The 72,089-nt window shown below is 37.0% G+C and overlaps 4 protein-coding genes across 7 annotated transcripts; 1 reads left to right on the forward strand and 3 right to left on the reverse strand.

Moving 5' to 3' along the window:
* The first annotated feature begins 10,722 nt into the window (after nt 1–10,722).
* Nucleotides 10,723–31,235, forward strand: LOC148266323 (uncharacterized). 4 transcript variants are annotated; one of them, XM_088217987.1, is made up of 5 exons: nt 10,723–10,779; nt 26,151–26,285; nt 28,024–28,127; nt 28,204–28,272; nt 28,423–31,235. In XM_088217987.1, exon 5 carries the CDS (start codon nt 28,885–28,887, stop codon nt 29,755–29,757), a length of 873 nt encoding a protein of 290 aa, XP_088074113.1. In that variant the 5' UTR covers nt 10,723–10,779; nt 26,151–26,285; nt 28,024–28,127; nt 28,204–28,272; nt 28,423–28,884; the 3' UTR covers nt 29,758–31,235. The 4 variants fall into 4 exon arrangements, with proteins under 4 accessions (XP_088074113.1, XP_088074116.1, XP_088074115.1 ...); XM_088217990.1 differs by having other exon boundaries at nt 28,440–31,235; XM_088217989.1 differs by having other exon boundaries at nt 28,024–31,235.
* On the reverse strand, nt 10,969–12,833 carry LOC110820050 (Lung seven transmembrane receptor family protein). Its single transcript, XM_022049424.2, has one exon. The coding sequence runs from the start codon at nt 12,601–12,603 to the stop codon at nt 11,272–11,274; it is 1,332 nt and encodes a 443-aa protein (XP_021905116.1). The 5' UTR covers nt 12,604–12,833; the 3' UTR covers nt 10,969–11,271.
* A 95-nt stretch (nt 31,236–31,330) lies between the features above and the next one.
* Nucleotides 31,331–35,933, reverse strand: LOC110820073 (beta-carotene isomerase D27). The gene is made up of 10 exons (XM_022049448.2): nt 35,443–35,933; nt 35,268–35,360; nt 34,883–34,944; nt 34,674–34,780; nt 34,482–34,577; nt 33,538–34,400; nt 32,821–32,908; nt 32,599–32,736; nt 32,390–32,501; nt 31,331–32,184 (listed from the first exon to the last, which is right to left on the reverse strand). Exons 1-6 carry the CDS (start codon nt 35,809–35,811, stop codon nt 34,351–34,353), a joined length of 777 nt encoding a protein of 258 aa, XP_021905140.1. The 5' UTR covers nt 35,812–35,933; the 3' UTR covers nt 31,331–32,184; nt 32,390–32,501; nt 32,599–32,736; nt 32,821–32,908; nt 33,538–34,350.
* On the reverse strand, nt 31,714–32,638 carry LOC148266324 (endoglucanase 2-like). The gene is made up of 4 exons (XM_088219079.1): nt 32,591–32,638; nt 32,390–32,501; nt 32,035–32,087; nt 31,714–31,953 (listed from the first exon to the last, which is right to left on the reverse strand). Exons 1-4 carry the CDS (start codon nt 32,636–32,638, stop codon nt 31,714–31,716), a joined length of 453 nt encoding a protein of 150 aa, XP_088075205.1.
* Nucleotides 35,934–72,089: the final 36,156 nt, after the last annotated feature.

The raw sequence follows: 72,089 nt of genomic DNA on the forward strand, positions 1-72,089 counted from the left end.
ATCTCAAATAAAATATTTTTGAGATCTTATTAAAATGTTAAATTATAAATTATTCTACATTCTTATGGCTTTATCAAATATTAATAGAACTATATTTCATAATTTAAAATTATATCATTAAACAACCACCGATGCAATCATTACAAAATTGGATATTGCTTTTTTCGTAAATACATTGTGTCACTTTATGCATGTTGATATGGGTGATTATTAGAGAGTTGCTATATGTCTTTGTGTTTACATTAAAGACACTTTGTATCTTGGTATATGATATTTCCTATATAAATTTTTGCTAATTTGTCTATTCATATGCGAATTTGAGGACAGTTGTCTAGATGAAAGATATTCAACTTTTACTTGGCAAAAATTTAATTTCTAAGGCAAGTAAAATAAAATAAGCTCCTGCCCATTTCTCGGTGTGTATATATATATATATATATATATATATATATATATATAGTAGCAAATATAACATCTAAATTACTTGTTTTGCATTATAATTAGCTCTACATTTCTTTGTCATCCCTTCCTATGATGTAACATAATGATAATGTTATAACATTTTATATTTTTCTATCAATCTCATATTCTATTCTTAAATAAAATATATTAATTATAATTTTATCTTATAAAAAATTAATTATTTATTTCACATCAAATGAAGATCAAGTAGCAGATCTCTTGATAAAATTATTTGTAGCGCCCGGACCGAGAAAAAAAAAAAAGCCACGTCGGCAGCCACGTCAGCAGGCCCGGTCAGCAGTCCCGGCCAACCGGGACCTGCTACGTGGCAAAACCACGTCGTTCCAAAAAAGGCCGCGTTGGCGATCCGTGTGGGCGCGATCGGACGGCCCAGATCAAACGTGCGATCGGACGGCCCAGATTTAAACGCACGGATGGCCCAGATTCAATCAAAAACGGACGACCCAGATTAAAACAAAATGGACGGCTGAGATCAAAAGGCAAGGGGTTATAAATAGAACCCCCACAGCAGACCACAAACCCTAGCCGCCTGCCGCTCGCCGGAGAAGACGAACCAAAAGCCAGCCGCCGCCACCCGTCGCCGCACCGGAGGAACTTCCGACCGCCGATCGAGGTAAATTTCGTACCCCCGACTCGTTTTTCCACGCTGATTCCTCCTGTAGCCAAATCGGAGCCAAAATCCCGGCCAAACGGCCGGAATGCACGGCCGAAGCCCAGCGGCGCCGCCGCGCCCTTCTCGGTTTTTACCTCCGATGAGGCCCTTCCCGGCCTCCGTTTGATGCAATTTTTATATCACCGTGATCACCACTCTTTTCTCTACAGGTTGACCGGAGCCGAATCACCAAAACACGAACCTTGCCGGAGAGCCGCCGCACTCGAGAGCGCCGCCGCCGGTAAGCTCCGTTTTTCTGTGATTTTTTGGCCCCCCGAGGGCCCTAGGGTTGTTTTCTCGCAGGGACCGATGCGAGTGTGGCCGAATTCGGCCGGAAACGGCCGAAAACAGCCAACCCGAGGCGAATCGCCGCCGCCAGCGGCGGCGGCGGCGCCGTGCCGGAGTTGCGATTAGGGCCGGAAGGGGCCCTGGGCCTAATTTGGGATTTTTTTTTTGGAACACGTGTAGGTACCAGTAGTGCGTTTCAGTTCCCCAAGGAAAGTTCAGGAAAAATTAGGGACAGCCTGCAAGCGCACTGTGAAGCCGTGTTCGGACCCCGAAACGAGTAAGGACCCCTCACCTTATTTTCTATCACGGTTTTAAAGTTCAATAAATGATAAAACGGTATTTCATGAATCAACGAATGTGTGAAATTGTTTAAGGTCGCTAATGGAGCCCGAGTCTAGTGTGTTTGTCGGTTAATTGTTATTTGGCTTGTTTTACAGTTTTAAACGTAGCATGAGGTTCGATGTTTTCATTTTATAGTTTCGTGTGCATGTTTTACTGTTTTATTGATTATGGATTAAATGACCGGGATATTGATGCTGTATGTTGTCTGCTTAGCATAAATTATCGTTTTGCTTGCTTAATGATGCTGACTGAGGAAAAAGAGAATGAACAATTATGTAAATGGATAATAGTATAATGTGGTCAGCCTGACTAGATATCTTGGGAGATGGTGGACGGACCGGGTCCGTAGGGAACCCTACCGGGATTGTGGTCTCCCATACCGGACGGGGTATGGAGATCTTATGTGTTTTGGCGCCCATACCGGACGGAGTATGGGGACGGCCCGTTTCACCCTCATACCGGACGGGGTAATGAGGTCTATGGTTTGGCGCCCATACTGGACGGGGTATGGGGACGGCCCTGGAATTTGATTTCAAGTATTAAGGATTAACGGGTAGCGGGACCCCTATGGATCCCCATGGATACTAGTGGGCTGGTGAATTAGGAAAATATGTTGTGTAACGATTGAATTACGAAAAGTGTGATAGGTATTATGTTATACAGTTCATATATATGTTTCCATGATGATGATGATGATGTTATTGCTTTCGTATATTGTTTTATGAATTTCACCGAGGTAAGTAAATGGTAAAGGTTTTATTTATCGATAAAAGGATTTGTTGTAAATTATGCTCCATTGGTCGTTTTGTGTTTTCTACCCACCTTGACCTCCGTGACGGTGAGATATCGTGATGTCTTTACTGGGCTAGTGTAGCTCATTCCTTATTTAATCATTTCAGATCAAGAGGACATCGTTCCCGAGCCGATTCCGCAGGAGGACGACGAAGGGGACGCCTAAAGACTCCATAGTCACATTCGTAGTTTTTACTTTCAAGTTTCTCCTTTAGGTAGTTTAATCTTTTATATTTTGTGAGCACGTTTCGGTTTCAGTGTAAGGGATGTTATTCAAATTTTGACCTCGCTTCCGCATTTGATATTTTTGAATTTTAAATTCTATTTTAAATTTCCGGGGTTGTTACATTATTACTTTATGAAAATTTTAAATTTTTAAAAGACAGAATTTAAATTTACTTGAGTACTATCAGTTTATGAAGGAGTATAGAATAAAATTATCTTTGCATATGCTTCAACTTTTTGTTTTGCCTCTGCTTTAGACCTTTATCTCTGTTTCACACTTTGTTTCTAACACTAATTCATCATTTAATTCAATGTCTCCTCCCTATTGTCTTATAATTCTAGGACTCAAATCAAGATTAGATTCTAACTTATGTTCATGATACAATCTCATTTAATATCTAATTTTGTATTGTAATTAAGATAGAATTATGGAATACATATTTTGTACATATTGTAATACTTACACTTATAAATAGATGAATGTACCTGGACCCAAATTATTTGAGTATTTCAGGTGCTCAAATGTATTGGTAGTTATCGCAATTAGTCAGTTGCATTCTAGGCATTTTCGTAAATTCTTAAAATTTTAAAACTCATGAATATTTTTAGATATTTTATAAATATGAGTGTAATTTTATAAATTTTGACCACCGTTCCTTCATCTACAGGTTGACCGGAGCAAAACACCAAATCGTGATTCGAGCCGGAAGAGCCGCCGCACTGGAGAGCCCCGCCGCCGGTAAGTTTCAGTTTTCGGTGTTTTTTGGGCCCACCGAGGGCCCTATGGGTGCTTTCTCATAGGAATCAATGCAAGTTTGGCTGAATTCAGTCGAAAACGGCCGAAAATAGCCAACTCGAGGCGGATCGCCGCCGCTCGTCGCTGGAGCACGGCAGAGCCGCCGTGACGGAATTTTGAAATTGGCCGAATAGGCATTGGGTCAAATTTTTGAGTTATTTTGGACATGTGCAGGTACCGTAAGTGCGTTTCAGTTCCCGGAAAAATATTCAGAAAATTTAGGAACTGCCCGTAAGCGCAGTAAAAATTCGATTTTCGACGTCGAATTAAGTAAGGACCCCTCACCCTATTTCCTATCACGGGATTAAAGTTTAGTAAATGATAAAACTGTATTTGTATAAATTAAATAGATATGCATAATTTATTGTGATTGCTAATGGAGCCCGAATCGAACATATTTCTCTGTCAGTTTATTTGATTTATTTTACAGTTTAAATGCAGTATGATATCTAATTTATGATTTTTAAATGCATGAATCATTGCTTACTTCATTTCGGCTTGACTTTGTGAATCTAATGATATGTTTGCCTTGTTGGATGCTTATTGATTGCTTTAGTATTCATGTTTATGTGGGAAATAGGAAACTAAGAAAAAAATAGGAAAGAGGTGTGAATTGATGAATAGATAAGTTGACATGCTCACTAGATATTCTAGGAGATGGTGGACGGACCAGGTCCATAGAGAACTCTACCGGGAACGTTGTCTCATAACGGACCGGGTATGGAGACTTTAAATGTTTTGGCGCTCATACCGGACGAGGTATGGGGACGGCCCGCTTCACCCTCATACCGGATTGAGGTTTATTGTTTGGCACCCATACCGGACAGGGTATAGGGACGGCTCTGAAAATTAAATTTGTTAAGGGAATGGTTCACGTGTAGCGGGGACCCCTATGGATCCCCATGGATACTAATAGGCTGATGAAAAGGGGGCAGCTGTTGTTTGATGATTGAAATATAAAAATATAACATGTGTTATGTTACAGATTATGTATGAATTCATGATATCTATGATGTTGTTGTTTCCATGGGTTGTTTTTATAAATCCCACTGAGTTAAGTGTCGTACATGGTTTGATTATTGATAAATGAATCTATTCAAAATTTGTACTCCATTGGTTGTTTTTGGTTTTCTACCAGTCTTTACTTCTGTGACAGTGATATAGTGTGATGTCTTTACTGGGTTAGTGTAACTCATTCCTTACTTAACCATTTCAAATCATGAGAATTAGGTTCCCGAGCCCGATTTACAAGAAGACGGTGAGTAGATGCCTAAACGTTTATTAGTTTCTTTATAGTTTTTCATTTTTAATATTTTCTTTAGATGACTTACTTTTTTGATATTGTTAGTACATTTAAGTTATTATGTAAGAAATATTAATCAGAACCTTTTATTTTGCTTCCGCACTCATATTCTTTATATACATTTCCTTTTAAATCTCCGGAATCGTTACAATTTAAATATTTTTCAAAAATAATATATAATACTTATAATATAAAGTAAATTTTGTGGTTCAATAATGTTTTGTAACCACACACTTGCTTTCTATTTCCACCCAACAATAAAACATATTTATTTAAATAATAAAAACTTGTTTTGTTTATTTTATTACTTTGATTATTATAATTAAAAAAAATAAAAATTAGAATTTATATTACAGAAAAGGAAATTAAATTTGGAGGGAAAAAATTAATGAAGGTTCCAAAATTGGTTGAGGCCAATTATAGTTAATGTGTGAGGGGCTATTTAGTTGACATGTCTCAATCACCAACAACCGATGATGTCTTCATCAAACAAATTGGAATTTCACTTCATACAAAACGTGTCTCTCTGGTTATGCCCATATTATTTCAACCAATTTATTTATTAAGTCTACTATAAGATTTTTTTTTTTTTTTAATTTGGTTTCTAATTTTTTAAAATTATTTCAATTAAATACTTTTGATTTTCTTCCAATTTTTTATTCAGTTAATTTAATTTATCTATTAAAATAGATGTAATTTTGGACATAATCATCTTGTAGCAGTTGTATAATTAATTTATGAATTACTATTTATCCATTTAAAATCTTATCCAAAGTTAAAATATTTCTCTCAAGTATGCTATGTCTATATTTCTACCCCTACTATATATACATATGCTCTACTTATTTATTTATTTTTTAATTTTTCAACGTCCTTATAAATTTAATTTCTATAATATATATTCCAAGTGGTGTAATTGCAACTCCGTTACAACATTATTCTATTCCTATTAAGCAACTATTACATTCATGTAGTTGATTTAGTGAACCAAATGTGTCATTAATTATAAACACGTTAGCTTTATTTGATTTAAATCTATGTTTATTGTAAGTTAATTTCTAATTATATAGTTAGTTCGTATATAACAATTGTTATAATTTATGCATTTAGTGCATAATCGAATCAAGTGCGACTACATAGTTATAAATGTCAAATCCATTTATCAAGAAATAAATTAAAAAATATTTAATTTAAATTAAATATAAAATTGTAATATTGTTTTTTAAAATCAAGCTCTTCCCCTTTTCTGCTTCTTCTCATCCGTCTTTCCGTCCTCCTCCCACTGAACCCAACAATCAATCAAAACAAACACTCTTCCTGTTCCATCTTCTTCCCCATCTCTTTCCCTGTAGTACACAGTTTCTGTCCATCTCCATTGCAACCTCTTTTCTTATCTGCTTTGCATCTAGCTAGTTTACAAATCCAAAGAAATTGCACACAACCTCCACTGCGTCATCCGCTTTCATTATACATTTATATGATTATGATTCTACAAAATGACAATTTTGGAAGGAGGTGTTCTGGAACGAAGTAAAGATTCAACTATGTCCAATATGTTGGGTTAGAGTTAGAGATATCCGCAGAACATAAGTAGGTTTTTCTGTTATTGCAAGGGGATGGGGAGGAGAAGGATTGAAATATAAATGGGGAGATCATGGAATTGGATCAGAGTTTTCTGCAGATGGAGTGATGCAGAAACCATAATCTTCAATTCATTCTTCTTCCCAACAGACTTAACCATAGTACGCAAACCTTCCAAAATGATACAAAATCTTTGGAGTCAAGCCAGTTAATCTCTATATAAAAATCTCATCTAGAAGATCTATTAGTAAATCACAATGGTCTAAATAGATAATGCTTTCTGCCATTAATGTTGAACTCAAATGTTGCATGACAAACAACATATCAGCCACTTTCTTGAACTGGATATCCAGTGTCCAACTAATCTAATCATTTACTGAGTTTCTTAAATTATTTTTAGGTATTATAAACTTTTTTTCAATTAGAAAATAAAAACTGAAATATAAAACTGGTGAAAATAAAGTCACCCATGCCATTGAACATTCATTTGATCTAGCTAAGTCATATTCAGAGCACATTAGAGAAATGAAATGGTCAGTTCTACATATAAGGTTTTTGTTTATCAAATGCACACACAACTATGATCGGTTAAACCAAATAGCAGAGAAGCATGAATGACAATCCATAATGCACGTGTCAAGAAAATTCCTAAGCTCAAAAGCTTGCCAGACAATATTTGATATAAGAGGATATATTGGCACTTAGAAGAAACCACATTCAAAATGCAATGCTCTTTCAAACAATAAGATGATTTCTTGTTCCAAGGCTATGTCCGGAGCAAATGTTAGGATTAAAATTCCATTCCAGGTGATAAAATTCCAAGGCAAGATAAAAAAAATTGGCCTCCCATAAAATTTTCATTTAGAAATAAATAAATTAGAAAATTGATGAAATTTCAAATATGAATATTTGTTTCAATTTTACTTGAAATTCTCTTGGGTAAAATATTATTATGAATATCATATCCTTGAAGTTGAGATAGACATTAATTTCCAAAAAACAAATCTAGCAAAATAGTTCATTTCTTCCAAATATGGATAAAAGAATTGTGTTAGGAAGAAGTGAAAAGTTCTGTTTGTTATATGGAGAGAAGAGATGCCACAAGCCATTTCTAGTTCTAAAGATGAGAGATGGAGATACAAAGGTAAGTTATGAAAAATCCAAAATTCTGATTGTTATAAGAGAACAAGACATACCATAGCTTGTCATAGGTCAGAGGCGGGAAGAACATTCAGATCACAATGATTCGCTACTAAAACAATACATATATGGCTCTTCTGAGGAAAGGGTTTTGGATATTTATGAATGAAAATAGCAGTTTCTGGTGGAGGGTGATCGAGCTGAAATTAGGAACCGTGGGTAGAGGGTGGTATACTAGGCTCTCATCTACATTCCATGGAAGAGGATGTGGAAAACAATATGCATCAGCAGGAGTAATTTAAAGGATTGTACCAGTTAGAGGGTTAGCACTAGGGATACGATCAGCTTATGGTGTGATGCCTGGTTAGAGGGTGGGGCACTTAGAGAACAATTCCCCCCGAATCTATGCCATTGCTCGGCACATGAGTATCTTGATTTATAAGTCTTATAGTGGCAATGGGAGAGAAAGAAAGTGGAATGTGAATGTCACGAGAAATTTCGGTGATTGAAAAGTTAGGAATATGAGGCTCTTCTCCTAGCCCTTCCTAGAGTTAGAGTTGATGGGAGTAGAGATCAACCGAGAGGGACTTTTTCTGTTATGTCCTACAATCATTTGACTTAAAGAGAAGCAATATGTACCTTCTTTTCTGACAAATCTGAAAGGTTAATGCTTCACCTAGAGTTGCTTTTTCGCTCGGGAAGCAAATAGAGGTTATCTTCTAACTCTTGAGAAGCTGATCAAGAGGGGGAGGATTTTGATGAATGGTGTTTCTTATCCAAAAGGGAGGCAAAGTCATGTAATCATACTATTCCATGTTGTCCATTTGTGTATAGATTGTGGACCCTTGCTTACAGAATCTTGGCTATCAATTGGATGATGACTGGTTCAGTGAGATGAGAAATTTGGACGTGGAAGGGCATTAGTGGAGTGAAGAAGCATGTTAGTCTCATTCCCCTTCTTACTTTTTGGGTGGTGTAGAAAGAGAGAAACAAAAAAGTTTTCAAGGCATGGAAGATGATTTTGATAGCTAAAAGATAGATGGTTCCAAAACCTATTTTTTTTATTATGGGTCATCTTTTCAATTTACTTGAGAATTTTGGGACCCTTAAACAAATTTTGATGAATATGTAAATATCTCTATATATAGGTTTGCAATCCCTTGGTGTATGTGAATGAATCATATACTATTTTTATTTCAAAAAATTGTCGAATTCACGCTCCCAGTCTTCAATGTAATACAAGATTAGAGAAAATTTTGAAGAGTTAATCTTGTTGCAACTCTCTTGCCATATCATTTCTCCAAGAGGAAAAAGACAAGCTGCCAAATTATAAGGCTCCATCTTTGTTCAGTCATTAATCATTTTAGAAAAATTACTATCGCTATAAAGCTCGAGATAAATGAGACTCGAGTTATTCTTGTAATTCTTTTTGGCCTAAGGCATTTTTCTAATCAAGGGAGATTCCTGTAGCTTTGAGTTCTCCAACAGAATTATTTACCAGTGGAATATTCGAAAGCTGACTAGGTGGATGTCGGCAAATACCACTCTGTCTTGTGTTAGGTCCCAATCAAAGCTTGAAGGAAAGAAAAATGTTTTTTGCTTAAGGGAGAAAAGAACCCAGAATTTGGAATGATTTCTTACTTGCTTTTCATTCACATGTCGAAGCTTTAAATAGCCAAAGAAGAATTACAAGCTAATAACTACTTCTTACTTCTACGATCATGATTTCCAAAGAAAAAGATAAGGGATAATGGCCCACTTCCGTTGTGGAAAGTTGGTGCAGAGTGGAACGGTTCTTTGGCCGAATGTGGATATGGTGGACCGGTTCTATAGGGATTGTTGGTACACATGCGGTTGACTTGGTCATTTTCTTCAATTCCGGTATTTTGGATTTCTTGTGGGGACATGTTGAGATCTATGGATCCTAACATCACTCCCCCCTATGTGAGCAACCTTGTCCTCAAGGTTCAGGTACTCTTGTCTCTCTACTTAGCTAGGCTTCATAGGCTCGGCATCCTTTTCCTCTTTGTCGACTTCCAGAAGTAATAGTTGGGATCGACGACATATGTGGCCGAAGGTAAACTTTTCGTCACAGTGGAAGCACAGACCTTATGTTCGCTGGCGCTGTGCTCCTTCTTAGGATAATCCTTTGAGGGCAACAATTGTTGCTGCTAGATCTCGCGGGGTCTAGTCAGATAGAGAGTGTGCTTGTGGGTCGAGTTGAGTCCGCCCCACCCAATCCAGCCTGCTTTGACGGCTTAACTGCTCCTCACGCATGCGGGCCAGGCTTATTGCATCCTTCAGGGTCCTGGCCTTGAACATCCTTATCCCATCTGTTATCTCGGGCTGAAGCCCACCCATGAAGGTTCCAATTAAAGCCTTCTGGGTCCAACCGTGGACCCGGTTGGCAAGCCGTTCAAACTCCTTTTGGTTCTCTCTCAATGGGCCAACTTATTTAATTTTAGATAATGTCTCATCAAAGTCTTCCGCCTCTGTTGACCCAAAGCAGACCTAAAGTTCTTCTACAAACCTGGTCCACGTCACTAGCTTCCCTTGTTCCTGATAAGTTCGGCGAAACCATTGTCACCACTGGTTGGCTTTGCCCTCCAAGTGGAAAGAAGCCAACTACACTTTCTGTTCGTCGGCGGTGGCTTGGTAATTAAAGAATTACTCCACCCAGTTGATCCATTTGGTCGGATCGCCCCTTGCAAAAACCGGAAATTCTAGTTTGGCAAGTCGGGAGTGGAAGGGCGGGCGGTTAACTTCATTTCGACACGGTCTTTCCTTACGGAAAGGTTGTGTTGGCCCCACTCGGACTGGGTTGTTGCTGCTGGAATTTGGAATTTGGAATTTGGAACCCAGAATTTGGAATGATTTCTTACTTGCTTTTCATTCACATGTCGAGGCTTTAAATAGCCAAAGAGGAATTACAAGCTACTAACTACTTCCTACTTCTATGAACATGATTTCCAAAGACAGAGTTAAGGGATAATGGTCCACTTCCATTGTGGAGAGCTGCCGCAGAGTGGAACGGTTCTTTGGCTGAATGTGGATATGGTGGACCGGTTCTGTAGGGATGGCTGGTGCACGTGCGGTTGACTGGGTCATTTTCTCCAATTCCGGTATTTTGGATTTCTTGTGGGGACACGTTGGGATCTATGGATCCTAACATCTTGTGTGAGTATATTCACTACAATGCTTATCAACTAGCATCAACGCATATGCATGTACATTTTTTTACCATGTCAAGTACTATCTGTCTTATCACTACCTTGTTGCATTGAAAGTAGTACATGTTTATCCAAATCCTAGTATTCTGGGTGACAATAATAACATGAAGAAATACAGTCAATTTGCATAGAGAAGTGATGCAAAAAATCAGGTATTAATACTTATACATACTATCTGTTCACAAGCATCCATGGAATTTTATGAAATTATCCTATTTAACTCCAGAGGAAAAGAGGGGGAAAGAGAGGGACGGACATGCACAGTATATCAAAAACATGACAGGGAAAACAGGGTACAAACTATAACATTTCGCCTATAACAGTGAAAATGAACATGAGAGGAGCGATTGTTATGCTGGGATTTCTACCTTTCATCGTCTTGTTTTGATCACTGCACCATCCACTACATGAACCAATCTCCAAAAATAATAGTTTTGAATCACAATTCAAACTCATCTTCAAGCTTCAGCGCCTCCGCTGCAGCCTCCTCCTCCTCATCATCGACTACAAAGTACGGGTTATGAGCCTCTGGCTTGAATTTATAACCCGTAAACACATAGAAAGCAAGCGTAGCCAATTCTCCAGCTACCACGCTGGTCCAAAGATATTTATAGGAAGTAATAGTCTCCAGCGCATAAACCACTACACGAGTAAAGTAAATGTAGCAGATAACCACAATGTAATACTGTCTAAACAGAGTCAACTTCATCAAATTCACTGCGGCCTTCCCGTCAGTCCTAGCTGCCTCACGCAGGTTCTTGATCGACCAAACGATCGGGAACAGAACCGCACAACAACAAACCACATCTACCAGAAGGAAAATTTGCTTCCAGGTGATCCAATCATGACCATATGGGCCATTCTCATCGATCACAACCTGGGCGATGTTAGCAACAACCTGGAGGGGAATCACGATCATCAACACCTTCTTTTCTTTATCCTGCAAGTACGGCTTCAAGAACGACCACCCAGTGCCGATCAAAACGATCAGAGTGAAAAGAGTAATTCCCTTCAAGAAATTGAACATGTAGAACAACACATCCCACCCGTGCGCGCTCCCGGTTCTCTTGATGTACGATTTGTCCTCAGCCTCGCACAAGAGATTCAAGGCTTTCAATATAACAACGGCCAACATGAAGAAATGGATCCTGTAAACGGTGAGTCGTTTCTTATACAGAACGCTGATCCACAGACCCGCGAGACAGAAGTAGATTAAAGAGAGCAGGAAATAAACCTTAGGAAGGATAGTTTTGCCGGCGGAAAGGTAATCGCGGCTACGGTTCTTGCCCTCGAGATTGTACATGGCGGATTTAACGTTCATGGATACCTTGACTTGATTGAGGCAATTGGCAAAGACCAAGGTGTATTGGTCGGCGTCGTTTTCGCTGTATACAGTTTCAAAACTCTTCTTATCACCTTTGAGTTTGTTGAAAGTGAAAACGGGCTTGACCAGATCGGATTGGAGTGCGCATGAGACCTCACCCTCCTCCAGTTGCTGTATCACATGCACCCACGCATCACGGGTGCAGAGAAAGAAGCCCACCTTGGATAGGTCCAGATCCGGGTTGGAGTTCGAGAGCGAGATCCGCGATACGTTGAGCTCCAGGCGGCCGGCGTGGTTGAAGCCGAACTCGTCAAAAGGGATGATGGGTCGGTCATCTGATCGGATCTCCGAGGATCGTATCTCTGCGGAAGCTAGAAAACTAGTGAAAGCGAAGATGAGAACAATAGATAAGAAGCAATGAGAAAAACCCATGGCAGACTGCCCCATTAGCGATATAACGAGAGAGAGAAATTTCAGATCTAACGTCACTCAAATCTGGGCCTCTCTCTGTGTTAACACCGGCGAGGAAATATGGTGTTTTCCCTATTATCGGGTCTTATTCTATTCGAGAACCCAAGAGTCTTCCCTTTTTCCCCTCTCTCTCTCTCTCTCTCTCTCTTAGGACGAACGAAGATGAATGAGTAATCTCCAAGGAAAGAGAAGAGTAATTCACAACTTGAGTCAAATTACAAAATTACCCTACCTATCTTCGTCGATTTATTTAAACAAAAGGGACGCTTGGTAACTTTGCTCTGATGAGCATAACAATAAGTTCAAGCGAAAGAATTGGAAAGCTCGAGAATGAGACAAGATGGAAATTGAGAAGATTCGAATGGGCAAATTCGTGATTGGTAAGTGAAGCTCGCTCCAGCTACAAATAGCTCTATGGATTGTCCGGTTGGCGGTGAGTGATTTTACCACCCTTTATAACATCCGGTCCTAACAATTTAGTTCATGATTATTTAATATTAATAAAAAATAAATTAAAATAATTTTAATTTTAATATTTATAAATTTTTGATAAAAATTAGATTTTAGATGCATTTGAAGATATTTTTAAAAATTAGGATCAAAATAAAAATAAAAGAGAACTTATTTAAGAAGAAATCTAAAAAATTAGGATAAAAATAAAATTTTTAAAAGTTTGATCACATGGACCGCCACATAAGCAACATGGCCAGTCTCCGTGCACCGAGTGGCAGACACGTGGACACACGTCCACAAGGGAGGCAATGCAGGCGATCTGCGTGTCAACAAATCCAACGGCCCACATCGCATCCCGCGCGCACGGACAGTCCAAATTCGTTTCCTCTTCAGACGCGATCGGATAGTTGGATTTGATCGTGATGGAGGACCAAGATTTGCACACGGATCGGCCTAAACAGGCTTCAAATTGGACGATTCTCCTTCCTTTACGTCGACGCAAATGGACAGCCAGGATTAGGAGAAGAGAGGTATTTAAACATCTCTTGAGTCGGCTCCCAAAATCCTAACCGACACCCCTGACCGGAGAAGAAGAATAAGGGTGACTGGAGGAAAGCTCAGCTGTCGGAGGGACATCGTCGCTGCCGCACCGGAGCTATCACCGATGCCAAAGAGGTAAAATGTTTCCCCCTTCCTCTCGGAATTCAATTCTGAACCTCCCCCCATCCATATTGGAGCCAAAAGGCCAACAGGTGCACCGAAAAATGCTAGTAGAGCTCGATCGAGTCCCCGCGGTCGCAACCCAACAACCCCTCCGATGAGCCCCTTCCTGTTTTCCGTTTCTCTCAATTTTTTTACTATCATGTTCCTCGTCTCTTTCTTATACAAGTTAGCTGAAGAGGAACCCTGACCGTAAGAGAGGAACGGTGAAGCTGCTGCACTGGAGGACCCCACGTCGGTAGGGTCTCGGTTTTCCCTTTTTTGGGTGACAGAGGCTCTCTAACCTTGTTTTTCGCAGGTTTTGATGTAAAATATGCCAAAATTAGCCGAAAGCGACCGAAAACAGCCAGGCCGAGAGGAAACAACGTCGTGGGCGGTGGAGTCAGCACCGGAGTACGGTGGCGCTGCCGTGCTGGAACCCTAAACCGGTTGAAAAAGTTTAAAAATACTTATTTTGGCATTTTTTGGTATTTTGAGATACATGACACGGTATTTTTAGTTTCGCAGGAAAAATCCAAGAAACCCAGAAACCATCAGGAGGCGCAGTGAAAAGAACGGTATTTCGAACACAGATCCAGGGTAAGAATCTCTCACTCTTTTCTCCCGTTATAATAAATTAAAATCTAATAACTAATAACGGTGTGTTCTATAAAAAAATAGAAAATCTATAAATTAATTAGTGGTCACTAGTGGAGCCGAACTAGTTAGTATATATTTCTCATAGCTTTGTTGTTTACTTTCTCCTAACTGCTTAAAATGCTTACTGTTATATCGTGTGCTTTAATTTATTAATTTTAATTACTTTCTCATTTATTTAGTTTATCTACCCATGTTGTCCTCATCTGTTGATTGGTTTGCAATAAATGTCTTGATCATGTCTCCTTTAGTTGTTAATCTATTAATTTATATTATTTATGTAATTATCACTCTATTGTTATGTAAATATGGAATGAGTTGGTTGCGTGTGATTGATGGCCGGTGAATGATGTGAATATGTATGCTAAAGGGTTTATCGCGTACCTTGGGTATGGGTGTATGGACCGGTGCATAGGAAAATCCTACCGTAGACATTACCTCAATCGAATGGGGCTGAAAAATTGCATACCAAAAAGAGTTGGGAGGTATAGATCACCCTCATATCAGACGAAGTATCGAGGTGGTGGTATGTTTGACGCTCATTACCGGACGGGGTATAGGGACGACCGATTGGTTAATAATTTGATATTGGGTTCATGCATAGGAGAATATCCATATGGACCCCCAGAGACACTGGTAAGCAGATAAGGAGGTAAGTTTATTACTATTGTTGCTTTAAGTGTGAAATAAAAATGTTATTCCAGTTATTGTCTTCATAGGTCGATTTTGGAAACTCATAAGGGTAAGTATGAAATAATAGTTTTAAGTTAAACGAATTTATTTGAAAAGAAATAATGGTTTCATTAGTTGTTTGACAATTTTTACGAACCTTTAATTTTCTGTATCGGTGTTAAGTGTGATATTCTTACTAGACTAGTATAGTTCATCCCTCTTATTTAACTATTTCAGATCATGAAGACCAAGATCCAAATCCTTAATAGTAAGAAGTTTGTGAATAAAAGTTGTCTCCTAAATTCCATCACTTGCCCAGTAGAGGTTAACCTTATAGAATTTTAGTCATATTTTATTTTATTTACTTATTTCGTTATTTGAACTTCCGTAAAGGGATATTCTTTAGCCCTATTGGGTATCCCGATTTACTGTGTAATGAATGAAAATCTTAAACTCTTAATTACTTTCGCCATTCTTTTATTAATACAATATATATTCATTTCCTAAAAGTTTTGAGTTTTTTTAGCTAGTATCAGAGTCGCGTTCCTCGAAACCATTCTTTATACAAAAATTTAAATCATATAAATACAACCCGACACTCAACCCTTTTTTGTGAACTGTAAGTACAAAGATATGAAGAGAAGAAGACCCTCACTAAACCAAGCAGCCCATGATAGGTCGCTTTGAGAGGATGTCGATCAACTCTTTGAGATGTTGGAGAGACTTATCTCTGTTCAACAAGCCCGGGAAGAGATGAGGAGTTGTCTGACCCTCCACCACTACTACAGTATGAGCCACCCCTGCAACGAGAAGATCCAGTGCCACCCTAATACAGCCTTGCTCCTCCACCGTATCATCCGACACCACCACAGTATCATTCGGTGCCCCCACCATACAACCAGGTGTCGCTACAGGGCCACCTGGCCCCTCCCCAGCATAATCCAGTCCCTCTTTAATGGGACCCAGTTCTGCCCATGCTGGACTCGAGCTACATTGAGAGATATAAGAGACTTAACCCATCTACCTTTGCAGGGGGATCATCTTTCGAAGAGATCGAGTACTAGTTAGTGGAGACGGAGAAGGTTTCTGCGACTTTTAGGGTGGTTCCCGAATAAAAAGTTGTACTTGCTATCTACATGCTAGTGGGTGAGGCAGGTCGCTGGTGGCAGCTGAAGCCAGCCACCCTGCCCATTTCAGTCATTTGGGAATAGTTCCTAGTAGTCTTTAATGCAGAGTACCTCTTAGAGCATCTTCAGCATTTGAAAAAAATGGAGTTTGCAAACTTGGTCTATGGTGAGATGACAGTGTCTGAGTATGGCCGAAAATTCCTAAAGTTGGGCCGGTATTCTCCTGAGAGCATAATGGATAAAGGTAGAAAGACAAGAAAGTTTGAGTAGGGCCTTCGTCCTGAGTCAGACAACAACTGTATGTATTCGAGCTCAGCACCTATTCAGCAATTCTAGCCAAGGAACAACTAATAGAGAGGAACCTTCATATCTTCCCTTCAGCAGTGGGCAATTTCAGAGCCTCAGTTTCACACTGCAGGCCAACACCTACTGCACCGATTCAGCAGAATAAGAGACCTAAGTCTGCGACTCAAGATCCTGCTCAGGCTCCGGTAACAAGATGCGGTAGGACTTGCCAGTACTGTGACAAGGATCATGGGGACCGACCCTATTATCGTCTCAACAATACCTACCACATATATGAAAGTGTCTAGCACTATACAAGAGAGTGCCTGCGAAATCAAAATCAAGCCAGACCTCCAATCCAGGGCAGAGCTTACACTCTTACCCAGCAAGATGTTGAAGCCAATTCGGACATGATATAAGGTATGTATACTATCTGTAATCATATTGTACATATTTTAATTGATACTAGTGTTTCACATACTTTTACAAAACAATTGAATGTGTTACATAAAAATCTTGATTCTGTGCTGTTTATGTCTACTTATGAGAATATGACACTACTAGGGGATGTCGTATACAAAGGTTGTATTGTAAAAATAGCAGATAAAAAATTGAGTGTGGACCTAATAGCACTAGACACGAGGGATTTTGATGTAATTTTGAGGATGAATTGGTTAGCGATATATCACGCCACCGTAGATTAATTTCATAAGAAACTTGTATTCAGTCTTCCTAACGAAAAGTTATTCACAGATTAATAAAAGTTCTAAATATTATTCCCTTATGGTAACTGCATTGTTTACATGATGCCTTAACTCAGTTGTTCTTTTCTACATTAGGCAAGCTTAAGAAACAAATTTGCACTCAAGAGATTCTTGTAGTCCGAGAATTCCCGGATGTATTTCTTGATGAGTTACCCGAACTGCCAGTGGATAGAAAAGTTGGATTTATCATAAATCTTCAGCCTGATACTCAGCCCATTTCAGTTACCCTTTACTGTATGAGTCATATGGAGATGGAAGAATTAAGAAAACATATCAAAGAATTGTAGGATAGTGGGTTCATTCGACACATTATATCTCCTTAGGGTGCTGGAGTCATATTTGCAAGAAAAGGGGATGGGTCCCTTGGATCAATGGTCTTTTCTATCAGTTACAGGGTACTCGAGTTTTCTCCAAGATTGACTTACGTTTGGGTTACCATTAGGTAAAGATCAGTGCAAAGGACATTTTCAAGATGGCTTTCAGAACTCCGGACGGGAACTATGAGTTCCTGGTCATGCCATTTGGGTTAACCAATGCACCAGTCATTTTTATGGACTTGATGAACAGGATTTTCATGCAGTTTTTGGATCAGTTCGTCATAATATTTATTGATGATATCCTAGTCTATTCAAAGAGTAGAGAGGAACATACTCAGCACCTGACTTAGGTTTTACAGGATCTCAGAAAAAAAAAAGCTACATGTAAAATTGAGCAAGTATGAATTTTGGCTCAAATAGACTACGTTCCTAGGGCACATAATATCAAAGAATAGGGTATCAGTGAATTTCGAAAAGGTTGAGCCAGTACTGGGTTAGGAGAAATTGACTTCAGTTAAAGAAATTCGTAGCTTTTTGGGAGATGATATGTTATTATCGTAGGTTTGTGGAAGGATTTTCAAGTTTATCTGCTCCCTTGACTTGGCTTATGAAGAAGAATGTCAAATTTAAGTAGAATAAGGACCGTGAAAGTAGCTTTATAGAACTCAAAAAATAGTTGACTACCGCACCAGTTTTAGTACTGCCAAGTGGGACAGGTAGGTACACAGTGTACAGTGATGCTTCCTACCTAAGGTTAGGCTATGTTCTTATGCAGTATGGAAAGTTCATAGTCTATGGGTCTAGGCAGTTGAAAAGACATAAAAAGAATTACCCTACCCATGACTTGGAACTTGCCGCTATTATCCTTGCCTTGAAGACCTGATGCCACTACTTATATAGGGAGACTTTTGATATTTATACAAACCATAAGATCTTGAAGCATATATTCACCATGAAGGATCTCAACATGCATCAGAGGTATTGGATAGAGCTCCTCAAGGACTAAAATTGTAAGATCTTGCATCACCCGAGTAAGGGCAATGTAGTAGCCGATGTGCTCAATAGAAAAAATACAGGTATGTTGGTTCATTTAATGATTTATAAATGCAGGGTAATAGGGACTGCACAATAGATACATATTCAGGATTCGAAAAGGACTACATGTCTAATCCATCTAGCTGTTCAACCCGAACTGATTCAGAGAATAAAAAAAGTCCAACTAACTGATTCCACCCTAGCAGCTCTCAGAAAGGATGCAGAACGAGTTATAAATCTAGAATTTCGAATCTCTGCCGATGGGTTGCTTAGGTTCCAAGATATGGTGTGTGCTCTAGATGACAGTGAATTAAAAATTGATATTATAACAGAGGCTCACAGTTTAAAGTTAACCATGCATCTCGGAAGTACTAATATATATCAAAACATGCGATCCTAATTCTAGTGGAGTGGGATGAAAAAAGAATTATCGAATTTTGATAAAAATTGGTCCGAGATAATTTAATATTAATAAGAAAAATAAATTAAAATAATTTAAATTTAAATTTTTATGAATTTTTTATAAAAATTAGATTTTGGATGCATTTAAAAATATTTTCAAAAATCAGGGTCAAAATAGAAATAAGAGAGGATTTATTTGAAAAGAAATATGAAAAAATGGAGTAAAAATATAATTTTCAAAAGTTTGACCACGTGGACCACCATGTCGACAGCACAACCAGTTTTTGTGTGCCGCGTGGCAGACACATAGACATACATCCACGCGGGAGGCCACACAGGTGATCCGCATGCTAGCGGATCCAACGACCCAAATCACATCTCATGCGCACGGACGGTCCAAATCTATTTTATCTTTAGATGCGATTAGATGGCTGGATTTGATCGCGATCGACGGCCTAGATTTGCTCACGAATCGACCTAAACGGGCTTCGAATCGGACGATTGTCCTTGCTCCACATCGACGCGAATGAACGGCTAAGATCAGGGGAAGAGAGGTATTTAAACCTCTCTTTAGTCGGCTCCCAAAACTAGCTGGCACCCCTAATAGAAGAAGAAGAAGGGTGGTCGGAGGAAAACTCAGTCGTTGGAGGGACATCGTCACCGCCGCATTGAATCCACCGACGATGGCAAAGAGGTAAAATTTTTCCCTCTTTTGCTTAAAATTGAATACCAAACTTCCCCATACCCATATCAGAGCCAAAAAGCCAATGGGTGCACCGAAAAAAGCTAGTAGAGCTCGATCGAGCTGTTGTGGCTGCAACCTTAAAACCCCTCCAATGAGCCCCTTCTCGTTCTTTAGTTCCCTCAATTTTTTGACCATCTTGTTCCTTATCTTTTTCTGATGCAGGTTAGAAGAAGAAGAACCCTAATGGCAAGAGAAAAATGGGAGAGCCGCAGCACCAAAAGATCCCTCCGCCGGTAGGGTCTTGGTTTTCCCCTTTTTCGGCCAACAAAGGCTTCCTAACCTTTTTTTCACAGGTTTTTATGTAAAACCGGTCAAAATTGGCTGAAAGCGGCCAGCCAAGCCAAGAGGAAACGCCACCATGCCGAAACCCTAAACCGGTCGAAAACATTTAAAAATATTTATTTTGACATTTTTGGGTATTTTGGGATACATGACGCGTATTTTTTATTTTTGCAGAAAAAATCCAAGAAACTCTAGAGCTGCTAGGAGGTGCAGTGAAAAGAATGGTATTTCAAACACCGATTCAGAGTAAGAATCTCTCATCTTTTTCTCCCGTTACGGTAAATTAAAGTCTAATAACTAATAACGGTGTGTTCTATAAAAAAATAAAAAATCTCTAAATTAATTACAGGTTATCAGTGGAGCCAAAACTGGTCAGTATATATTTGCCCTAGTTTTGCTGTTTATTTTCTCCTACACTGTCTAAAATGCTTACTATTACATCTTGTGCTTTAATTTATTAATTTTAATTTCTTTCTCATTCATTTAGTTTATCTATCCGTGTTGTCCTCATCTGTTGATTGGTTTGCAATAAATGTCTCAATCATGTCTCCCTTAGTTGTTAATCTATTAAGTTATATTGTTTGTGTAATTATCACTCTATTGTTCTGTAAATATGGAATGAGTTGGTTGCACGTGATTGTTGGCTGGTGAATGATGTGAATATGTATGCTAAAGGGCTTATTGCTTAACCTGGGTATGGGTGTACGAACTTGGTGCATAGGAAAACCCTACCGTGGACGTTATCTCAGTCGAATAGGGCTGAGAAATCTTATAGCGAAAGGAGTTGGGAGGTATAGATCGCTCTCATATCGGACAGGATATCGAGGTGATGGTATGTTTAATGCCCATTACTTAACGAGGTATGGAAACGACCGGCTGATTGATAATTGAATATTGGGTTCACGCGTAGGGGATATCCTTATGGGCCCCCAGAGATACTGATAAGCAGGTAAGGATATAAGTTTATTGTTTTTGTTACTTTAAGTGTGAAATAAAAATGTTATTCGAATTATTGTTTTCATAGGTCGATTTTGGAAACTTATAAGGGTGAGGATAAAATAACGATTTTTAAGTTAAACGAATTTATTTAAAAAGAAATAATGGCTCCATTAGTTGTTTGACAATTTTTACCAATTTTTAATTTTTCGTATCGATGTTAAGTGTAATATTCTTACTAGGTTAATGTAACTCATCCCTATTATTTAACCATTTTAGATTAGGAATACCAAGATCCAGATCCTTAGCAACAAGAAGGTTGTGAATACAAGTTACCTCCCGAATCCCATCAGAGTTGCCCAGCAGAGATTAACCTTATAGGATTTTTAGTCATGTTTTGTTTTATTTACTTATTTCGTTATTTAAACTTTCATAAAAGAATATTTTCGTAACCCTATTGAGTATCCTAATTTACTGTGTAAGAAATGAAAATTATAAACTCTTAATTGCTTCTGCCATTCTTTTATTAATACAATATATATTTATTTTCAGAAAAAGTTTTGGGCCTTTACACCCTTCACTCTCTTTTTTATAAAAAGCTCAAAAGTTTATTTCTCGTTCTCTTTTAAAGTTCTGTTTGAATGATTTTTGTGATGGTTCATTAATGTAAGGTAATGTATGGTAAGTGTGTAGGATAGTAATTGATAGGTTATGACATGTTTGGGAATACGGTATATTAATGTATCGCAATGACAGCTGTTTTGTTTGGATTGATAGATTGATATGGTTATATATTATGTCAAATTACCAAATTGTCCATATTTTAATGTATGTAATATTGAATGAAAAAAAAGAAGAAAAAAATACTTATTTAAATTGTAATTAAGTTATTTAACTTGAGAAATTATTTAAATTTTAATTATTATTGAATTTTTTTTCTTAAAATATCAAAAAAATAAATTTGTTATGAAGAATAAAAATTCATTTTTTATAGTTAGTATAAAAAATTAATTTAAAACTACAATTTTTAATTTATAATTATAAACTAAAAAAATCTAAAAAAAATCTAATATATAATATTTATTATTATCATTTTTATGACATAAATAAAGTAAATAAATAAATTCATATATTATTAGAATTGTCTACTTAATTTATATATGATTTTTTATTTAACTTTTTTTATAATAAAAATATAAAAAGTGACTGTATAATTTTTTTATTTAAATGTTTTGAATAGAAGTAGATCGACTGATAATTGATAAACAAATCGAGAAGAAGAGTAACATATTGAGAAAAAGAGAAGAAGAGAAGAAAAGAAAAAAAAAGTAGGTTGGGGTGCTGAGAAGGGTTTTTTCAAGGATAAAATAGGAATTATGAAAATGTAATGAGGGTATAAATGGAACAAAAATGTTAACCTGTCAAAAACCACCAAATCAATGATTTTAAAAAGTTGTCCAAAATTTGCCTTTAGAATACTATAAAAAACCCTAAGGTAAGCATACCATCAGCAAACAAACATGATTTTGTCATCTCATTACTATACCTTATATTAATGAGCCACATTTTACCATCATTCAAACAGAGTCTAAGCTTATATTAGAAGGAGTGCTTCACAGAAATGCTACCATTAACAAGAAAGCTTGTTCTGAAAATGAGTGTTCAGTGGTTCAGTTCTTGTGTTCTAATTTGTTGGGTTAAAGTTGGACTAATCTTGTGATAATTCCTTATGATAACAACATGAAAGCAAGACGATTTGTTAAATATGTGATTTAAAAGAGAAGAGTTGGGTCTTTAAATGAGGAGGAAATTGGGATTAGGCTGAAAAAGGATTGGGAAATTAGGAGAGGTAAATTTTGTTATCCACTTACTTTTTTGGGTGTTTCGTCTGGGCTATCTAAACTTTTGGGGGGCACAAATTTGATACAAATCTTTCCTTCCAGGGCTGCGTTCTGAATTCTTTTAAAGAAAATTATCTACCAACGTTCTAGGTTTCATAATGAAGAAACTATAATAGTCCTCAACATTAGTCTGATTTCAACTTTCCCAATCACTCAAAGGAAAAAAGAAATTCAGTTTCCCTAAAGCAAATGTTTTTTGGGGATAAAAATAAACAGAAAAGTCATGGACCTATTCCTACAGGATTTAGCATTTGCTCTTTCGTTCTCCTTATTTAGGGCTACAACCATGTTAAATTCCTAGCATGTGTTAATACATATGCACTTTGGAGGAGGAGAGCTTTTCAGAGATATACAATCACTCTTGTCAAATAAGGATGCTGATTATATTTTAAATTTTAATTATTTGGAATAAGAATGAGAATACAACATAAATATGATTAAAATTTCTGAGCCAAAATAACTTGCAAAATTCAGTTTTATGTCTTATTTCAATTAAATGTTTTCTAGTTTCTCCCTTAACAATAGAGAATACAAACTTGTCGAATTAAAAATACATGCGAAAGCTATAGAAAGTTTGTTAAGATTCAATTTATTGGTGATGGCTAAATAAGGTTTTTAGGATTGGTTAAAGGAGAATTTGGCAAATTATATTTGTGGTTTGAAGGTGTGTCACAATGATATTAACGGGAATATAAAACAAGCTAGATGGAGCCCTTTTACTTTTTAAATATGGTTCAGAAAATGGGTAAGTTGCATAGCCATTTCGGCTGCATTGTAGGTAGAAATGTTCAAGACAGAACTTCCTTTGGCATTATTTGGACATCCTCACAAATTGGTTATTTTAAGGTTAATATTGGTGTAAGTTTTGTTATTTTTCAAATAAATATATATATTGGTGTAACTTTTGATAATTCACTTTCTGCGCGGTTAAGAGCGATTTGCATGGATGCTTGAGGAATAGTTATGTTTGCTATGATCTAAAGAGTTCTAGAGTCGAATAAGGTGGAAAGATTAGAATTATTAGCTACCCTTTATGGCATGGAGGTGGTGTTATCAACTAATTCAAAGAATTTCATCTTTGAGGGAGATGCTCAGTTGTTTTCAAGTATGATTTTTTTTTTCAAATTAAATGAATTTGGTTTTTAATAGATGATGTTAAAATTTTTTTGCCCCCTACTTTAGATTTTTTTCTTGGATTCTTAGATTTTGTGATCATTTCCCCCCTAATTTAGAACTTTTTTCTTGAATTCTTAGATTTTGTGATCACTTAACTAACATCTTAGCTTGGGAGGTTGCGAATACACTTGATAATCATACTCATGTAGAGAAGTGTAAAGAAAACCAACCGGGTGATTAATAATTTTTAATGCTTTCAATTTTTATCTAGTGATTTGTGTAAAGACCATTGGGAACATTTATACATGCAGGAGAGTAAAAAGGGAAGGTGGAAAGGTAGTATCTGGAACCTACCGAAATCACCAGTTGTCCACAACAAACTAACCAATTCAAAAAGCAGAAAAAATCTTAGCCTTCAATTTTAGGGTTTCGATCTGGACGGTCCACTTATCCGATACCTTACATCTTACTCTCAATGTTTTCACCCGCTCCTTAAGATGAAGCCTGTTTACTTTCAGCTCTTCGAGTTCCACACCACTCCTTTAACTCTTCATGTTTTCTTGTTGTAGATGCTTTGTCTTGAACATAAGTTTGTGATGTGTTGAGGTCCCCAAAGGTTTGGTGAGTAGATCGGCAAGTTGTTCTCTTGAGGTGACATGCTTCATTTTGACAAAGCCCTTTTGTACTTGGTTGTGAACTATATGGCAATCGATGTCGAGGTACTTCGTTCGTTCGTAGAAGACCGGGTTAGCTGTGATGTGCTCAACGGCTTTGTTATCGCAGTTCAATATTACAGGTAAGTGAGGTATTATTTGGAAATCTTGAAGGAGGCAAGTTATCTATTGAACCTCATATACTGTGGATGACATACTTATGTACTCAGCTTCTACGGAAGACTTACTCATCGTAGTTTGTTCTTTATTTTCTAGGAGATTAGTGCTGATCCAAGGAAAATGCAAAAACCCGTGAGGGATTTGCGGGTCATTGGATACAATGCCCAGTCCAAGTCACAAAAGGCTTGGACTTTGAGGTCATTTCTTCTCGGGAAGAAGATGCCTTATTCCAAATATTGCTTTAGGTAGCTGACAACATGTAGTGCGGCATCGAGATGCAGCAATCTAGGCTGTTATATGAACTGATTAAGATGTTGGGTGGAGTATGTTATATCGGGTCTGGTAAAGTTGAGGTATAGCAAACAGCTGATTAGACGTCTGTATCTCTCTAGATCTGGTAAAATCTCTCATTTTCCTTCATTTAGTTTTAGTCTGGAAAGCAAAGGAAAATGGCTTCCTTTTGCATTTTCTACTTTTGTATCTTGTAAGATATCTTTGACATATTTTCTTTGGCAGATGTAGATCCCTTCTTTCGATGCGACTATCTCGACTCCAAGGAAATATCTTACTTGTTCGAGGTCCTTGACCGTGAAGGTTTCATCCAGGGCGCTTTTGACTTTACAAACTTTTTTGTCTTTAGGGCCAATAAAAAGTAAGTCATCCACGTATATTACAATTGCAATATAGTTTTCATTTGTTCTTATTGTGAATAGATAGTGGTCGGCTTTTGATTTGGTGAACTCGATGGATTGAGCTTTGAAGTAAGCTCCTTGTTTCATTAATGACCTGCTTATTTCAAGCCGTACAAGCTTTTGGTTAAGTGGTAGACTTGCCCTTCACTGGCCTTGGAGTAGCCCTCTAGGGGTTTTAGGTATAGTTCTTCTTCTACAAACTCAAGTAGGTATGCATTATTAATGTCTAACTAATATACTGGTCAGTCTCTTGCAGCTACTATGGCTAGAAGTAGTCGAACCGTGACTATTTTGGCCACTAGTGAAAAGCTATCATGATAGTCTATGCTGAATTCTTGATTGTAACCCTTAGTAACGAGCCTTACTTTATATTTGTCAACTGATCCATTAGCATTATATTTTATTATATAAACCCATTTTGAGTTAATTGCTTTATTCCCTTTTGGTAGTTCTGCTAGTTCCCAGGTGTTATTGTCTTCTAGTGCGGACAGCTCGGCTTGCATGGCCTCAACCCACTTGTCGTCTTTTTTAGCATCTCTGTATGACATTGGTTCCTTTGTAATAGACACTTGTGCAATGAAATTAACATAGCCATGATTGTATGCAGGTGAGGTGGACATAAGGAAGGGTGGTTCGGGCACAAGTTGTTCGGTGACATGGGCAACAAAGTCTTCTATCCAGTCGGGCTTGCTTCTCACCCTGGTGCTCTTCCTTGTTTCAAATTCTTGGGGGATGATGTTTGGTAAGGGAGTTTCCTCTCTGTTTTGTAACTGGTTTTCAGGTATGGTGGTTGTGTCAATACTTGGTATTGGTAGTGGTGTGTCATGATAATCTGGTTTAAGGTTTTGTGTTTGGTATGGGTGAATGTGTTCATGGAATATGACATCCCTTGACAGAACTATTTCTTTGTTTATTATATCATATAATTTATAAACCTTAACATTGGATGCATACCCTAAGAGAATACATATCAAGCCCTGGGTTCAAACTTGTCTTTTTGGGGGGTTAAAATTTGTAGCAAAACATAGGCAACCAAAAATATTTAAATTTGAATAATTTGACTGTTTTTTGTATAAAATTTCGTAAGGTGTTTTCCACTTTAAAATAGAGTTTGGCAAAACGTTTATTATGTGTGTGGCTGTGAGTATGACTTCACCCCAAATTTTTTATAGTAATTTTGATTTGAACATCAATGCTCTAGCAACTTGCAGTAGATGCTTGTGTTTCTTTTCTACCACACCATTCTGCTGTGGTGTGTATGTACATATTTTTTGATGCACGATTCCATTTTCTTGTAAAACACTTTTGCATGAGATGTTTATAAATTCAGTGCCATTATCTGTCCTGATAATTTTGATTATTTTCTGAAATAGGTTTTGTATTAAATTGTAAAAATATTTCAAGATGTTTAGTACACTTATTTTTTAAAAATAAATAAGTCCAAGTGGCTCGTGAAAAATCATCAACTATGGTTAAAAATAGGATGCACCGAAAATATAATTGAGAGGGTATGGTCCCCAAAGATCAACATGCATCAAACTAAAAATAACATTAGTATTAATAGAACTTTTAGAGAAAGACAAGTGTTGATGTTTTGCCAAGGGGCATATTTCACAATTATGTGAAGTTGCATTATTTGGTAACTTTAGGCTAGGAATGTGGATCAATTTTTGTGTGGATGTGTGGCCAAGTTGTTTGTGCTATAGTTGTAGGTTGTTTTCTTGGGTGTGGCTGATGCATGCTTTGTCAGGATCTATGTCTTTACTCAGGGTGTACAGGCCCTTCATTATTTGTCCCTTCCTCATTGTTTTGTTAGTTGTCAAATCCTGTACAAAACAATGGTTGGGATAAAAGAAAACGTAGGTATTCAAAGCTTGGGTTAGCTTTCTGATAGAAATAAGGTTACAAGTAAATTTTGGTATATATAGGACATCCTGTAGAATTAGGTTATTACATAGTTTTATGCTTCCCTTGTGAGTTGAATGATTTGTGGTTCCATCTAGTAGCAAAACAGGTATTGTGGGTTTTAGTTTTATGGGTTTTGAAAGCATTTTAAAATCATGACATATGTGTGATGTGACACCTGTGTTTATTACCCAAGTTCCTACATCATTAGAGATACGTAAAGAATAACATCTAGGTTGCTTACCAGTGGGGCTAGAGTAGGCCACACATCCTGCTAATTCTGCCATGTTTGCTCATTGGTTCTTCATATACTTGCTGATCTCTTATTGTACGAGTGTGGCCATTTTTGTGCTCTAATTTGTGTTGGATGCTTATGTTTTTGTGCCATTAGGAATACTATTTATCACTGCATTGGCCTTTTTCTTATTCTTTTTTCCTTTGAGCTCTGCAAACCACTCTAGGTAACCGTGGAGGTTGAAGCATGTGTCCTTTATGTGCCCTGTGTTTCTACAGTAGGTGCATGTTCTGTTGTCTTTTTCTTTTTATTTGTTTAGAAATTTTGGATTGTCTTTTAGGTTGGCGTAAAATGCAGCGGTCGCCCCTTCATGTGAGTTGATATTGTGTACTTCCCTTTGTTTTTCAACACTGATCACCATGGAATAAGCTCTGTTCACAGTAGGTAAATGTTCCATGATTAATATTTGGTTTCTCACATGATCATACGAGTCATTAAGACTTATTAGAAATTATATCAGGTTGTCGGTGTTGTCGATTTCATTATGTTGTGTTGCAGCATGACAAGTGCAGGCAAGTGAGTGCCTTAGGTGAGTTAACTCATCCCATAACCTTTTAAGTTTTGTATAATAGGCTGTGATAGAAATGTTGGACTGCGTGACGAAACTTATTTCATGCTTTAGTTGGTACAACAAAGGTCCGTTACTTTCACCATACCTTTCTTTTATTTCATCACACAGGTTTTTTGCTGATGTAGTGAACAAGAAGGCACTAGCAAGTTCTTTGTTCATTGAGCTTAGGATCCAGGACACCACCATACTATCTGTTTTCTGCCATTGTTCGTATTCTACCGCATCAGGTTCGGGCTTCTTGCATCTGCCATCAACGAAAGGAAACTTGTTCTTGGCTCTTAGCGCAATCACCATGGCTCGACTCTAGGACAAATAGTTGGAGCCATCAAGGGTGGCTATGACGAGTTGTATCCTAAGCTGATATGAGTTGTTAAGCTGCATATTTCGATCGCAGAACGTGGGGATAAAATAGCTGCTGCGGCAGAATCGATCAACAAGCAGTTGCTGCAGTATCCCATTTTCTCCATTATCTTTAGTTACTTAAAAGTAGGAGTTTGCGATTGTATTTTTATGTATTTAAACTATTTCCAAGCATCAAGGAAGGTAGACAATTATTGAATCTAAAATTTTATGGTATATTCTCATTCAAAGAGAATTTCTTTATTAATTTACTTTGGCTTTCGACTGAGACCTATCAATTGTTATGGGAGTCAGCTACTCACAAAAAAAAAAAGAATAGAAAACCTGAAAATCAGTTTGGGAAGGTTGCAGGATCGTTTGAGCAGAATGGAGGTGGGTTTCGTCGACAGATTCCACCAGCTCGAGGACACCCTCCGACGGCTCATTGACACTTTGGTGTTGAACAGAGAAGAATCCAGCAGCAATGCCCCAGGCCGACTGGGCCAGATGCGACCGAACTGCGACGACGGCACAGAGAAAAGTGATGGGGGCCGATCGCCTTTCTACTCCGATGCAAAAAGCGTTGCTTTTGCGAGAGATATGTGGAGATCTCTTACACATGGAGGGGGAAGCACTGGGGAAGATGGTAACCTCCATATTGATAGAATTGATGAAATGGATGTTATTTCTAAACAGTTTTCTGTGAGTTTGGATGATGCCCAGATGCAGATTATTGGTACTGATGATAAAATAGCGGAGGTGTATGAGATTGACATGGAGAAATTGGAAAATCTCCTGTCTCTTTTACAAAGCTCCGTTGGCGATGCTCTAACGTTCTGCCTTGCTAATATGGATTGGAACTTGCATCAAGAATTTGTTGTTAAAGTACTTAGAACTCTATATATTTTGGGAGAGATTTTGATTATGTTTTTCAGGTGGGCAATGAAGAAGCCAAAGTTCAAATTGACAAGGTCTGTTATGGAAGCTCTTGTTCATGGTGTTAGTACTGGTTTGAGGAAGAGGAAAGTCTATGCTTTTGGGGATTTGATTATGGAGGTTGGGGAAAAGGAGAATGGTCTATTAAGCATAGATATTCTCAATTAGTTAATAGCTTCTTTATCAAAGTTGAGTAAAGGAAAAACAACTTTGGAAGTTTTTAACAAATTTGGGAAATTTGGGCGCAACCTAAATGTAGAAATTTACTATTTCACCATTGAAGCACCTTTGTTGGTGTGGATGGTGGAGGCGGCGACGACAGTCGTCATGAATGGAAGCTTTGATGATGAGAACGCGGGTCCTAAAGGGGATAAAGAGATGACGAGAAAAAAACTTGAGGAGGCAATGGGTTTTGGATTTGATGGCGGAGGGAATGCGGGAGAGTTGATTGAAATTTGGTTGTGAAGCTTCTCCATACTATTTGATCAGGTTTGAGCTTCTTTTTCAAGTTCATGTAATTTCTCATTATGGGATGACCTTGTACAATAAGACCATACAAATATATATATATATATATATATTGGGTTGGAGAATGGTGATGATGGAGAGCAGCAAAAAAAAAAAAATACATATATATATATATATTGGATTGGAGAATGGTGATGATGGAGAGCAGTAGAAAATATATAAATATAGAATGGATTGGAGAATGGTGATTATGGAGAGCAGAAAAAAAAAATAATAATAAAAAAAAACCATTAGAAGAAGAAGTAGCATGGGAGAATACTGCCGGCAAAAATGAATTGATAATCTAAACCTCGAGTACAAGGTTCTTAAAAAAAGAGGGAGACAATGATAAGACCCGAAGAGGTGGTACAAGTTGACAGTTAAACCATTTTCCCACAACCAAAGCAGTTCTTCCGCGAAGTCCTACGACCAGATCAGTTCTCCCACAACCAGAGCAGTTCATGCAGTTATTCTAGATTTTTCTATTTAAGCATGTACGCAACTGCAGAAAAGGAGCAAAAAATCAATAATTCAACTACTGAAAGTGAGACCACAAACAACATGGGCTTTGTTAAGGACAGTGGATCACGCAGCGAGTCAGATGCGGAACTGACTCAAGAAAAAGTTCTTTTGGTACACCAGCTCGAATCAGAACATTTGATAACTACAACAATGGGCAAAAATATTTTGACTATCTGTTTTATATGGACTTTGAAGCATCAATGGTTTAGTGGAGAATGCTCTCAGGCATCTGAAGGAGTGCTACTTTCTTGCGAGCGCTAAGAAGCTCCTAATGAAGAAGATGCCCAAGGAAGATACCACATGGGAAACTACTACAGCGTTGCGAGAAAAATTTCAGTCATTTGAACCTTGAGGACAAGGTTCCTAAAAAAGGAAGGAGTAATGTTAAGCTGCATATTTCGGTCACAGAGCGTGGGGATAAAATAGCTGTTGTGGCAGAATTGGACAACAAGCAGTTGCTGCACTATCCCATTTCCTCCATTATCTTTAGTTGCTTAAAAGTAGGAGTTTGCGGTTATATTTTTATGTATTTAAACCATTCCCAAGTAACAAGAAAGGCAGACAATTATTGAATCTAAAATCTTATAGTTTATTCTCATCCGAAGAGAATTTTTTTATTAATTTACTTTGACTTCTGACTGGAACCTATCAGTAATGTAGTGTAGAAATCAGGAAAAGCAATGCTTATTACAGGCACTGCTCTGATACCATGTAAAGAAACATAACTGGGTGATTAATAATTGTGAACATTTATACATGCAGGAGAGTAAAGGGGGAAGGTAGAAAGATGATCTCTGGAATCTACCGAAACCACCAGCTGTCCACAACAAACTAACCAATTCAATAAACAGAAAAAATATTGACCCTCCATTTTAGAGTTTTGATCTGGATGGTCCACCTGTCTGAGACCTTGCATCTTACTCTTAATTTTTTCAAGGCTCATGATTTTTCTGTCCCTCCTTGTTTACAGGATAGTTGCTGGATTGTTTATTTCTAGGAAAAGAAGTCTCTGTCCTTCCTCTAATGTCTATTACATTGAACAGACAGTAATTCCAATAGACAGCGGAGGAAGATAATACTCTGCAGTGGTTTTGGCTAACAAAAAGCAAGATCTCCCACAAATGGTGCGTTGATATATGTGGCAGGTTCAGATTGTTGATAGTTGTTATGGTCATCGGAGAAGTTGTCTCTATTATGAGGGCGACCTATTATAGCTCGAACAAGGACATTAGGATTGTGTGAGGTAGAGTAAAGATATTGGAAGCCATTGTTGCAATCAATGCAACCAGGGTGTGATTGAACTGATGGTAAAGATGAACCTCTGTGGTGGATATGCTGTTACCAAGTTCCAAAACCCACCATGTAGGACATCTTTCCTGGATTATCACCCAAGATGTAATCCACTTGCTTCTTTGCCTGTTTTACATGCTGCTCTGCTGTTACAGTTGAAGTCTCAGGTGACAAGTCTCCTATTTGTTTCAAGGTACTTGACATATATCAGCAGAAGGAAAGTCGCGGTTGTAACATACTGTAAGTTGCTCTCACTTGCCCTGTACTGAAGTCCTCCTGCGTATTTTTGCATAGAAATTAGCTCTACAAATTTAGATTACAAAGGAGAGATACAAAAAAGGGACTCCATATTACTTACCTGGGGTATATTGTGCATGGAAATGAGATGTTCCGGGGATCAAATATCGTATATAATAGAAATTAACTCTACAAATTTAGATTACAAAGGAGAGAGACAAAAAAGGGACTCCATATTACTTACCTGGGGTATATTGTGCATGGAAATGAGATGTTCCGGGGATCAAATATCGTATATAATTGTCTGAGTGTTGTTTGTATAGCTGAAATTCTTCTGTGTTTTTCTCTAAGAAGTCCTGTGGAAAAACAACAATTGTATAAGTACAACTCCTAGACCTTCCAATGCAGTAGAAGGAATTGAGATGAAAACCCTGGAAAGAAGAACCTTTCTACCAACTCTCTTGTCTTTTGCAACTGAAGTAGTCGTCGCCATCACTTGCTCCCATTATCCGGACATTAGATCAGATGTATGCTAGATAAGACATTCTGTGATGCCCAGTGAATCCAAGATGCTCGCCAAAGAAGTTCATCCTATTGGAAAATAAACCCAGATCAGTTATTGTTACTGATATTAAAAGGACCGTGAAATTAAAACCAGTAGTTTCTAAATATTACCTGGTAACCAGAGTAAGAGCAGTAAAATGGGCAGACTTCCGAGGGAGTCACTGTAAGAACCCCAATACCTATCTGCAAAATCAGATACCTGCAGCAGCACAGTTCATATCTAGCAATCAATTAAGGAGTTGAAGATGTGGAAAAAGAAAAACGGGAAAAATGCAGTTATGGGGATATCTATTTATGCATTCATGGCTGTTTCCAGTTATTTGGCAGAGTAGTATCCGAGTCTGAGTCTTTAAGCACAGTTATTTAAAATTATTATGAAGGTTCTTTTAAGAGGGAAGTACCCTTCAAACATTGTTAGGTGGTGATACATGTATATACATATAATAATTTTTCTATTTTCTAAAATATTATATAATCTATAATAATAAAATATATAAACATAAATATATTGATGGTAAGAAAACTAGTCCTTGAAGAAGCAAGCAACTACACCATGATTGTCTTCACTAAAAAAGCTTTTTGTCTCTGCTCAAGGAGTTCCCATGGGCTGCATACCAACTGAAGCCTCTTATTAAACTACACTGGTTTTGACCGTCACCAAACTTGAAAAAGTCAATTTTTCTTCACGGAAAAAAGTTTTAAAAGCATTATTTTATAATTACTTGAACTACATATATGTTGCTTTGCTATTAAAAAAAATCAAATAGCAGAATGATTATTGTATCAAAATCCAGAATCAAACTATACAATAGAAGTCACTGTCATCACCTGCATCTCTTCTCTGTTTCATCCTTTGCTGTGCTCTAATCTTCTTCATCATCATCTATCAACACTCCATCAACATCATCACGCCGTTGCGTTTCCATCATCACGCTTCAGCTGTTCCATTTTCTTTTCCTTTCTTTCTCTCTTCTCTGTCGTCGCTGATGCCTGGAGACGACAAAAATATTTTCTCCAAAATGGTAACCCTTTAGAGAAGAACAAGGAGCTGTTGAGTTCATTATTTTGGGCAGAATTGATTTTTGAATTATATAAGATTTGGGCTTTAACACTAATTTGGATTGGGGACTTTCAGTTTTGGTTCTAAAAGAAGGTAGTTTAGATTTAGGTTTCTTAGTTGGACTGTATTTAAATTTAGATAGCAAAATTCAAAAAATGATCAAATCCAAGAATTGAAGGAATTGGATTCCTAATAAGTTAAGTGAATCCATAAAATTAATAAAGTAATTTTTATGAAATTGTTAATGAAATTATGTACAATGTTAAATCAATAATTATTTATTAAAAAATAATTTCTCTTGTAAAGTAAAGATGTCTAAGATAATATGATATCCTTTTTAACTTACCCAAGTATTAGGAATCGACTCAAGTTTTATGGGAACAAAGTAAACTGAGCAAATTAATAACTGTACATACATATTATATATATATATATATGTATATATATATTTAATTTCCCTCCCTTAAATACATGTCAGATATCTTGTCTACTAAAGTTTTGTAAAGTAAAACACAGAAATGATGACTGTTTTTGTTGTGTTGAAAGAATATCAAATTGTAGTGCGGCAGGAAGAATATGATTCAAGGCTGCAGTTTAGGGCAGACACTGGAGCTAGGATTAGATACAGAGCCTGGAGAAAAATGTTAAAGAGTCAAATACTGTCTGCAAAAAAAATCTTTAAACATATTCAAAATGAATTTAAATGACTTACATATGTCCGTAAGACAAGGCTGTTTAGATAAAGGGTCCTCCTCGAATGCAGGTGGAACTTGTCCATATATCATTTCGCAGCTCATATCCTCAAAATCTAAAGATTGAACAGATGATTTAATTGGAAACAAGTAAGAATACAATAGGAAACTATATATAATAATTCATAATTTGTAGAGAAAAACAAGCTCACTTGGAATCATAGTTAGTGGAAGCCCAAACTCATTTGTAAAGAAATCTTGGGTGGGAATTTTGCACATGTTCACACACATCCCAACACAGCCACTGTTCTCTAAGTACCTTCGATTGGAAAAGCAAAATAATCAATTATCTGAAATAATCATTTTTGATTGGAATCAAGAAAAATGGTTTCTTCAAAATAATTGTTAATTACATTTCTACCTGCACTTCTTTATATGAACACCACTTCTTTGCTTCACACCATCTACATCCACCTCGATGACCTACAAGATTATGGTTGTGTACAAATCAATCTTGGTATATGATGTAGAATTTTTTTATCCAAGGTTATGCAGATTTTTCGATCATTTGAACACATCTTCTAGCAAATTTCTCACAAATAGGCGTTCGGATTAGATTTACCTACTTATTTTCTCAATATATTAAATGAAAGAGACTAATTTAAACAATATCTTAAGATGTCTAGGATAATGAAAAGTAATATAGAAAATTTTTCTAAAGAAATTCATGCACTAAATTCCATTTGTATGATAATCTTAAGGTGGAAAACCTAGGGAAACAGCATATCCGAAGTCAGAAATTTTACCTCAGATGGGCCAACTAACCATTGGAAGAAGGGGACTGTCAACGCAGCATTGAACTCTGCGGCCCACCTGGTGGGCGGAAACAATTTCCTAAACTGCACCCAGAAAAATTAGATAATGAAAATGAAGAAAACCAAAGGAAGAAATGGACCCAAGTAGAGAAATTGATGAATCGACCTGAGCAGGCGCACCTGGGGGGAGCATTGACAAGAGAACTTCTCGAACAACTTGCTGCTGCTGCAACCGAGACCTTCCTTGCATCACTCTTCTTGACACATCAACGAAACTCTCATAATCATAATCCAACCAACCCGTCTTCTTCCCAGAACCATTATTAGGAGAAGCTGCGAATTTCTCCATCTTGCGCGCAAATAGAGTCATGAATGCCTTCTCTAACGGCCCATCAACGTATTTGGTCTTCTTCCCCAAAGGGGCTGGCTCTCCTGTCGGCTCTGCAATCCGGCATCTTACAAGCGGGATTCGCCTCTGTACTGAAACCTGTCTTGCCGGTGGAAACGAGACAACTTGGAGGCTAACTGCCACCATGAATTTGCAAGATAGTACTTTACCAGTGAGTTCTTTAATTTTCTGGGTAAGATTACTCAAGTAGAGAAGTTATCAATGGGGAGGATTTTTATTTTTTTAATTTCATTATGTGGTGATCAGAAGTTGAGCAATATATAGTTTGTTTTTGGCGGGGCCAGGATCTCTATACCTGAACCTGTGATTCGAAAGATGCCACGTTTAATTGGGGAAGATGATAAGCATTTGTCTGGAGTAGGAAGTAGAAGCTGAAATAATTTCCATGAATTTACAAGGAAGCTTTTGTACTGACCAGAAGCATTTTTATGGTGATGATCTATTTGGTTCATATATTAAGCTACGCCAAATATTCATGTTCTTTTGTGTTCATCCAAGGTGTTAGTTGAATTTTTTTTAAGTGAAAAAAATTTAAATTTGTACTAACTTAGAAATTAACAACTTAACTCTTCGTTGGCAAAATGTTGATGGGTAAGTTTATTGTATGAACTTCAGCTTTAATAGAAAATTCTCAAGCCACTGATATTTTATAAAAAATATGCTTTATTTTATACAATATAAAATTATACTAGCGAGCTAGTTTAAATGTTTTAATTAAAAAAAATAAAGTGATTAATATAATACAATTGTAAAAATAAAATAAAATCTTTGTTGATGGTTATCAAAATTATGTTCTAAATAAATGTGAAAGATATTCTAATATTAAAGGTAGTAAATAATATATGTCATTTTAAAATAATTAATACAAATTTATTGGTAAGATGATATCCTTTAGATAGAAAGTTCAATTAAAGTGTGATGAATTGAATTAGACATAATTTGACTAAGTGGAGATGTTAACAATTGAGAGAGGAGTTGGTTTATTTACTATAGTTTGTGAAATAAACAATTGCTAATCTTGAGTTTTATCTCATGGGAAATCTTTGAATCTCAAGTTGATAAAGTAAAAGAGTAAGTAAGCTCAAAGAGGAAATGAGAGATCTCATTATAAAAAATATGAAAACTAAGACAAAATTGGTAATCTTATGAGACAATGAGCACTCAAATTTCAATCCAGACTAAAAGATCATATTTTAAACTAAACTAGTTGAACTATTAACGAATATTTTGTGTAGGTTGCATATGTGGTGGTAGACAACCATGACAATAGACCAAGGCTAAAGTTGCCGAGAATGATATAATTGGACCTCTTATTAACCTTAATCTTGAAGTTTTCGTGTTAAAATTGAAGTGCATGAAGATAATGATATTGGAGAGAATGAAGAAATAAAATTCATTTATGAATCTAAAATCACTGCAATAAATAAAGAATTCATAGAAAGCCAAAATGAAAGCGATAATACAATAATTTAAATAGTAACACATATATGAAATATGAGAAAGACAAATATTAAATAATATTTTTACGTTGTTATGAAAGGTTATGCATTTAATCTCAATGACAAAAATAATTTCTACAATTAGAGATGATGTATTTAATTTATTTATTACTTAGTCAAGAAAGTGGTTGATAGATCTAGGTCAAATAGGTGGACTCCAACTAGGGTCATGGGTCTTTTTATTCATTCATAAATGCCCTATTGCCATGGGCTCTAGTGTTGTGTCGTCTCTTTAGGGGAATATACCAAGTGGGTTGTTTTCCCATCTTCGACCGACAAAGTAGTTAAGGTTGTTTACTGCCCCTAATTGACTCATATTTTCTGTAACGACCCCGTAAATTTAAGTGAAGACGTATGTATTAAAAATTTTAAATGCGGAAGTGAAATAAAAATTCTGATTAATATCCCTTACACAATAACCAAAAACGTATTCAACATATGAAAGAATAAGCTAATTAAAAAAAATACTCGAAATAAAAACTATAAATAGAACTATAAAGTCTTTAGACATTTAACTCGCCGTCTTCCTGCGGAACGGGCTCGGGAACCACGTCTTCTTGATCTGAAATGGTTAAGTAAGGAATGAGCAACACTAGCCTAGTAAAGACATCACACTATCTCACTGCCACAGCAGTAAAGATTGGTAGAAAACAAAAAGACCAATGGAGCATAATTTATAACAAACTCATTTATTAATAATAAAAATCTTTACTGTCCACTTACCTCGGTGAGATTTGTTAAAATAACATATGAAAATAATAGCATTATAACCATCATAAAATCATATACACTTTGTAACATAACACATGTCATACTTTTGCACTTCAATAATCAGACAACAAATTTCCTCTTTTACCAGCCTACTAGTATCCATGGGGATCCATAGGGGGTCATCGATATACGTGAACCATTAACATTAATAACCTGATTTCAGGGCCGTCTCCATACCCCGTTCGGTATGGGTGCCAAAAACATAAGCCTCAATACCCCGTCCGGTATGAGGGTGAAACGGGCCGCCCCCATACCCCGTCCGGTATGAGCGCCAAAACACATAAGGTCTCCATACCCCGTCCGATATGAGAGACCACGTTCCTGGTAGGGTTTCTTACGGACCCGGTCCGTCCACCATCTCCCAGGATATCTAGTCAGACTGTTCACATTATCCATTTATCAATTCACATAACCTTTTTTCCATTTTTCTTGGTCTCAATTATCTAATCATACACAAACACGTAAACCAATAATAAACACCAAACAAAACAACACATCGGGTTGACCATAATTCAAACCATAATAAAAGAAACCATGATTCATGCATACGTAACCATAAAATAAACACATAAGATACCATACTGCATTTAAAACTAAAAAATAAATCAAACAACAACTGAAAGAAAATACATTAGATTCGGGCTCCATTAGTAACCTTAATTAATTATACACATGTATTAATTCATGAAATGCTGTTTTATTATTTATTGCGCTTTAATACCGTGATAGGAAATAGGGTGAGAAATTCTTACTTGTTTCGGGGTCTGAAATTGGCTCTATAATGCACCTACAGGCTGTCCCTAAATTCCCTAAATTTTTCCTGGGAAACTGAAATGCACTACCGGTACCTGCACGTGCCCCAAAAAACCCAAAATCAGACCTAGGGCCCTTTTTCGGCCAATATCAGAATTCTGTCACGGCGGCTCCGCCGTGCTCCAGCGACCCACCGCCGCCCGAGGCGGCGATCCGCCTCGGGTTGACCGTTTTCGGTCGAATTTAGCTAATCTTACATTGGTTCATGCGTTAAAACAACCCTAGGGCCCTCGGTGGGCTAAAAAATCACAAAAAATCGAGACTTACCGGCAGCAGAGCTCTCGGGTGCGGCGGCTTCTTCGGCGCGAGTCGCGGTTTGATGTTTTGCTCCGGTCAACATGTAGAGAAAAGGACGGTGATCACAGTGGTGTAAAAATTGCATCGAATGGGAACCGGAAAGGGCCTCATCGGAGGCAAAAACTGAGGGAAGCCGCGGCGGCGCGGCTGGACTTTGGCGGTATTTTTTGGCCAATTGGCCGGTGGTTTGGTTCCGATTTTTCCATGGGTGGATTCAGCATCGAAAAACGAGCCAAGGGGAGAAAATTTACCTCGTTTGGCGGTCGAAAAACCCTCCGGTGCGGTGGCAGGTGGCGGCGGTCGGCTCCTCCGACGACTGGTTCTTCTTCTCCAGCGAGGGTACTGGCGACTAAGGTTTGGGGTCGGGTGTGGGTGAGGTTATTTATAACATTCCCCTTTTAATCTTAGCCATCCATCACGGTTTAATCTGAACCGTCCGATCGCGGTTAAAATGGGAATAAATCTGGATCGTCCATCGCGATGCGATCTGGGCCGTCTGCACACGTGAGATCTGGGCCGTCCGTGAGCGTGAGGTCTGGGCCGTCCATACGCGTGAGATCTAGACCATTCGATTGCGTGCACGCGGATCGCTCACGTGGCTCCGTCTCGTGTGGCCTCCTACGTCAGCTTCCTTGCCACGCGACGTATTCTGGTTGGCCGGGGCTGCTGATTGGGCTGTTGACGTGGCTGGTGACGTGACACAACTTTCTTAAATTGCGTTTTGACCCCCGTTTTCTGATTTTCTTTTCAAAAACACCCCCAGAATCCAAATTTTCACCCCTTTTTCCCAAAATTAATTTCAATTAAATCCCAAAAATAATTTTACCCCATTTTATCATTATTATTATTTTTATTTTTATTAAATTAAATTAAAACCTTATAAATTAAATATTGAAAAATTAAACTAAAATTCTAATATAAATTAAAATAAATTAAGAAATAAAAAATAATAAATTTGGGTGTTACATTTTCAATAGTGTAAATTAGTTAAGTTCTCATTGTAAAAAGGAGAATAAGCTATCCAGTCACTCTTCACCCCTGTCTCAGAGCCAAGGAGCTCTACTATCTTTATTGTTGGCACTTTTGCACTGCTACAACGATGGCCTGAGGCATATCTATCAACACAACTACATGATGCAAGTGCAACTCTTGTAACATCGTGTGGATAATTTTTTTCATATATTAAATATTTTTCTGTTAGTTATAAGTGAGTTAGATCATTTGAGCTAGTAATTCATGATGTTATGGAGGCCATTCAACCTAAATGTGCAAAACCATGGATAAAGTTTTCGAGAACCTCTCATGATTTATATCATAGAATGTTTACCACTTAAAAATATATATAATTTTAATATTTTTTCACATTAATTGCTGTAGTTTATTAAACTATAGTTTTAGTAAATAACTTTTTTCTTTAAAAAAAACACATATTACTAAAATGATGACCATATTTTTTGCTTTATCTCTTCCTTCTTCGACTTCCTGACTTGCCTTCATGAATCAAAGTGTTAGCCTGATGAATGATAGGTGCGCCTTGTGTTGGGATAGTAGGCAAGTTTCAGTACTAAATTCCAGACAATCTCTTTTCCAGTTAGGTACTCAATCAAACAATTCAAGCAAGCAAATTATATAAAAAATACTTCTCATATGTCTCCTATTTCTCATGAGAATAGGCATTATTCTTATGAAAAGTGGCAGGGGTTTTGTGATGTGAGTATGGACATAGATAATGAAAAAGATGACCAAGAGAAGATGATTGACGACTAAGAGAGGAAGGATGAAGAAGATATCTGAATGTCAAGAGGGCTCATTACAAGGAGGAGAGCTAAAAAATTACAACCGTAGAAAAATTGTTCGATGCTTATATAAGTGAAAGTTATACAATTATTTTCAATCTGTTGTGCACTTATTTACCGGCAGAAAAAAATTATTGCTAGAAAGTCCAAAAATTTTGAAAATTCTCAGTTTTTTGTAATGTCAAGAACCTGCAACAAATATAAAAATAATCAATACATTAGATATTCTCATTGAGTGAATATGAAATCTAGGTCGTTAATCTTCCACGACAACATATTAAACTCTTGACTATTACTATTTTTCAGAAGTTGCTTCAAATATTTATTAGCTCATTGTTGTTAAATACTTTTTGTTTAAATCAAAATGTACTCACTTATACACTTTGAGTCTACAATAATATGATCTTAATGTCTATGAACAATGCTTCTAACTAATCATTATCATTTGCATATACATAAGTTTTCTTATAGTTATTGAAAAGACTCTTTTACCTTACTTGAAACTTTGTATTGCCTCTATTTCTCAAAATTTCACAAGCAAAAAGTATCTAAAATCTCTAACTTGTCTTAGGATCAAGAATAATATCAATTGATGTATAATAACTTATTCATCCTTTTAATATATAAATAAAAAACCTCTTAATAATGCACTTTCCTCCACATTTAAATTGAGATTATTGTAAAATATATATACTTATCATAGATTGTACGATGAGAGTAAGGGTGTATTTATAATTATAACAAAATATGAAAACTCTTGCTTTAATTCTTTTGTAACTAAATTCTTTTCTGAGAGCTTTCTGCATTTTAGAAAATAATTTTTGAAAATTTTGTATAAAAAGATAATATTCCGCAAGTAAAATAAAAATATGAGAATTTGAACTTTAACACTAAAACCTTTGTTTTGCCTACTAGTATAGTGTAGTTTATAATTAATATGGTTTAAACTAACAAAGACATATTTTTAAAATCGCTTATTAGAAACTGAATCTTCATATTATCAATTTGAGATATTCTTATAATTCTATTTTAATTTTTTTTTTTATATTTTACTCAGTTATCTTACCACTAATCTTTTTGGTTGCAATTGTAATGATTAATTTTTATAATTATGATATTTTTCTATATTATAAAAATTTAAATAATATTTAAAAGATATGCGAAGCATAAATATAAATTCAATCAGATCTTGTAATAAATAATTCAAATATCTTTTAGGACTATATATACTGTTAGTTGTCTGGTCAAGAATCCTAAGAGAAAAAACTTTCAACATTATTTGAATATCACTTTTCTCCTACTAAACATGGCAATGAAGATGAACAATGTTTCCATAACTAATTATAATACTAGAAAGATGACCTTCAACAATAAGAGGAATGAACCGTGGAAGAAGAGAAGTGAACTAACCACTTCATTTGGAGTTAATGTAAGTGTGATAATTTATAATCCTTACAGTGTTGAAATTGAGGTTTGACCTTCTTTAATAGGAGTCCACCAACTCCTGATAGATGTTAATAAGATATCCAAAATCGAAGGCAAAATAGGGATAGTAAGTCATAAGGCAATTCTTGATCTAAATCTTTTATATTTATACAAAATATCTTTTAAAGAAAAAAATTAAGGAATAGATACCAGTTTATTAATTTTTCAATAGAAGAGACTAAAAGAATATGTTACCCTAGGATAAAAAATAATACCCATTGATGTAAAACAATTTATATATTTTATAAATAAATAGTTTCAAAAGATAATTACTAAAGTGTAAAAGCATATAACACATGATAAATTAAAAATTCTCCTATGATTAACGAAGTTTATTCACATTCAAATTGAGACTATTATAAAATATATATCCATCATCAATCGATACTATTAGCATAAGGGTGTGTGCCTAGTTATAACAAGAATATGAATGCTCTTGCTTCAATTTTTATTATGAGTAAATCTTTATTTGAGAGGTTTCTACATATTTGGAAAATTTTTAAGAGAATTTTAAATTTTTTTATATTATTAAAAAAATCAGATATATATATTCCATGAATAAAAATAAAATACAAATATGGCATCTTAGATTCATTTATTAAAGTTCTTTCTTGATTACTATATAGTGTGGTTTACATTTTATTTGGTTTAAATTAATGAAGACATGTTTTTTGTAGCACTTATTGGAAATTGAATCTTGATGTTATTAATTTGAGATATAATCTTGCACTGAAAACTTTCTTATTTTTCTCAGTTATCCTACCATCAATTTTTTTATGGCAATTGCAATGTTAATTTTTATAACTATGATATGTTTTATACTATAAGTTTTTAAATAAATCTCTAATAGATATACACAACATAAACATAGATATAATAAGATCTTGTAATAAATAATTTAGATATCTTTTTAAAACTATATATATCCTTAGTTCCATGAGCAAAGAAACCAAAAAAAAAAAAAAAGCTTTTAACTTTATTTCAATATCACTTTTCTGAACCAAGCATGGCTAGGAAGAAGATTTGAATTGCATTCATAAGTAATAATTAAGCCAGAAAGGTGACCTTCAACAAGAGGAAGAAAGGATTATTGAACAAGGTAAGTAAATTAACTACTTTGTGTTGAGTTAATGTAGGTGTAGTCATCTATAGTCCTTATAGTGTGAAACCTGAGGTTTGGCCTTCTACAATTAGAGTCCACCAAGTCTTGATGGATTTCAACAAGACATCTAAGATAGATCACAATAAAAAGATGATGAGCCATATGGCATTTCTCGAAGAAATTATAAAGAAAATGCATGATCTAGTTGAGAAACAATGTAAAAAAAAGTCGTGAAAATGAAATTATGCTAACGTTATTTGAACGCCTAGTTGGGAAGTCCACAAATAGTACAAGCAAAAGAGATTTAGAAGATCTTGGATGTATGATCCAAAAATAACTGAAAAATATACAAGAACTTAAAGACAAAACTTAAAAAAGCTTCTTAAGATCTACAAAAAATTGGAGAGGATATCCAAACAAATGTTGAGGATAATAACCAAAATGTCATGTGAAACCAGGTCATGAACATTTATGGAATTAAGGTTTGGAGAAATGAGTTTGCTTAAAGAGGATAAGAATATCAACAATGTTATTGACCTCCTTTGTTAATACTTTTTTCTTATCAAGTATGTCACGGATCGTACCCAAAGTAATGACCGGAGGCTACTTACTTAAATTACAAAGACTCGAGTTAAGTAAAATAACTTAATTTTATTAATCATAATAAAGTCGTAGAAGCGTTACATCCCTTACATATAAAACATAAACATATATACGAGACTCTAAATTTTTTTATTTACATTACTAAATAAAAGTATGAAACAATAATTTTAATCTCATATTTTAGCTTCAAAAACTTTTTTCATATCACCGCTCACTCTGCAGTAGTATCTTCGATATCTAGAGGGTAATAGGGGAGGGAGATGAGATAAATATCCCAATAAGCGATATTATGAAATCACAGCATAATACATGCAATATATAGTTTCTTTACACACAACAAAACATATATCATATAATCTTTCCAAAACATACACGAATTAGAAGATGAATGCACAAATTAAAAAACAGATTCATTTTGTATACTTCATCACTATTATGAAAGATCAATCAGTTACCGTACATTATGCATAAACACAGATACTTATCGCTAGTTCCCCATGTACCCAAACACAAAACGACATACACAAGTACCTTGGAATACTGCTACCCCCTGAATACGGAACAGTTAGGGCATATAGATTGGACTCTTGTTCCATACACTCGAACACAGAACGGTTATGTATGGGTACACACTTATCACTTTTTCAATCACTCGAACATAGAATAATTATGTATGGTTAGATTGAAACCTAACATAATGCAGGTGCTTTTGGAATAACTTCTTTTCATAATGAGTGATGTACACATATCAAAATCACATTTCGAAATCACAAAGTAAAATTATACTTATATCGAAATAAAACTTTAACAAATACTTAGCAAATTGAAAAATTAAATAGTTGCACATTTTTATACTGAAAATACATAAAATACTTCAAAACTATGTAGGTTATGAATCCATAATATCCACTTACCTTAGGTCCTTAGTAGTTGCAATCTTAATTCTGGAGAGTTCCAGCTTTATTTATGACATTTTCCTCTCAGAAATCTGGCAGAGTTTCAGGATGATTTTTGGTCACTTTCTTGACTCAAAAATATCCGAACAATACTCAAAAACTAATCCCAAAATCAAAGAGAAATCAAATTTCAAAACTTAAGAAAAAGCTTACCTTTCTAACGGTTTATAACTTCCTTTTGATCGTGAGCCTTATTCCTCTTATCTTCCTCTTTCTCTGCTATCACAAATTTAGCAGAGTTTCCTTAAGATTTTTATCTAATCAGAGTGCATAAGTAGTCATGCACTCAGACTTGTAGATCCACGGGATCCTCATAGACTTCCGAGAGTAGGTCAGCTTGGTTCCTCACTTTCTTTCTCATCTGGGGAGGGCATGGAAAAAGTGAGTTTTATATGCTCAGTTAAGAAAACAGTATTAAATTAACATCTAAGATTTCAAAAGTTAATTATTTTAACTTACCATTTAACCTTCTCATTTACTTATCTCACATTATGAAAAACTATTTATTTATTACAAAAATGATACGTTAATACAGACAACCAAACATACAACATGCCAGAAATAGAGAAAATAAAATAAATTATGAAATGCTCAGATTTTTGTATCATGCTTCACGAAGTTGTTACAACTTCCATCTCTGAGGGAAAATACAGATTTCCAACTACCCAAGTGGAATAACTAGATCAGATACAGATATGACAATTTGTTCAGGCCCGTTTTTGGCTGGTTAAACCATGGTATGATCTATGACCACACCCGTACCAGCCATAGTAGTCCTAATATATATCTACAGTCATGACATTACTTAGCCACGGGTGACCCCTATAAAGAGTGCGATACCACTCTCGTTAGAGGGTACGCCGTTATCCACTAGGAGTGGTCCTCTTACATCTTTCCAGACTAGATAGGGGAGGGGGAAACAAATACTCTGAAGGGCAAGGGGAACAGATACCCTTCAGAGATAAAAAGCTTGATGAGACACTTAATGCAATATGCATGTCAATACAGATACACTTCGGACCATACAGACTTCATTGCACTTTTCTCTTTTTCTTTTCTTTTGTACTTTTTATTGTCACATATTACATATTATATTTATTACATACAAATTCATCAAGAATCTACAATTCACAAAGCATGCTTGAAAACAAGAACAATTTGACTTATCTGAACACAGAGACATACAAAACAAGCAAAATAACAGTCATATTAATTTAGTTTATCTAAAAATATTCCTTAAGACGTCAAAAGAAATATTAGATTCCTTACCGAAACTTTGATGTTTTTTCCTTCACCGTTTTTCTTTCTTTCTCTTATTTTCTCACTAGACTATATCTCTCTCTCTCTAAATCTTTGAAAAATGGAAATGTGGAGAGGAACGGAAGGGGAAGGGCAATTTATTGAGTTTTGGAACCATCGAATTCATGCCAAGTGGCGAAATTCGATGAAGAGAAAGTAAAAAAAGATGTTCGAAACAAAAAATGAGGGAGGAGAGCCTCCTCCACCCGCAGCAGCAACACGTTGCTCGAGGCAGCGGTGGCGCACTGTTTGAGGTGGTAGTGCTCCGGCTGGTGCGCTGCAAGCTAGCCTATAGGTGTACAGGTCTCCTGCCACACGCATGCCTATTGCACGAAGGCCCCAGACGCACCAGGCCTATTCACGCAGGCCTGCTGCGTAGACGGCGTGCGCATAGTGTTCGGTGCCTGTCCGTGCGTAAGGTGATGCGTGGATGGCCCACCTGTGCACGATAGAACATGCAGAGGTTTTGACCACGTGTCGTGTGCTCTGATGGGACGTGCACACTGTGCGCACGTTCCACGACTACTATGCGCACATCTTGCAGCTACTTTGCGCGCATGTACAATGCCTAGCACCCGAGCGAGCAACTTGACTTTTCACGGGATTTTTCTTGTGGAATTTTCTTCCCGATTCGCCGTTTTTCAATTTTTTCTCAATTTTTATATTTAATTTAAATGAGTTAGATTTAAAATTAGGTAAAATAAATTAAAATAAAATTTATTAAAATAAAACTAAATAAATTAAAAAATCAACCAAAATTATGAAATACGATAAATATTAAGCAGCGTAAATAAATTAAGTTTAACATGGCCAAAGGTCCGAATAAATAGAATTTTTAAATTATTTAAGCACAATGATGGGTGAGGTGTTACATGACAGGACCGCTCCCTGTGGATGACGACATACCCTTTGACTGGAGTGGTGACCCAATATTACTGTAAGGGTCACCTTTGCCAAAATACAGTCGTGGCCATAGTTTTACTATAGGACCACTGTTGTAGGCATAACCATGGTCAAAGATCGTGTCATGGTTTAGTAAGCCACAAATGTGTTGTTGGTTTGGCAAGCCACAAATTGCTGTTATAACTGAACTGGTCATTCCACGTGTGTAGTCAGAAATCCATACACCCTCAGTAGATGAAAGTTGGAATGACTTCGTGAAGAATAACACGTAAAATTGTGCATATCATTATTTTTCTAATTTTAACTATTATCAACATTATTGATTTGATTGCTATGACCATGGCATGATGGATTTCATATTTTTTTTAATAAATAAATTATTTTCATAATTGAAGGAAGGACTCTGACATGACTCTTGATGGTAAGTATTGATGATATAATTAATCACTTTTAAAATCTTATGATATTATTTAAATACTATTTTTCTTACTGAGTATATGGAACTCACCCATTTCCATGCCCCCTCCAGATGTGGAAGATAGTGAGGAACCGATCACTGACCTACCCTTTGAAGTCTTTGAGGATCTCGTAGATCTATAAACCTTTTTGAGTGCATGACTTGTCCCACACTTTGATGAGTCCTTTACATAATGATAGAAGTTGCCCCTTTTTATATTTTGATATTTTGTATTTTGTTGCCACTTCTACCCTCAGTTATATATGTAAATGGAACATATATATTTTGTAAGGAATTTGTAATAAATTGCTCTGCTGCATACAACTAACTACTATGCACTCGTAATATATTTTTGTATCTAACATCCTTATACCTTAATTAACATTTGAGATGTCACAAGAATGGAGGGGGAAGGCCCTTTAAATAGATTTGCTTGGCGAACAGGAGCCTTTGGATCGCATGGGTGATCAACAGCCATTAATTGGAAAAGTGGTCGACCGGCCATCGCATGCGGTGTGCACCGCATGGTGGCCATGCTCACTTGTCTAGGTAGACAAGATGAATGGATGGGATTGCCCATCCGTCAATGGGTCACAACTTATGATCGCGCACAGAGCCGCAGGCATTGCAGGCGCACCAACAAGTTGGTGCGCGTAGGTGGCCTGGCACGATAGCTTGAGCTTGCGCACAAGCATACGTGCATGCTATCATGTCTGCAACGTGACAGCCCGGTGTGCACAGCTGGCACGGGGGCGCAGGCATGTAGGCATGCAGGCTCGTGGGCTATTTTCACAGGTTCGCAGGGTTTTTCTCACAAAGTTTTTTCCATTTCTTAGTTTTTTTTTTAATTTTTCCCTAAAATTCTTAATAATTTTAGTGCAAAAATAATAATAATAAAAATCCAAAAAAATAAATTATAAAACAAATAATTAAAATTAAAATAAGTCTAAGCGAAATAATTCAGAATACCGATTAATATTTAAATTTAACATCAAAGGTTGTAACGCACTAAAACATGAAGTTTAAAAACATGGCATTTGAACATAGAGGTTTCAAGATGTTACATCCTTCTAACTTATACAAAATTTGGTCCTCCAAATTTGAAAAAAATGTCTTTAGAATAACTTAGGATACTTGTCCTGCATTTCATCTTCTAACTCCCATGTAGTTTGTCGTGAGTGTGATGCTGCTATAATACCTTGACCATTTGAATCCTCCTATTTCGCAGAACCTTATCCACCCGATGAATGATCTCGATAAGGTATTCCGCATAAGCCATGTCTGAACAGACAAGAATCTGCTGATGTAGGATGATGTGAGAAAGATCCTCGTGATATCTCTTGAGCTTGGAGACATTGAAAACATCATGTAGGCTAGCAAATTCAGGTGGTAAAACAATGCGGCATGCTGTGGGACCTACATGCTCCAAAATCTCAAAAGGCCCAACAGAATGACGATTCAACTTTTATTTCTTTCCAAACCACATTTTTCCCTTATATTGAAAGACCTTGAGAAAAATGTGGTCACCCACAGCAAATTCCAGAGTTCTCCTTATGTTGTCAGCATAACTTTTATGACGAATCTGAGTGACGAATCTGAGTGATATTCCAAACTGTCCATCGGTTTGTGGCTGATAAATAGTGCAGAAGTAAAGGCTCAGCCAAGCACCTTTTGGAAACTTTTCCAAAAATAAGATGTGAATCGAGAATTCCAATTTGAAACCACAAAAATTGGGACACTATGGAGTTGGACAATCTCCTCAACATATAACCTGGCTAATTTACTAGTTGAATCAATAGCCTTGACTGTAAAAAAATTGGAGAATTTGGTCAATCTATCCATAATGACCCAACTAGCATTACGATATGAACTAGTTCTTGACAAACTTGTGATAAAGTCCATAGTCACATGTTCCCATTTCCATTCTAGGATGGGAGACCTTGCAGAAGGCCATTGGGTCTTTAATGCTCTACCTTGATCTTAAGCAAGTGAGACATCGGGAGACAAATTCAACAATTATCTTTTTTCATGTTAGGCCACAAAAAACGATGGCTAAAATCTCGATATATCTTTGTACTTCCAATATGGTTAGACACCTTGGATGCAAGGGCTTCCTTCAGAATGTCCAATGCCTTTGTCTCATGTTCAACTCTTTTTGGGAAAACAAATACTTTAGACTTTTATGATAGGTGTAGATTTTGAAAGTCTTACCATACAAGTAGTGGCACCATATCTTCAGGGTAAAGACAATGACAACAAACTCAAGGTAATGAGTGGGGTAGGTAAGTTCATGCGGCTTTAGTGGCCTGAAACCATATATTACTATCTAACCATGCTGTATGGTAAACATCCCAAACCATGTGACGTATCACAAAAAATTTGAAATCAACCTATATTGTCAGAGGGATCAACATTGGGGTAGTGGTAAGTTAACACTTAAGTTCGACAAACTATCTTCACATCTAGTATCGCAATTAAACATGACACTTTTTCTTATGAGAAGAGTTAAGGGAGTGACAACAAGGGAAAATACTTCAATGAAGCATCAATACTATCCCGTTAGTCCCAAAAAGTTACGAACTTCTATTACACTGGTCAGTTGATGCCAATTGATTGCAGCCTCGACCTTTGAGTGGTCAATAGAAAATCCATCACCAGAAATCTTATGACCAAGGAAAGAAATCTAGTCCAACCAAAAAGAGCACTTACTTAACTTAGCATAGAGTTGGTATCTTCAGTGAGTATCTAAGACTTGAGTTAAGTGAATGACATGTTCTTGAGGGTTCTTTGAATACACTAGAATGTCATCAATAAAAACGATGATGTACTGATCCACTGCATGCTTGAAAATTTAGTTTATGAGGTCCATAAACGCAGCGAGGGCATTGGTTAACCTGAAGGGCATGACCCTTAATTTAAATTGGCCATACCTATAGCAAAACACCATTTTGGGAATGTCTTCGGCCTTTACCCTCAACGGATAATAGCCCGACCTGAGATTAATTTTAGAAAAGACTGATGCACCCTGTAATTGGTCAAATAGGTCGTCAATACGAGGCAAGGGGTACTTACTTTTGATTGTAAGTTTGTTGAGTTCCCTTATCAATGCATAACCCGAGGGTTCCATCCTTCTTCTACACAAACAAAACTGGAGCACCCCAATGAGAATGACTTTGTCTAATGAACTTTTTTTCCCTCAATACTATGATCTGATATCTTAACTCCAAAAGTTTTGTTAAGCCCATTCAATGGACAGTTTTAGAGATAGATTGTGTCCTTAGGACTAGGTTAATAGAAAACTCAATCTACCACCGAGGTGGCCAACTTGGTAGCTTCGCAGGAAAAACATCTAAGAAGTTATAAACGATGGAGATCGTCTGTATTAACGGCTTAGAATCCATGTGCCTCTGCATAACAAATGTTAGAAAAATAAGGGCAAATTCTAAATTTTAGAAAAATTCTTTCCATGAAAATACTTAAATATATAAAATTTATAAATATTTAAAGAACATTTATTTACAAAAAAAAATCTCCTATATTTCTAGAATTATTTATTTTTAGGCGAGCGAAGGGTTATAGTTTTGTCATCATAATCGATGACAGCTCAGTAGTTTTCTAACTAGTCCATTTCCTAATATTACATCGAATTTGAAAAAATCTGAGAGTATAAGATCTATAGTTAGTTCTTTATATGAAATGTTCACTCTATAATTCTTATACACATGTGCTTCTAAGAGTCCCCTAGAGGGCGTTTCTACCACTAAAATTTGTCTTGAAGGTTCTTGCTTAATTTCTAAGTTTCTTGCAAATTCACATGATATAAAAGAATAGATGGCACCAGTATCAGTCAAAGCACGAGCGATAGAATTATGAATAGAAAACATACCCTGAATGATAATTGGTGTCGCTACAGTACCAGACTTGTCAAGATAGAAGACTCTTCCTTGGGCAATGGGTCTAGCAACGTCCCACGGCTTCTAGAGACAATCCTTCACAAAGTGTTGTGTGCTCTCATACTTATAGCAGGAATTGTTCAGTCAGTGACATGGTTGATTACCATGATTTCACCTGTAATGCTGACATGACTGGGTAGGCTGAACAGGGTTACCTAGAGGTGGGGATAGAATAGTAGCAAGAACTATTCTGGGTTATTTATCAGCACGATTGGGTCCAATGATCTTCCTCTTTTGTTGTTGTTGTGCTTGGACATGATGAATATGCCGATAACGTGCCGTAAGGAGTTTTACGACCAACTGGGCATGCTCAAGAACCTCGGCATAGGTATTGGGCTCCAACATAGCCAATTGGTCAAAGATATCCACTTTAAGACCCTTCAGAAATTTTTGAGCCTTCTGGCTCTCAGTGGCTACAATCTCATGGGCAAATCAGGACAACTGAACAAACCGAGCAACATACTAACTGATAATTATGCCTCCTTGATGCAAGTCTTATAATCTTTCTTCTTTTTTCTCTCGAACATAAACCGAAAAAAGTTATTAAGAAAAACACCCATGAAATAGTCTCAAGTGGTTGGAGTTAGCAAGGCATCCTTCTTGAGTCACCACCAATGTTTGGCTTCTCCAGTGAGCATAAAAGCTGCCAAGGGAACCTTTTACTCTTCAATAACTTCGAAAACAGAGAAAAGCTTCTCGATCTACATGATCCATGCTTCTGCTGCCATGGGATCAGGTCCACCATTGAAGTGAGGAGGATTTACTCTAAATTCTTAGATGTTCTGGGAATACGTACAGTTCATTGTTTTCATGGCTAATTCTTTCTCTTCTTTTATATATAAAATTAACTAATTCATACATTAATTATAATATTAATTAATTTTGTTAATTAATTATTCACATCAATTAATATTCCCATTAATTTATTAATTAAAATTTATATGTATAATATTGATTAATTCACATAATTATGGCCTCGTTTTTCTTTCTCCTCATATCTATAAGTATATATTATAATCTTAGTACAAATTTAATTAATTTAAAAAACTATATGTATAATTATAATTTCATTAATTAATATATACCTATGTATTATTTAATAATATTCTATTATATAATTTATGGTATAAATAATTTAAAATATTATCTTCTTGTCATCATTTTCTATTCTCATATATTAACTAATGTTTCTCAAAATTTAGTTCTAGTGAATAGTTCGGAGGCATTTTAAGCTTAAAAGATCATTTTCTCTCAATCGAGGGATTTAGGATTTTCCTCTAGCCCTGATTTTTATTTTCTCACTTTATTTTTCATTTCGATTGACAAACTCTTTCTCTCTCTCTTTCGAGTAGAGGCTCGGTTCCCTCTCTTTCTCTTTCTCTCCAGGAACGATAATAAGGTTTAATTCTATTTCATATTTTAATATTTTTATTTTTTTTGTTTCTTTTTAATTTATCTCCTAATTCCTAATGCATTCCTTTGGTTTTAATAAATTAAGTAACACTTAGAAAAATTGGAATATTACATAAAGTGTTAGGGGGATAATGAGGGATGAAATATGAAATGGAATATGACACGAATATGACACGAATGGGTATAGGGAGGATCAAATCAAGTCCTATAACCCATTCAACATTTGCAATGTCAGAACTTAACTGCCTAAAAAATCCCTCCCTTTAATTGAATCTACAATCCTAAAAGGAATTCAAAAACAAAGACTAGGTAAAATAAAACAAATAAAGAAAAAACGCCACAAACTTACAAATAAGTTGATCCCTGCTCTTTGACTCAACAAGACTTCTAAAGAATTATGCTTCTTGAAAAACTTAAAAAAGCTAAAAATTAGCAGAATGCTAATTGAAGAAAAGTTTAAGCTTTCAAGAATTTTTTTCAAATTGATTGTAGTTGAATTGTATTTACAACCTATGGGCAAACACTTATTTATACCCTTTCTTGGAATAATTATAGGTAATTACAATCTATTGAAGAAATTAATAAAATAATATCTAGATAAAATTCTATCTAAATCTAGGATAATTACATAATAAAATATTTATTTTATTCTAAATACAAGATAATTAACTAAATATTCCTAGGAATATAATTTATATTATAATAATAAAAAGATAAAGCTTTATCCCATGTGATTTTTGTGTAAAACACATGGAAAAATTAATTTAGACATGTGATAATTAAATTAAAACATGGAGAATTAAAAGGTGGGTCGAAAAGCCTAAAAAATTAAAAAATAAAATATTAATTAATTAAAAGGTGGGTGAGAGCCAGTTTTTAGACAACCCAGATGGGTTGGGCCGGCCAGCCTGCTTGGGTGGGCGTAGGCCTGCACATTTGGGTCGGCTAGGCTGGTTTCGGGCTGTCCGCATGGGACGTGCGCGGCGAGCTCCACGTGGGGTCAGTATAACACCTCGCCCACCACTGTGCTTAAATAATTTGGAAACCTTATTTATTCGAACATTTGGTCACGTTAAACTTAATTAATTTACGTTGTTTAATATTTATTGTATTTCGTAATTTTAGTTTATTTTTTTATTTAATTTTATTTTAATTTTAAGTCTAAATCATTTAAATTAAATATAAAAATTGAGAAAAAAATTGGAAAACGGCAAATCGGGAAGAAAATCCTGTGGGAAAAATTCCACGGAGAGTCAAGTTGCCCGCGGGGGTGCTGGGCACTATGCACGTGTGCATACACGCAGAGTAGCCGCGGGACGCGCGCACATCCTATTCGCACGCACGCACATCCCATCCACACGCACACACGGGACGTGTGCACAGTACGGATGTCCCCTTCGTGTGCAGGCGAGCCATCCACGCATCGCCTCACGCATGGGCAGGCGTTGCACACTGTACTCACACCGTCTGTGCAGCAGGCCTACGCAGATAGGCCCTTTGTACATGGGGCTTGCACGTAGTAGGCCTGCAAGCAGTGCCCAGCACACCTAGGCCCTGCCTGCTTGCAGGCTAGCCTGCAGCGCACCAGCCAGGGCACTGCCACCTTGGGCGGTGCACCGCCGGTGGAGGAGGCCCTCCTCTCTTGTTTTTTATACCAACATCTTTTTCTCTTCTCTCTTCACTGAATTTCACAACGAATATGACGGTTTCAAAACTCTATAAATTTCCCTTCCCCTTCGTTTTTCTCTCCACACTTCCATTCTTCCATTTTTCAAAGATTTAGAGAGAGATATATATATAGTAATCTAGTGAGAGAAGAGGAGAAAGACAGGAGAAAGACAGGAGAACAGTGAATGAGAAAACATCAAGATTTTGGTAAAAAATCTAGTATTTCTTTCAATGTCTTAAGGAGTATTTTTAGATAAATTAAATTAATATGATTATTATTTTGCTTGTTTTGTATGCCTCTGTGTTCAGATAAGTCGAATTATTCTTTTTTTGAAGCATGCTATGTGAATTGTAGACACTTGATGAATTTGCATGTAATAAATATAATATGTAATCGATAATAGTAAAAAAGTATAAAAGAAAAGAAAAAAGAGAAAAGTAGAATGAAGCTTGTATGGTACAAAGTGTATCTTTATTGACATGCATGTTGCATCAAGTGTCTTGTTAGGCTTTTTATCTTTGAGGGGTATCTATTTCTCCCTCTCCTAACTGGTCTAAAAAAACGTAAGAGGACCGCTCCTAATGGATGACAGCATGCCCTCTGATGAGAGTGGTATCGCACTATCTGTAGAGGTCATCCGTGGCTAAGTAATGTCATGACTGTAGATATCTTTTAGGGCCACTATGGCTGGTACGACTGTGGTCATAAATCGTACCATGATTTGGCCAGCTAGAAATGGGCCTAAGCAAATTTTCGTATCTATATCTGATATGTTCATTCTACTTGGGTAGTTAAAAATCTATATCTGCCCTCAGAGATGGAAGTTGTAACGATTTCACAAAGCATGACACGAAAATCTGAGCATTTCATGATTTATTTAATTTTTCTATTATCTAGCATAATGTATGTTTGGTTATCTGTATTAGCATATCATTTTCTTAACAAATAAATGGTTTTCCATAATGTGAGGTAGGTAAACAAGGAGGTTAAATGGTAAGTTAAAATAATTAACTTTTAAAATCTTACAATGTAAATTTAATAATTTTTTCGTTATTGAGCATATGGAACTCATTCTTTCCATGCCCTCCCCCCCAGAGGAGGAAGAAAGTGAGGAACCATAGGCTGAACTACCCATGGAAGTTTATGAGGATCCCGTGGATCCACAAGTCTGAGTGCATGACTGTTCCTGCACTCTGATGAGTCCAATAGCATAGTGAAAGAAGTGGCCCTTATGTTTTGTTTTGTATTTTGCAACCACTTCTGACATCAGGATATATATTTGTAAGGAATTTGTAATAATTTTGTTATGCTGCATAAATTTTATCATATACTCGTTATTCTGAATCTGTATCTGACACCTATTTGCCTTAATTAACACTTGGAATGTCACATATGGTGTCAGAACAGAATTTCGCGGATCAAATCCCTTGCACTAAGGCCTTAGGTAGATGAACCCTTTAAAATACCTACGAAAAAAATAAGTCCTCTTTTCAAGATTAGACCTCGAACTCGTATCTTTCTTTCTTTTATAGAAATGACGTGAGGAAGACAATCCGTAGAGCGTATTGAGCAACCTAAAGCCCCGGATCATCCGACTAGGGCTGAATTTGTAGAACTTTTCTGAGCCATCTAAGGATTAACTGCAGTAATAGAACAGAACTAGGCTAACCCTTTTCTACCCCCTGCCCCTGAATTTTAAAACAAAGATCAGTCTACCTCCCACAATATAACAGAGTTTAGGAAACTTAACCCCACACATTTTGAAGGTAGCCCTGATCTTTTAGTAGCCGAAGCCTAGATCCTACAAATAGAGAAGCTCTTCTCTGTTCTAGACCTAACTGAAGAATAAAAAGTTCCTCTTACAGCTTTCATGTTAAATGGTAAAGCAAAACACTAGTAGCGACTTAAGAAAGAAGTCATGCTTACCCCTACTACTTGGGAAGTTTTCATGAATGTTTTCTTTGATAACTTCTTCCCTGCCTATGTTCGGAAAAAGAAAGAGGAGGAATTCCAGGACCTCCACTAAGGAAGTCTATCTGTAGCTTAGTATGCAGCCCATTTTGTTTAACTGTCTAGGTTTGCCCCTTTGATGTTTACCCCCAAAAGTTGAAAAGTTAGGAAGTTTCTCAAGGGCCTTCATGTCGACATTTATGACTAGGTCATGATGTTGAGATCCAGCTTGTATGCGAAGGTACTCAAATATGCCCAGTTGGCCGAAGACCTTATCTCGGTCAAGTACTAACACATTGCCCAAGTCCGTACCCAACAATAACCCCAAAATCTTATAAGGAGATTGCCTGACCAAATAAGTAATCCTGCAGACAAATACACCAGAGTTGCACTTCCTCCTTCCTTGACCCCACCTATAACTCCACCTGCCCGAGCTAACTTACCCTGTCAACATTTTGGTCACTCGCATGGTGACCTACCCTATCGGCATATCAATAACGTCTACTATCAGTGCGGAAGCACCCAACACCTTATAAAGGACTATCCCCGGTGACCAAAGGATATAGCCCGACACGTTGCATAAGGTCAACGTACCACTTAGATGAATTTGATGCCCTTCCTTCTCCTGTCCTCATCCAGGGTATGCTTTCTATTCATGATACTTATGCTAAAGCTTTGACCGATATAAGTGCAACTCACTCTTTTATTTTCTATACATTTGCTTGCAATGTAGAGTTTAGATTAGAACCTTTGGGAAAAACACTAGGGGTGAAAACTCTCTTTAAAGGACTATTAGAGGCTCATTGTGTATATAAGGACTGTAGCATAAAAACTTCAGGGATAGGGTATGTATAAGCCTGATACTATTAGATTTTATAGGATTTAATGTAATATTATGAATGGACTGGTTGGAAAAGTACAGAGTTATAATAGACTGTGAAAGTAAAATTATAACCTTACAATCCCCAAAAAAGAAATAAAAGTTATCATTTTTCCAACAATTTAATGAACAGGAATATGGGCATTGATTCTGCTGTATGTTCCATAGCAATTTTTTGCAATTTTTTAGATGTCTTTCCCATCAAACTTCCTAGTCTACCTCCCCCACGTGAGGTAGAGTTCTTGATTGAATTGTTGCTTGGAACTAACCGATCTCGAAGCCCACTTTTTGCATGAGTCGCGCTGAGGTAACAGAGTTGGAACATCAGCTTTTTGACCTTATCACCCAGAAATTCATTCGCCCTAGCCATTCCTTGGGGCACTCCAGTGTTGTTCATAAAGAAAAATGATAGTTTCGTCCGACTCTATGTGGACTACAGGGAACTCAACCGAGTGACCGTTAAAAGCAAGTACCCCTTATCCTAGATCGACGATCTCTTCGATCAACTGTAAGGAGGCACGGTCTTTTTTAAGATCGATCTCAGGAACGGGTATTACCAATTGAGAGTTAAAGAATAAGATATTCCAAAAATCGCTTTCTTTTGTAGGTACGATTTGTACGAGTTTAGGGTGATGTCGTTCGCATTGACTAATGCCCTAGCAGCCTTCATGGATCTAATGAATTGAATTTTTTAGCACACACTAGATCAGTACTTCATCTTTTTTATTGATGATATTCTAGTGTATTTTAAAAGCTATGGGGAACACACCGACATTTGGGTGAAGTGTTGGAGATTTTCTGCCAAAACCAACTGTATGTGAAACTAAGAAAGTGTTCCTTTTGGTTGGATAGAGTTTCTTTTTTCGGTCATGTAATCTCAAGTGAGGGAGTTTCTGTAGACCCGTCCAAGGTGAAATCAGTGGTCAGCTAGAGTTCGCCCACCAAGGTGGCTGAGGTACGTAGTTTCCTTAGATTAGCTGGCTACTACAGACGATTCATTGACGGGTTTGTCAAGACTGCTACCTCTATGACTTGACTCACCCAAATGGGAGTACCCTTCGTCTGGAATTATGAGTGTAGTGAAAGCTTCATGGAACTAAAGCGTTGTCTCACCTCTTCTCTTGTGTTAATCCTCCCTAACGATGTTGGGAGATTCCAAGTTTACTACGATGCATCTCATATTAATTTTGGGTGTGTCCTAATGTAACATGGCAGGTAGTCGCCTTTAGATCCTGACAACTCAAAATTTATGAGTAAAACTACCCTACCCACGACCTAGAGTTGGCAGTCATTATCTTTACCCTAAATATATGGTAGCATTACCTATATGGTTAGACTTTTGAAATCTACACTGACTATAAGAGTCTCAAGTATATTTTTTTCTCAACAGGAGTTAAACATGAGGCAAAGGCGTTGGATGGATCTTTTAAAGGATTACAATTGTCAGATCATTTATCACCTTAGGAGAGAGAATGTAGTCGCCGATGCACTAAGCTGAAAGGAGCCTGCTGTGCTGGCTCAAACCATGACCTCTAGTTGGAAAATGATGGACATTGTGCAATCGCTCTGCCTTAGCTACTACAACAAGGGCACCTATCTTGCCCAGATCAAAGCCATACCGGGTCTCTTTATGAAGATTTGAGAAGCACAGACCACGAACCCAAAACTCAACAAGAATCTAGGTAAGTTCACTTATGATGAATCACCTAATTTCAGGATCTCTGATGATGGAATATTCAGATTCTAGAATCGAATTTGGGTCCCCATTATTGGACGTACGAATGTATTCAAGATCGCCCATCCTTCCAAGTTATCCATTCATCCTGGGAGTACCAAAATGTACTGGGTCTTAAAACGATAATATTGGTGGCCAAGAATGAAGAAGAATATAGTTGATTATGTCTTCCGGTGCCTCACTTATCAATGGATAAAGGCAGAACATTAGCGACCTGGTGGCTTATTACAGGGTCTTTCGATTCCTGAATGAAAATAGGAGTATGTGACTATGGACTTTGTCATCGGATTACCAAGGACCTATTCTTGTTGAAATGCCATCTGGGTCATCGATGATAGGCTGACCAAGATTGCCCATTTCTTACCTATTCGAACCACGAACTCCACTAGTACGTTAGTCTGCCTATATATTGATGAGATTGTTCGACTTCATTGAGTTCCCTCATCCATTGTGTGCGACCACGATCCTCAGTTCACTTCTCACTTTTGATACAATTTCTAAGAAGCTCTGGGGTCTAGATTGTACTTCAGCACCGCTTATCATCCCAAGATGGATGGTTAGTCAGCACATACGATCCATATATTAGAAGATATGTTGCGTGCATGCAATTCTCGATTTTGGTGATAACTGGTATGAGTATCTTCCTCTTTGTGAATTCGCTTATAGTAACAGTTATCATTCCAACATCGGTATAACCCTGTATGAAGTGAAGTCGGGAACCAGAACTACTTAGGACTAGACTTCATTCAAGAGACCATTGAGAAAGTTGCAATCATCTGCAAGAATTTAGTAAGTGCCTAGAGTCACCAAAAGAGTTACGCCAACAAATGTAAGCGACCCTTGGAATTTGTCATGAGAGATCAGGTTTTCCTAAAAGTCTACCCTATAAAGGTAAGATGCGATTTAAGAAGAGAAGGAAGTTGAGCCCTTATTATGTGGGACCTTTTCTGATCATCAAACGCATTGGACCCATGGCATACTGCCTTACTCTATCCCCAGAATTAGGGGTCTGCATTATGTCTTTCATGTCTTGATACTTAAGAAGTACCACTCTGATCCTTCTCATACTATTCCTCGCGATGAGGTGCAGGTACAAGCTGACATGACTTATGAGGGGGTTTCTATGGAGATTCTTAGGTGGACCAATAAGGTCTTACATAACAAGACAATTCCCATGGTGAAGGTACAATGACAACATCATACTTCAGAAAAAGCAACGTGGGAGTTGGAGGACAAAATGAGAAAAAAATATTTGAACTTATTCGAGACACATTTTGGGACTAAATTTTTTATTGTGGGGGGATGTAACACCTTGCCCATCACTGTGCTTAAATGATTTAGAAACCCTATTTATTTGAGCCTTTAGCCACGTTAAACTTAATTAATTTAAACTGCTTAATATTTATCGTATTTCGTAAATTTGGTTGATTTTATTTATTTATTTAATTTATATTTAATTTAATTTTAATTAATTTTATTTAATTTTAAGTTTAACTCATTTAAATTAAATATAAAAATTGAAAAAAATCAAAAAATGACGAATTGAGAAGAAAATCCTGCTGGTAGTAAAGTTGCTCGCAGGGGTGCTGGGCACTGTGTGCGTGCGCATGCGTGCATAGTAGCTGCGAGATGTACGTACAGTGCTCACATCCCATCCGCACGCATGCATGTCCAATCCGTGCACACAGCGCGAGGTCAGGACTTGCGTACATCCTATCACGCACTTGTAAGTCATCCGCGCATCACCTTGGACGGGGACAGATGCCGCACACTGTGTGTGCGCTGTCCGCGCAGCAGGCCTGTGCGGATAGGCCCTATGTGCCTGGGGTTTATGCCTAGCACCTAGCACACCCAGGCCCTGCGTGGCGTAAGCTAGCACCAACACGCGCCGATTGGGGCATTGCCACTTTGGGTCGTACGCCACCACTACCTCAGGCAGCGTGCAACTGCTACTAATGGAGAGGCCCTCCTACCTCTTTTTTTTTTCATTGAGCATCTTTTTCTCATCTCTCTTTACTGGATTTCACTACTTGGCACAAATCTAACGGTTCCAAAACTCTATAAATTGCCCTTCCCTTCTTTTCCTCTCCACACTTTCATTCTTCCATTTTTAAAGATTTAGAGAGATAGTAGTCTAGTGAGAGAAGAAGAGAAAGAAAGGAGAATGGTGAATTAGAAAGCATCAAGGTTTCAGTAAGGAATCTAGTATTTCTTTCGTTGTCTTAAAGAGTATTTTTAAGTAAACTAAATTAGTACGATTGTTATTTTGCTTGTTTTGTATGGCTCTGTGTTCAGATAAGTCGAATTGTTCTTGTTTTCAAGCATGTTATATGAATTATAGACACTTGATGAATTTATATGTAATAAATATAATATGTAATTGATAATAGTAAAAAAGTATAAAAAGAAAAAAAAAGAGAAAAGTGGAATGAAGCTTGTATGGTCCGAAGTGTATTTGTTTTGACATGCATATTACATCAAGTGTCTCGTTAGGCTTTTTATATTTGAGAGGTATTTGTTCCCCTTGCCCTTCAGGGTATTTGTTTCCCTCTCCCCTATCTGGCTTGAAAAGGATTAAGAGGACCACTCTTAGTGGATTACGGTGTGCCCTCTAATGAGAGTAGTATCGCACTATCTGTAGAGGTCACCCATAGCTAAGTAATTTTGTGACTCTACATATATGTTATGGCCACTATGGCTGGTATGGCTGTGGTAATAGATCGTACCATGGTTTGGCCAACCAAATATGGGCCTGAGCAAATTGCTATCTCAGTATCTGATCAGTCATTCTACATGGGTAGTTGAAAATCTATATCTGCCCTTAGAGATGGAAGTTGTAATGATTTCGTGAAGCATGACATGAAAATCTGAGTATTTCATTATTTATTTGATTTTTTCTATTATTTAGCATGATGTATGTTTTGTTGTCTGTATTAACGTATCATTTTCTTAACAAAAAAATGATTTTCAATAATGTGAGATAGGTAAACGAGGAGGTTAAATGATAAGTTAAAATAATTAACTTTTAAAATCTTATGATGCTAATTTAATGTTGTTTTTCTTACTGAGCATATGGAACTCACTCTTTTCATGCCCCTCCAGATGAGGAAGAAAGTGAGGAATTGCAGGCTGACCTACTCTTGGAAGTCTATGAGGATCCCGTGGATCCACAAGTCTGAGTGCATGACTGTTCCCGCACTCTGATGAGTCCAATAGCATAGTGAAAGAAGTGGCCATTATGTTTTATTTTGTATTTTATAGCCACTTCTGGTATATATGTATTGGAATTCATATATATTTGTAATGGGTTTATAATAATTTTGTTCTGCTGCATAAATTTTATAATGCACTCATTATTCTGAATTTGTATCTGACACCCATTTGTCTTAATTAGCACTTGGGATGTCACAGTCTGTTTGGTCGAGCTAGTGCTTGTACGCACATGGGGTGTACAGGTTGGGCTGCATGCCCAACGTTCATGCAAACAGCTTTATTCATGTGTTGACTTTCGTGCCCATGCGTAGAGGAGTTTGCCTGCCTTCAGTTTTCCTGCAAGGTATAGGGCCACTTCGATTGGTTCATTATGGGACCTTGGAACATCAACGAACATGGTGGCCAAGTATCTTATATATGCAGCGTGATGCAAGAGTACCCCAGGAGCACCCATATCCATACTACATTTGGACATTCTTCTTGGGATGGGATTTTTGGGCTGAGTCATTCCTTTACCGTGAGGTCTGTTATCCTTTGGGTTTCTAGCACCTTCTAGTGTCTTTTCTTCCTATGCCACGATTTCTGTTTGGTGGATTTGACCTTGTTATTTGATACTTGATCATAAATAGAGTAGCTTAGAGTACTGTTACTTCATAATTGATTCCTTTTATTTCCCAGAAATTCATCAATACTAGCCTGTTTCTTGGCTTCCACTGGCTTAGGTTTGTCCTTAAATCAGCAATGATTACAAATTTTGCATCTAGGGTTAAAGAGGACAGAGGATTTATAAGACAACCAGTGGGGTGTTCGGGTTGTTCTTGAATGAAGAAACAACTTTTAACTGGGTCTGAACTGTGGTACTTCTCTGCTTGTCTTTTAGTTAACTCATCATATGACTTTTTAATTTTCAGTTGGTCTTCATAAGTGTCTCTCCTTGACAAAGGTGCTAAAAAATGGGTGAGGTTACCCACTCGGATAGAGTACTAATTTCTTTCACTAACATGGCTAACATCTCGATCGTATTACCATGACCTGCCTAGCAGTAGGTGACCTACTTGCATGGGAACTACATTGCACAATACCCTATCTGTATAGTCACCAATAGTAAAAGGAACACATACCAACTGGGTGATGCCAATCTCTTTGTTGTCATCCAACTAGTGTAATTTGGGTGCTATTTGCAGGTTAACTCTGCTTGATCTACCAGCAAGGTGCTAACAACATGAGCACAATTGCCTCCATCAATTATCACACTACAGACCTTTCCGTTGACTAGGTATTTGGAGTGAAAAATAGTTTCCCTCTAATTGTTTCCTTTTTCCTTAACTTGTATGTTTAGTGCTTATTGTGCCATAAACACATCTTCCTATACTAGTTGAGCGATACTCTCTCTACGTACGCCTGCTGTGGTAGATCTTCTTGTTTGTTACTAATTTCATGGTCACTAACGATATCTTCATCATCTTTGATAATCATGCCATGCTGATTGGGATATTGGGATGCAATATGTCCAACTCTTAAGCACTTGAAACACTTAACGGTGCTTTAGTGAGTGGCTGATGCCTTAGGATTAATATTTGGATTGTGAGTAGGTTTTTTCCCCTTACTATTATCCACTTTCTTACCTTCATCCCTTTGAGCCCATCTTTGATTTCCCTAGCGAGCTGCTGACATACCACCAGTTGGTTCTTTTATCTTTCAATTGCCTTTCAATCTTGGTTGCTTTGTGCACTATTTTATCAAGGTTGACATAGTTTTGGAGTTCAAGGATAGTGGTGATATCCTTATTTAAGCCCTCCAAGAATTAATCCATGGTGGCTTCCGGTCGTTCGTTGACTTGAGCCCTAATCATGGTTATCTCCATTTCCTTATAGTACTCTTCCACTAACTTAGAACATTGGGTTAGGCGTTGTAATTTTAGGTTCATGTCCTTGTCGAAATGAGTTGGTACAAACTACTTCCTCATAATGGATCTTAACTCTCTCCATGTGGTGATTGGCAGATCCCTATCCCATTCTCTGAGAAGGGTTGGTTGATCCCACCATACTGAGGCATAATCGGTAAACTCAAGGGTGGCTTACTTGAGCTTTTTTTCTTTACTATAGTTGTGGCAACTAAAATGTGATCGACCTTCTGCTCCCACTCGAGGTAGGCTTCGAGGTCATTCTTCCTTTGAAATACTGGTATTTGAAACTTGAAGTCATGGAGGTCCCCGTCCATTTCTTTGCAATGGCCTCCCTGTCTGTCAGCAGCATCGTCGCTGTAAGATCCTATCTCTTCTCTCATTATTTGGCGTCAAGCGCGAATGCAGTGTTTGCTTTGCTCCTAGTGATCAATGCATGTAGTCATGTTTCTTATTTAGAAATTTAACTGGGTGAACATGTCTAGGACCATTTCTTCCATGGTGGCTAGCCGGCTGTTGGCACTTTGGTTAGACATTAGAGAGTTCCTACAAAGACAAAAGATAGTGAAAACATTATCTCTCCCTTACCTTCGCTCGTGTTTACCTTGTAATCCCTCAATTAAAAGTTTCATCTATCGAGTTGAGCATTCAGAATCGGAATCACTTAAACTAGGTCTGCATGTTACTCCTTATGACACAACAAGGAACCCTAAAAGGATCTGATTTTTACAAAAGCTCAAAAACAAGCACATAGAAAAAGGAACGGTGTGCCTTCCGTGTGTTAAGCAAATAATATCGATTAGTCACTTAATTTTATAATGGAACAAACGTAAAATAAAAGACAGAAACATAGATCACAAAGAATGACAAGATAGATTGATGCGTAGGGATCCGATCAATATCAATGAATATAACTAAAAGGTGTACCTATGTATACTACCCTCGATCTGTCGACTACACTCTACGACCGGTCAAGTTCCTTTATGCAATGTTGATGTGAAATTATAGAGATTCAATTCAAAAATTAAACGTGGATAATGTGCATAATGAAAATAAAATTTTTCGTTCACACCCGTTATGTGAGGTACTTTACCTTCGAGTTCTCAAAGGATTTTCAGTCACCAATCAGACAGCTATTTTGTTTTTGTTATGCAAAATGCAAACAACGTGTCAATTGCTTTATGGGATGCAATTGGGATATTTTTGTATTTTTGATATAAATATAATTTTTTTAAATGATAGAACAAATACAAAATTACTTGAAATGGACAGATAGAATGAATTCAAGTAATATGCAAATGAATTAACAATCAAATAATTTTGAAAGTTAATTTAAGAACAGGAATGCTAAAAGCAATAAAGATAGATTTGGGTTTTAGGAGCCTAAGTTCTGATATCAGATGATGCAGGAAGGTATGGAGAGGATCAAATAAACTCCTATAACCCACTAAATGTATGCAATACTGAAACCTAATCTCTTACGAAACCCCTTCTTCTTATTGAATCTACATGTAACACCCTGAAAACTTTCGTGCTTAATTTGTAATATGAACCCCCATTTATTCGGGCTCTAAGGTCATTTAAACTCTTTAATATTTTGTATTTTATATTTTCAGATGAAAATCCTATTTCATATTTTAATTTCATATTTATTCAGTTTAATAATTTTTAAAATATTTATTTTAATTATCTTGTAGGCAATTTTATTTTTAGAAATTAAATAAAATAATTTCGAGAAAAAGTAGCAAAAAAGGTAGAAAATACTGTGGGAATGCCTGCGGGAAAAATCATGCTCGTGTGAGCTTTGCGCGCTGCACGCATGTGCATTCACATCGCCAACAATGGACATGTGCATTGTGCGCATGTATCGTCCAGGTGGGGCGCGAAGCACAGTCTAGTCACGTGTCCCATTGTGCGCAGACGGGCACATGGCGTCGCGCGTCTTGTGTGCGTGTCATCTGCGTGGTAGGTCTATGCTGGCGATAGGCTAGGGCAGCGTATGCTGCCTCGGATTGTGTGGGCTGCCCCTTTGAGTTATGTGTGCTATCTTTGGGCGGCGTGCCGTTGCTAACTTGGGTGGCATGCCGCCGTTGGCTTGGGCGGCGTGCCACTGTCGCTTGGGTGACGTGTTGCCGTTGTTTGGGTGGTTTGCCTCCAGTCTTTGCGCCATCGTCACATTGCATCATCTATTTGTTGATTGTCACAGCTCACTTTTTGCATTGGTTTTCTCTCTCTTCAGCATATTTTGCCACTTGGTGAAAATCCAACCGTCCCCATTTCCTACAAATAGGGACCCTCACTTACCCATTTTCTCATCACTTACATTTTCATTCTTCTATCCACCAAGAGTTTTAGAGAGAGAAGAAAGTGATCTAGAGAGAGAGGGAGTGGAGGAGAAGAAGAAAATGTGTAAGAAACATAAAGGTTTTGGTAAAAAACTTAGTATTTACTTTTAAACATCCTAAGGAGCATTTCTAGAGTAAAATTAACAAATTTTAAATTAATGATTGCATGATTAGATTTTGTGCTTAAATGAAATAATTTTTCGTGTTAATATATGTTTTATGAGCATATGTGAACTTATTATTTGTATGCGATAAATTTAAATGATTTAATTCTTGAGATAAATGCTTATATGTGATGCAATTTACGATGGAAAAATGATTGAGCATGAAATGATGTATAAATATGAGAAATATGTATATGTATTGGCATGCATAAAGTGTTTCGTTAAGCTTTTTTTTTAGGGGTTTCTATTTCTCCCCCCATCTGGTATGAAAGGATATGAGAGGACCGCTCCCTATGGATAACAACATACCCTTTGATGAGAGTGGTGACGTGATATGATTGTAGGGGTAACCTTTGGTGAAGTATGACTGTAGTCATCGTTAACATGTAGGACCACTATGGTTGGCATGGCCATGGGCATAGATCGTGTCATGGTTTGGCAAGCTGTAAATATGTTGTTGGTTTGGCAAATCACAAATTGCTGTTATAAATGAAATGAATTGATCATTCTACATGGGTAGTTAGGAATCCGTATTGCCCTCAGTAAATTAAAGTCAGAACGATTTCACGCGAAGAATAAAATGAAATACAGTGCATATCATAATTTGTTTGATTTTCTCTATTTTCAGCATTATTGATTTGATTGATATTATATGATTACGATATGATGGTTATGATGTTTTCCTTAATAAATTAAATTATTTTCATAATTAATAAAGGACCTTGACATGACTCTTGATGGTAAGTAACGATTATACATTTAATTACTTTTAAAATCTTATGATGCTATTTAAATATTATTCTCCTCACTAAATATATGGAACTCACCCATTTCCATGCCCTCCTCCAGATGAGGAAGATAGTGAAAAATCAATCATTGACCTGCCCCTTGAAGTCTTTGATGAACAAATCCCGTGGATTCATAAACTTTTATGAGTGCATGACTTATCCAGCACTCTGATGTGTCCATTTACATAATGATAAAAGTGACCATTTTTTGTATTTTGTTATTTTATATTTTATCGCCACTTCTTACCTCAGCCATAGGACAAAACCAAGCCAACCCTTGCCAATATCCTCCTACCCTAGACTACCGACCAGCTGAGAGGTCTATCTCCTACAGCATAATAGAATTTAGGAAACTTAACCCCTACCATTTTAAAGGAGGGCCCAACCCCGTAGTAGCTGAAGCTTGGATCCTATAAATAGAGAAACTTTTCTTTGTCTTAGACCTAACTGAGGAAAAAAGAGTCCCCCTAGCAACCTTCATGCTAACTGGTGAAGTCAAACATTGGTGGTGGCTTAAAAAGAAAGTCCTACCTACCCCAATCACTTGGGTGGTTTTCATGGATACATTCTTTGATAGCTTCTTCCTAGTTAATGTTCGAGAGAAGAAGGAGGAGGAATTTCAAGACTTCCGGTAAGAAAACTTGACAGTTGCCTAATATGCAGCCTGATTTGTCCAACTGTCTAGGTTTGGCCCGTTGATGGTCACCTCTGAGAGTCACAAAGATAGGAAGTTTTTGAAGGGTCTTTGTGCCAATATCTATGATCGGGCTGTGATGCTAAGACCCAGCTCGTATGCTGAGGTGTTTAAACATGCCTAGTTGGTCGAAGATCTTATCTCAGTCCGACACTAATTCATCGCCCGAGTCCGTACCCAACAATAATAACACTAACCCTAATAACCCAAAAGAAGACTGCCTGACCCAATTAATAGCCATCTTGATAAACAACCCCGAGTTGCCCCTCCCCCTGCTCTACCTCCACCTACTGGACAACCTACTCGACCTTCCTAACCATGCTAGTATTGTGGTTGCTTGCATGGTGATAAGCCCTATTGGTATTTGAACAACGCCTGTTATAAATGGGGAAACACTCAGCACTTTGTGAAGGACCGCCCCCAGCGGCCGAAGGACATGGCCAGACTGCCTAGGGTCGTGTTTACCATCTTGATGAACCCGATGTCCTCACCACTCCTATCCTTATCCAGGGTATGCTTTCTATCCATGACATTTTTTCCAGAGCTCTGATTGATACAGGTGCTACCCACTCTTTCATTTCTTGTTCATTTGTTTGTAAGTTAGGTATTAGGCCTGAACATTTAGGTGAAGTGTTAGCAGTAAAAGCTCCCTCTAAGGGTTTATTAGAAGCTCATTGTGTGTATAAAAATTATAAAATAAAAACTTCACAAGTAGAACTATTAGTAGACCTAATACTTTAAAATTTTTCAAGATTTGATGTTATTTTATGAATGGATTTGTTAGAGAAATATAGGGTAATCATTAACTGTGGAAGTAAAGTTGTAACCTTCTGATCACTAAAAATGAAATAAAAATCTAGTTTTACTATCATCTGACATCTGAATAAATAGAAATATGGATGTTGATCCCACTATATACACCATTCCTACTGTTTGTAACATTCCAAAAGTCTTTTTAGAAGATCTACCAGGTCTACCTCCCTTACGGGAGATAAAGTTTTCTATTGACTTGCTTCCTGGAACATAACCTATCTCAAAATCTACCTATCGCATGAATCATACTGAGCTCACAAAATTAGAAAACCAACTTTTCGAACTTCTTGGTCAAAAATTTATCTGCCCCAGTCATTCCCCTTGGGGTGCCCTAGTGTTATTTGTGAAGAAAAAGGATGGCTCCCTCAGACTTTGCATAGATTACAGAGAGCTTAACCGGGTAACAGTGAAAAGTAAGTATCATCTAGCTCATATTGATGACCTCTTTGATCAATTGCAAAGAGCTACAGTCTTCTCAAAGATCGATCTCAGATATGGATACTCTCAGTTGCGGGTCAAAGAAGAAGATATTCTTAAAACTGCCTTATAATGTTGATACGGTCTGTATGAGTTTAAGGTTATGCCTTTCAGATTAACTAATGCCCCTGCTACTTTTATGGATCTTATGAATAGGGTTTTCTAGCATGCACTGGATCAATATGTCATTGTGTTCATTGATGACATCCTAGTGTATTCTAAGAGCCCAGAAGAATATGTAGTCCATTTATCTCGAGTGTTGGAGACCATTCCTCAGAACCAGTTGTATGTTAAGTTTAACCAGTGCTCTTTTTGGTTGGATCGAGTCTCTTTCCTTGGCCATGTAATTTCGGGCGAAGAAGTTTCTGTGGATCCATCTAAATTTGAAATAGTGATTAACTGGAATCCGCTAATTAATGTTGCTGAAGTACGTAGTTTTCTCAATTTGGCAGGTTATTATAGGCGATTCATCGATGGGTTCTCTAAGATTACAGCTCCGTTGACTCGTCTTACCAAGAAGAATGTACCTTTCATCTAGGATTATGATTGTGATTAAAGTTTTGTTGAGTTGAAGCATCGTCTCACCTCTGGTCCAATGTTGATCCTCCGTAACAATACTGGAAGATTTCAGGTTTACTATGATACATCCTGGAACGACCCACAAACCTTCACGCATAATTTGTAATTGGGAAACCCCTATTTATTTCTGCCCTAAGACCACTTGAACTCATTAAATTTATTTCGTAATTTTTAATATCACATTACGTAAAAATTAATTCATATTTTTAATTTTACTCTGAAAATTATATTATTATTATTTTTGTTATTTTTGTTAATATTATTTTATTATTTTTTTAAAAATAAATTTTCAGGAGAAGAGACAAAGAAAAGGGGCTTAATCCTACAGAAAAAATGCTCGCGGGAAAGGACCCACACACGTGGGTATCGCATGCCACGTGCACTCAACCAGCACTGGACGTGCGTCCTGTGTGCACATCCCGTCTACACGGTGCGCGAGGCGGGTCTGTGCGTGCGTCCCATCGTGTGTAGACTAGTGCGGTATCGCGCACCCTGTGGGCACACCATCTGCACAATAGCCTTACGCGGTAGGCCTGCATGGGAGGCCTATGCGCATGGGCCTACGCATGCAGGCTAGCCTTGCACGTGGCAGGATAGGCTCGTGTGCTGGCAGGGTAGGCTTGCATCATGCGGTTGATTGGGGGCGCGCTGCTACTTCAGGTAGTGTGCTGCCGCCCCCTTGGGCACCATGAGTCGTCTTGGGCGGTGTGTCGTTACTAGTTGAGAGTTTTTTTTCATTTTTTGTGTCGTCATTGCGTCGCGTCACATCACTCCTTTCCCATTCAACTATCTCTCTCTTAACTAGAGTTTTCCACTTTGTGCAAATCTAACAGTCCCCATTTTCTATAAATAGGGACCCCTCTCTTCCATTTTCTTCATCACTTCCATTTTATTCTTCCATCCTCTAAGAGCTTAGAGAAAGTGGGAGTGATCTAGGGAGAGAAAGAGAGAATAAGAAGAAGAAAGCTGTAGGAAAACTTCAAGGTTTCGGTAAGAAATTTAGTATTTACTTTCAAACATCTTAAGGAGCATTTCTAGAGTCAAAATTATGAAGCTTGAAATTATGATTTGTATGATCATGTTAAATGTCTTGATAAAGCATGTTATATGATCATATATGCACTTGATGATTTGCATGTAATTTAAATGATATAATTTTCTGATCAATTATTGAAATGTTAAAAGGAGATTAAGTATGAAAAATATGTATTTGTAATAATTTGCATAATGCATCAAGTGTTTCGTTAGACTTTTTATCTCTGAGGAGTTTCTATTTTTCCCCTCCCCTATCTCGTCTGGAAAGATGTGAGAGGACTGCTCCCTGTGGATGATGGTGTACCCTCTGATGAGAGCGGTGACGCAATTACCTATTAGGGGTCACCTTTGGCTAAGTACTGCCGTGGCTATAGAATATCTGATAAGACCACTGTGGTTGGTACCACCGTGATCATAGGTCGTACTATGATTTGGCAAGCTAAAAATGTGCCTAAATAAGTTGTCGTTATATATCTGATCTGGTCATTCTACATGTCTAGTTAGAAATCTGTATATGCCCTCGGAGATGGAAGTCAGAACGACTTCACGAGGTATGACACGAAAATCTGAGCATTTCATGATTTGTTTGATTTTCTCTATTGTTAAGTATAATTTTGATTTGATTGTTGTGACTATGATATGATGGATCTAATGTTTCCTTTAATAAATAAAATTATTTTCATAAAAAAGAAAGGGCCCTGACGTGACCTGATGGTAAGTATTAATGACATAATTATTCATTTTTAAAATCTTACGATGTTATTTAAATATTATTTTTCTTACAGAGTGTATGGAACTCACCCTTTTCATGC

Source organism: Carica papaya, chromosome 4 (assembly GCF_054855325.1).
Source record: "Carica papaya isolate Zhongbai chromosome 4, ASM5485532v1, whole genome shotgun sequence".
Taxonomy (NCBI): domain Eukaryota; kingdom Viridiplantae; phylum Streptophyta; class Magnoliopsida; order Brassicales; family Caricaceae; genus Carica; species Carica papaya.

Excerpts from the sequence above, each read along its gene's own strand:
- LOC110820050 (XM_022049424.2), bottom strand. The coding sequence starts at position 12,603 with ATGGGGCAGTCTGCCATGGGTTTTTCTCATTGCTTCTTATCTATTGTT.
- LOC148266324 (XM_088219079.1), bottom strand. The coding sequence starts at position 32,638 with ATGGCGACGACTACTTCAGTTGCAAAAGACAAGAGAGTTGGTAGAAAG. Across the intron at positions 32,088-32,389 it reads CCATGCACAATATACCCCAG|GAGACTTGTCACCTGAGACT; the intron begins GTAAGTAATATG and ends TGAAACAAATAG. Across the intron at positions 31,954-32,034 it reads CAGAGCAGCATGTAAAACAG|CATATCCACCACAGAGGTTC; the intron begins GCAAAGAAGCAA and ends ACTTGGTAACAG.
- LOC148266323 (XM_088217989.1), top strand. The coding sequence starts at position 28,885 with ATGGTATATTCTCATTCAAAGAGAATTTCTTTATTAATTTACTTTGGC.
- LOC110820073 (XM_022049448.2), bottom strand. The coding sequence starts at position 35,811 with ATGGTGGCAGTTAGCCTCCAAGTTGTCTCGTTTCCACCGGCAAGACAG. Across the intron at positions 34,781-34,882 it reads GTTCATATAAAGAAGTGCAG|GTACTTAGAGAACAGTGGCT; the intron begins GTAGAAATGTAA and ends TTCCAATCGAAG. Across the intron at positions 34,401-34,481 it reads GCCTTGTCTTACGGACATAT|GCTCTGTATCTAATCCTAGC; the intron begins GTAAGTCATTTA and ends ATTTTTCTCCAG.